This window comes from Impatiens glandulifera, chromosome 7, assembly GCF_907164915.1.
Source record: "Impatiens glandulifera chromosome 7, dImpGla2.1, whole genome shotgun sequence".
NCBI lineage: Eukaryota > Viridiplantae > Streptophyta > Magnoliopsida > Ericales > Balsaminaceae > Impatiens > Impatiens glandulifera.
Window position 1 is genome coordinate 28,741,731 of NC_061868.1, and position 72,089 is coordinate 28,813,819.

A 72,089-nucleotide genomic window follows, 5' to 3' on the forward strand; every position below is an offset into this window, starting at 1 on the left:
TAAACTTACCAAAAATGTGTTAAACATGTCAAAAACATATTTTTTGAAAAAAAAATTCAAATAATGTTAAATATGCACAAACGTGTTGAAATGTCAAAAATGTGTTAAACGTGGTAAAAACGTGTTAAATGTAATAAAACGTGTTAAATTTCCCAAACACGTGAAAAACGTGTTATAAGTGTGAAAACGTGTTAAAGATGTCAAAAATGTGTTAAATGTGCTAAAATGTGTTAAATGTGCCAATAACTTGTTAAACTTGTCAAAAACGTGTTCGATTATAATTGAGATCAACGTAGTAAAAATCAAGAGAATATATTAAAGTTGAAAGATGGTTAGTTTATATTGGATTAATAAGAGAGAATAAAATTAAATTTGGGTAATTTGGGTAACCCTAACCTAACACAACTCAAATTAAACCCAACCCAACCCATATTAAACTCAACCCAACCCAAATTAATATTTTGGGTTTGGGTTAGAGTTGGGAATTAGGAATTGGGCTCAACCCTATCTATATCTTGTTTGATTACCAGATTAGTTTAATTGGGTTGTTGTAATTATTAGGTTAGTTTAATTGGGTTGTTTAGTTGATTATATATATAGGGGAACAAATTTAAAAAAAACGCGTACGTCTTATGCGTCGTGATTAAGTAAGCGAGAAAATAAGTAATTGGGCTTTTGTAATTATTAGGTTAGTTTAATTGGATTGTTTAGTTGATTAGGTTAGTTAATGTTTATGTTTAAATACAAATAAATCGTAATAAGAAAATCTATTAATTAAGAAGTTGATATAGCTCCTCTACTCTCTACGTACGTACAGGAAGGATCGATCAAAAATGGTGAAAGCTTGTCCGTCGACGATGAAGAACTTGAAGAAGAAGTCTCTGAAATTATCAACGCTGTGTAGCGTTGATGTGTGCATCTTTTCTTTCTCGGCCGACGGAAGAGAAGTGGAGACTTGGCCGGAAAATCCTAACCAACTCAAACCCATTCTCAGGCGATACAAGGAACACCGTCCTCCAAATTACTTAATAGTAATAATAAGAGCGAAGTCGGAGGAACAACCAATCAATTTCGACGACGAACAAGTCCCCGGCCCTGTTCTTGGAATAGAGATTCTATTTTATCGTTGGTTAATGGTTTGTCCTCAAATTCTTTAAAGATTTTTTCCGACCAAATCGCAGCAAAGCTTTACATCATCAATTCCAAAATGGAGTTCCTCAAATCGCAGCAGCAGCAAAGCTTCTCCAATCTTTATAATTTAGAAAATAATGTTGGTTATCAACCCTTTACTCCCGATCCGCAGCCGCCGACGACATCTCATTTTTATTCCGACGACATTTATTCTGATGAAATAATATCACTTCTTAACGATCTACCCATCGTGTCAGAAACTATTTGCGTTCATCCTGTTGTTTCTAATGATCTTCCGTCATTGCCCTGGGCAGGGGACATTATTAATGGTGATTGGCATATGCAGATGGATCAATATCTCAATTTCAATCCTCAAGTCCCCTCCTCCTCAAATACAATAATAAACCAAGCAACATCAGACTGACTTTTGACATCTCTTTGTTCCGATGATCACATGCAATTTGCACCGCCCGCACAGCAATCGCAACAGATCTCCGCATTAATGGACGAGTTCTTGCGCGAATGTTCTTAAGGCGCTCCATCCATCTCTTCCGTGTTATTAACTTGAAGGAGGATCCAAGTTTGAATTTTTTTATATTTTCTTCTGTACGTTGAATGTTGTATTATGCTTTAAGGCATTGTAATTTTTATTCTAATCATAGTTTTGTTATTTGTATTAATATATTGTAAACGCGTTTAACTATCAATTGTAATTGCTTTTATGTGAAGTTTTTGTGTATTGTAGTGTGTTGGACTCAATTTTAATGAATGTTATTATGACATTTGTGTATTATAGAGTGTTGGACTCAATTTTAATGAATGTTATTATAATTTTGAATTGATCTAAATAAGTAAAATGTTGGATTAAAACATAAAACAACACTACAGTTTCAAATAGTCGGTGTTGTTAAAATTTTCAAAAAAAAATAATATTTTGAACTCTTATATTGAGAGAAGATCTAGGCACTTGAATTTGAACAATGTAGTTTTATAGAATTTTTCTTATTTTATTTGAATTTAAAATGTGAGAATTTGAGTAACAATACAAAATAGGTGATAATATATAATAAATATTACAATATCATTAATATTTTGAATAAATATTTAGTGTTAAAACAAAACAAAAAAATTAAATTATTATTTTGAAAAATAAGTTAAATTTAACATCAAATAAAATTCTAAAATACTCACATTAACAATAACTAAAAAATAATCAAAATATGATATAAATAATTAATTATTTTCTGTAAACCACGTCACTAGTTTAAATAATTAACTACCCTATTAAATTTTAAAAGTTAGTGATATATGGTTTTCTATTTATATATTAGTATTTGATCAAATAAACCATGCAGATAGGGTACTCTTTCAAGAATAATTTATTAAATAAAAAAAAATTAAATAAAGATGTCCAACATATTCACAGTAATGCAGACACCAATAAATAAAAAATCTAAAGAAATAATTTTGGGTTTGCTTTGAAGAAGATTCATCTAACTATTGAGCTAGAAAGGTAAGATGGTAAAAAATTAATGAGATACAGGATTCTGTCTTTTTGAACACAATAACAATTTTTTAAATGACTCTGTCTTATTTATTATAAAACTTCTTGTTTCATATAATATTAAATTTTCAGTTCTAAAACTAAGACTAAAAAACTGTTTTATATCATTTGCTTGCTTGCTGCTCTCAATCAAAAGTAGTAGATGCAATAGAGAACTCTTAAAATTGTCCAGTAGCAAAAATGAAAAGAAAAAAAAAACAGCAAACTACTTCCAAATGAATAAATAATAGAATGGCACACAATATTTTTCCATAACAATGTTGTCACAAATACAAAAGAGAAGATAATTTTATAATATCTATCAGAGTTGTATTATTTTGATCTCTTAAACTCAAACCAAATCTCAAAGTGATTGAAAAGCAAGATATCATGTGTATGTTTCCCAACATATTCAAGTCCGAGACCACTTAGTCTCTTAGTACACTCATCTCCGCCAAATCTAGAACAAAATTTGATGTTATGCGACACAAATATTCTACCATCATTAGCTTTAACCATACCAGCTAACCTCTCTAATCCTACCCAAACAAGCTTATATGGCATATGAAGAAAAACAGCACTTGCATAAATCAATTCATATGCTGTTCCTGTTGGGGAAAACCCTGATAGAACCACAAAAAGAAAACAAAAGAATGAACACTAACAGAATTTGATAACGAAGTTCGGCCAAAATGTTGCCTACGTCTCCGAGCACTAAGTCTATCAATTAATAAGGAAGAAGAGATACAAATTTGGGTGCCATAAACCAAAGAGGGGAGAGTTTCTTTTATACACTAAGAAACTTCCCCAACTCCCATCATCTTCCGATGTGGGATTTATGCTAATTGTGAATATAGTTTCTTTTATATACTAAGAAACTTCTTTCACTCCCATTATCTTCCGATGTGGGATTCTAATTGTGCCAAAAACAACAAATCTCCACCTTGGCACAATATCCAAATACTAATTCTTCAATATTAAAAATAGTCCTTCAGTGCTTCCAATTGGCGCTCTTCAGCGCCGACTCAAACGCGAAAGATGTTTACCAAATCTAAACAATTTGATTTGGTTTTCCCCATGTCTTTCATCTCGAACTCTTTACCCAATTGAACCTTCAACTTGTCAACTTCATATTGGCTCTTTGATGCTATCAACATACCATCAACGTACAAGAGTAGATAGATGTAAGACTCATCTTGCAATTTGCGCAAATACACACATGAACTGAATATGCTTCTTGTGTACTTGTGCTCTATCATAAACTTGTTAAGTTGCTTGTACCATTGTCTCGACGATTGCTTCAACCTGTACAATGATCTATTCAACTTACAAACCCAATTTTCTTTATCAGCAACATTGAATCCATCTGGTTGATAAATGTAGATTTCCTCGTTCAAATGACCGTGTATGTCTGCGGTCTTCACATCTGGTTGAGCTAGCTCCAAATTCATCTGCGCTACCAAGGCCAACAAAATTCTAATGGAAGAGTGTTTAACAACAGGAGAAAGTATCTCATTATAATCACCTCCTTCCTTTTGAGCGTAGTCTTTAACTACCAATTTTTCCTTGTAGCGAACATCAAATTTTTCAGGAAATCCTTCTTTCTTAGCAAAGATCCATTTACAACCAATATCCTTCTTCTCTTTTCGTAGATGCCTCAACTTGTATGTCTCATTCTTTTGAATAGATTGCATTTCATCTTCCATAACACCTCTCCTTTTTCCATTTTCAGTACTTCGACTGACATCTGAAAAAGTGGATGGAACATCATCTACGACTAGAAGTGCATAGGCCGCCATGTCAACAAACCGACCTGGTTTTTGAATAACTCGTCTTGGCCTATTCACAGAAATTGATTCACTTTGTTCTGAAGGTTCTTGGGTCAGAACCTCTTCCTCATTTAACTCTTCGTCTGTCGTCGGAGAGTCACTTCTAGTTGGGCTTATCTTTATCTGCTCAAACTCCACCTGTTGCGGAGTACAATCAATCTTGTCTGATGTTACCTTATTCAACATTGAATAATCATCAAAAGTAACATCTTTTCTGATAATGGTTTTCTTTGTATCCAAACACCAGAGGCGATACTCTTTAACTCCCGTAGTAAATCCCATAAAAAGAGCCTTCTTTCCTCGTGGATCCAACTTTGATTCAACTACATGATAATATGCAGTAGAACCAAAAATATGTAAAGAATCATAATCAGTTACAGGTTTTCCAGACCATACCTCTAATGGAGTCTTGCCACCAAGTGCAGATGATGGTAGACGATTTACCAAATGTTGAGCGTATGACACAGCTTCTGCCCAAAATTTCCTGTCTAACCCAACATTAGACAACATACATCGAACTTTCTCCACCAATGTCCTATTCATACGTTCCGATACTCCATTCTGCTGTGGTGTTTTTCTGACTGTGAAGTGTCGAACTATGCCACACTCTTGGCATAACTTCTGGAATGGATCATTCTTGTATTCTCCACCGTTATCAGTTCGGAGAACTTTGATCTTTCTTCCTGTCTCGTCTTCAACTTGAGTTTTCCATTTAAGAAAAATCTCAAACACTTCATCTTTGTTCTTCATAGTAAACACCCAAACTATTCTAGAAAAATCATCAATAAAAGTAACAAAATAATGTCTAACTCTAAGAGAAGGAGTCTTGGCAGGTCCCTAGACATCTGAGTGCACATAATCCAAAATACCCTTGGTGTTATGAATAGCAGTGCCAAATTTTACTCGCTTTTGTTTTCCCAGAATACAATGTTCACAAAAATCTAACTTACAAACTTTTGTACCTTTCAATAATCCTTGCTTGACAAGAGTTTGCATAGATTTCTCATCAGCGTGCCCCAATCGCATATGCCATAGCTTTGTTGCCTCTAACTCCTTACTGCTCCCGGAAGTTGATACACATGATGTCCCATTAACTGTACTACCTTGATAGTAATACAAATTATTACTCTTCCTGATAGCTTTCAACATCACTAGCGCTCCAGATATTACCTTAAGAACTCCATTTTCCAATTTCACATGTAGGCCTTTCGACTCCAAGGCCCCCAAAGAAATGAGATTCTTTTTCATATTTGGTATGTACCGAACATCTCTAATAATTCTGGTGGATCCGTCATCATTCCTCAGCTTGATTGAACCTATCCCCTTTATTTTACATGTATTAGCATCTCCCATGTAAACAACTCCACCATCTAGCTCCTTAAAGTCAAAGAACCACTTTCGAACTGGTGTCATATGATAAGTGCAGGCTGAGTCCAATATCCACGCATCAGGATGTGATATTGTGTGTGACATCGATAAAGAGTATTCTGAATCTGCATCACCTTTGTTTTCTGCAACATTCGCATCTTCAGAATCTTTCTCTTTCATCTTCAACTTTGGGCAGTTAATCTTCCAATGTCCTTTCTCACGACAGAAAGCACATTCATCTTTGGCAACTCTACTTTCAGATCTTCTTCCTTTCCCTTTTGATTGGCTCTACTGACGGCCCCTGACCATCAATGCTTCATCTGCTGTATCTACTTTACTTTTCCTTTTATCTTGTTTTCTCAATTCATGACTATATAAAGCAGAACTTACAGCATCAAGAGAAACATTTCCCTTCCCATGAAGTAACATTGTTTCTAAGTGTTCAAATTCATCAGGAAGGGACGATAGCAACATCAAAGCAAAATCTTCATCCTCAAACCTAACGTCAAGGTTTAACAAATCCGCTACTAACTGATTAAACTTAGTTATATGCTCATTCATCGTAGTACCTGATTGGAATTCAAACCGGAACAGTCGTTTCTTCATAAGGAGCTTATTCTGACCACTCTTCTTCAGAAACTTGTCCTCCAATGCTTGCCACAGTTTCTGTGCAGAAGTTTCATTCTTCACAGCATACTTATGCTCTCTGGACAGGCACGACCGAATTGTTCCGCACGCCAACCGATTTATGATACTCCACTCTTTTTCTTCTATACCATCTGGCTTTCCGACCTCAATAGCAACATCTAGACCCTGCTGAAAAAGACAATCTAGAACCTCACCTTGCCACATGCCGAAATGCCCAGTTCCATCAAAGATCTCCACCGCAAACTTCAAATTCGACATCGGTGTCCTCGTCCAGGATGACGAAGGAGTTGACGCCCCTTTTGAAGACTCCACCATGCCAAGGACAAACATTCGGCTCTGATACCACTTGTTGGGGAAAACCCTGACAGAACCACAAAAAGAAGAAAACAAAAGAATGAACACTAACAGAATTTGATAACGGAGTTCGGCCAAAATGTTGCCTACGTCTCCGAGCACTAAGGCTATCAATTAATAAGGAAGAAGAGATACAAATTTGGGTGCCATAAACCAAAGAGGGGAGAGTTTCTTTTATACACTAAGAAACTTCCCCAACTCCCATCATCTTCCGATGTGGGATTTATGCTAATTGTGAATATAGTTTCTTTTATATACTAAGAAACTTCTTTCACTCCCATTATCTTTCGATGTGGGATTCTAATTGTGCCAAAAACAACAGTTCCAACTCCAAATTTACTGAAATCCATATCCTCTCCCTTGACAATTAGGGGTCGTTTCTTCAGTAAACCATGTGAAGGAAGTTCATACCTAAATGCAGCCATTAGAGAGAGTCCGTCTCGTTCTAAACAATGGAAGTGTTGCGCTTCTAGGTAGCTGATAAAATGCACGCCTACTCACTCGAAGTGTACCACATCCAATCTCAAGAACATGAGAATTTGGATTGAATCATCTAGGAATTCAAAAACATCACGTCCACCTGCCCATGGCTCACCATAGTTGCTATGATGCTCTTCTACAAGAAGCTCTCCTGGGCAAGGGAGAAGTGTGTGATTCTCAAATTGGTCTCCTCCTTCATAGTAGGATAAGCCTTTGAACCTGAATAGTAGGGGTTCAAGAATTAAAGTAGATCTATCTATCTATATATTTTGCATATATGGGTATTTTTATTCAATCAAATCTGATGTAATTGAGCCTGCGTAACTTACTAATTGCTTAATTGTTTTAGAGAAAGAGATGATTACACACTGATTGAGATGAAAGTAGGAAAAACATGAATACCGCAGCCACAGTCGCCGAAAGCACTAGGGCCGGCACCGTTACCACCACACATTTGGCCGCGGGGGCCGAGGATGACGATAAAGCCATGATTCTGCAACCTCAATGTTTTCCTTCTGCAACTATTATCTTCTTTTTAATATAGATTCAAATAACTAAAATAAAACTGATTTCTCAGATATTGTAACATTTAATGAGGTTATTTGAAAATTGATATCGAAGTGAGAATAGATTTGTGTGTGACCTTTAAACGTGTTTGAGGAACAATGGTCCATATATAAAGACTCAAAACCATACTTACAATAAAAGAAAAGAACTACATGAAATGAAAATAACACATAATAATTAACTTAGAATTGCTTTTTAATTTTTAAAAAGTAGTCAAATACCAGAAAAATATTATGTCATTCCCTGTGTATTCCAGATCTGGAGTCAAACAACTTGAAATTAGTATGTAGAAAAATCTACAGCTTTCCCATTAGGTAGAATCAATAGTTCATTTTAATACATGCAAGTTATAGGGTAAATGTGAGAAAACTTTAGACATTACCATTTATTTGTTTCAATTGTATAAACACAACAATCTTGATTCATTATACAGCGAAAGAGATGATTGTGGAAAATGATTGAATGTCTCAGAAACACACAACGCTTGTAAGGCTGACGTGGCTTAAACACAGTTGCATTGGGAGACCTAAACTTTTTTCCAGTAATCATCAGAAGGAGAACCACATAGTTTGTATATCCTGTGTAATTGTTCTATCTTGGAGACATAAAGGAGTAATTGTTAACAGAAAATAGAGATATGTATAACAAACATAAGGGAAACAGTAAATGAAGAAACATAGGCCAATCCAAAAAAAAGAGTGATCAACTTTTTGCTTCAACAAGGAGCAATTTCAAAAGACCTTTTTTTAATTTTAAGGATGCTACCGTTCCATTTCATTGATCCACATTTTTGAAAAGGTTACAAAAAAAAAGACCCTTTTGTTATTGACGTATAAAATTAATGATACAGTAAAAAAAACATTACATAATCATCAATTAAGCAATAACCCTTGATTAGAATAATCAGTTGAGAATAAAATCTCATCAAATGAGCAGGTAAAGTGTTGACAAAAACTGAAGTAGCTTTTCCAATTGGGGATGAATTAAAAGGATTTCACATTTCAGAAACAAGAAAACAATACTCAAGCAAGCAAGCAGCCAACAACAAGTAGAATTTATAGATAGTTACTACCTCTGTATATTGTCACAGCCCAATCTTCCTGGCCCAGGAAGAGGAGGCTTAAGAAGAATGTCATGGCCCAATCCTCCTGGCCCAAGAAGAGGTGGAGGCTTGAGCCCTCTTAAGCCCAACCCAAGAAAGATTCTAGATTGAAAGGAAGCTGGAAGGAAGGTCTTTGATTAGCGCACCTAATTGAGAGTTAAAAGGAATTCCTTGATTAGTGCATCACTAATTGACATATAAAAGGAATGTTCTTAATTAGGAATGTTATTGATTGATAATTATAAGGAATCCCTTAATTAGTGCACAATCAATGTAACAGCTAGAATTAGTCCTATAAATACTTGTGAAGTACTACATTGTAAATCACCAAATATTCTAGTAATATAATACTATTCTTTTTAAGAGTTACTCTCTCTCTAAAATTCTTGTGTCAATTCTATTAAACGCCGAGTGTTGCGTTGAGTAAGGCTGACTAGTTATTCAATCTTACGAAGATCATAACTAGTGCTGCACGGATCGTTGGTGAAAAGACCAAGCCCGTGACAATTGATATCAGAGCTGAAATGACGAAGAGATCGGAAGAAAATTCAAAGGTCGTGGACGAAGTAGAGAATCTTCCCCACGGGACCGGAGAAGATGGTAGGTACTCTCGCAAAGTTCAGACGGGAGGAACCAAAACTACCAAAGAAAGATAAAGATAAAGATAAAGAGATGTTATCGTTGACATTATCGCCAGGTTGGAGAAGGTAGAACTCACCGTGGCGTACAGACAAGATAATGACGGGGACCTAGAGGAACGCATTGCCGAGCTTGAGAAGGAGAGAGACGAGCTCCGAGGAGGAATGCAAGGTTCCCTAAATGAAGGCTTGTCCAAATGTCAAGAGCAAGCTCAGATCGTGGAGCAGACCCTCCTTGGTGAAATCAGGACCTTGACTGAGAAACTCAAGGTAATGACTTCTAAGATACTGAAGAGGATGTGGCGTTACTCAAGAAGGCGGTTGCGCAAGAGTGCGGACGCGCGTCTGTAGGAGTCCCCAATCCGATAAGGATAGACATTCCAAGGCCTAAAGCATATTTAGGCAAGAGGAATGCGAAAGAGATCGACAACTTCTTATGGAGTCTAGACCAGTATTTCAAAGCACTCGGCCTAGTAGAAGAGGCGAGGAAGATAGATACTGCCACGCCATACCTGGAAGACACCGCAATGTTGTGGTGGAGGCGAAGGAGTAGCGACATTGAAAAAGGTACGTATTCTATCAATACCTGGGGTGAATTCAAGGAGGAACTCAAGAGACAGTTCTATCCTGAAAACGCTATTCGAGAAGCAAGGGCCAAGTTGCGGCGGCTCTCACAAAGAGGGAGTATCAAGGAGTATGTCAAGGAGTTCATCGCTACTCTCCTTGAGATCCCTAACTACTCAGACGACGAAGCCTTGTTTTCCTTCACTGATGGTCTACAAATGTGGGCGAAGTTGGAATTGGAACGACATAATGTCCAAGATCTAAGCTCCGTAATTGCCGTGGCTGAATCTCTTGTCGAGATGAGAAGGCAAGAGAAACCAAAGTCGACCTATGAGAGGAATGACAATGGGGAAAATGGTGGAGACCATCTCCATAACAATGAAGACCCAATTAAGTTTATCAAATCCAATGGTAAAGGAGATCGGGACGAGAAACCTCGGATAAAGTGTTTCTTTTGTGAAGGGCCGCACAAAGCAAGAGAGTGCCAAATGAAGAACAAACTATCAGCATTGATGGAGGAGCAAGAACGCTTTCACGATGAAGCTCGATTGGGGTCGTTAAACCTACTTAGTGCCGTTACAGCAAAGTTTGATAAGTCAAAGTCCGCGAAGAAAGGACGACTATTTGTGGAAACTAGAGTAAGAAACCACATGGTTAAAGCTTTGTTGGATACGGGAGCCAACAACAATTTTCTAGAGGTAAAGGAGGCGAGAAGACTGGGGATTAAGTACACTAAAGAGAAAGGGTGGCTTAAATCAGTCAACTCGGCACTAAGTGCGACTTATGGAGTTGCTCGTAATGTAAAGATCAACTTGGGGGAGTGGACCGGCCTTCTGGATTTTTCTATTATCGACATGGATGACTACAAAATGGTTCTCGGCATAGAGTTCCTAGACAAGGTAAATGTCATCCTACTCCCTTCTTCCAATATGATGTACATTCTAGAGCAAGGTAATACTCGCACAATACCTTTAACAAGAGAGGGCAAGAGAGAAACTAGGCACCTATCTGCCATGCAACTCTCAAAAGGTGCGGAGGACATCTATCATCATCTTTTGTCACTGTGAAAGAAGATGAGAAAATTGCGTCTAAAGAGAAGATACATCCAGAAGTTACAACTATCCTAGAGAAAGGTCATGATGTAATACCCTCTCGATTATCAGAGAAATCCCACCATAAGAGAGAGGTGGATCACAGAGAAGAGTTAGTCAAACGTACTAAATCATCGGCGACGGTTCTTTATCGCATTAAACCTCCCAAATTGGAGGAATTGAAGAGGCAACCAGAGGAGTTTCCATTCAAGAAAGAGAAGTGCGAAATAGCCAAGACCGCCAAAAGAATGAAGAAATGGGAGAAAAAGAAGAGAAAACACTTGGAGTTCGGAGGAAACCGAGTGATAGTAAAACTTCTCCTCCATCAAGAGAGACAATTTTCCAAAATTCATAAGGGGCTTGTGAGGCAATACGAAGGCCCTTTCTTAGAGAAGAAACGGGTTAGAAAGACAGCACGTCACTCAAAACTTGTATCTCATGTGGAGACATCATCCGAGTGACGTGCTGTCTTTCTAACCCGTTTAGTGGGGGAGAATGTCACAGCCCAATCTTCCTGGCATAGGAAGAGAAGGCTTAAGGAGAATGTCATGGCCCAATCCTCCTGGCCCAAGAAGAGGAGGAGGCTTGAGCCCTCTTAAGCCCAACCCAAGGAAGATTCTAGACTGGAAGGAAGCTGGAAGGAAGGTCCTTGATTAGCGCACCTAATTGAGAGTTAAAAGGAATTCCTTGATTAGTGCATCACTAATTGACATATAAAAGGAATGTTCTTAATTAGGAATGTCCTTGATTGATAATTATAAGGAATCCCTAAATTAGTGCACAATCAATGTAACAGCTAGAATTAGTCCTATAAATACCTGTGAAGTACTACATTGTAAATCACCAAGTATTCGAGTAATATAATACTATTCTTTTTAAGTATTACTCTCTCTCTAAAATTCATGTGTCAATTCTATTAAACGCCGAGTGTTGCGTTGAGTAAGACTAACTAGTTATTCAATCTTACAAAGATCATAAATAGTGCCGCACAGATCGTTGGTGAAAAGACCAAGCCTGTGACAATATATGTCCAGGCATAATAAATAGGTTAATTTCCCAGGTAAAATACAACCACCAGCTAGCACTCCACAAGTCTGTCTATGCCTACACCATCCATAATCAGTGGCTCCAAGAAGCTAGCAACTCTGGAGCTCGATACCACAATGTAACCAGACGACTTGTCATGGGGTTGTTGTGGTTGGGGTCTACACTACAATAGTTGCCAACCCAAAATCGGGTATTCTAAGAATACCATCATCATCAATAATAATAAGTAAATTTGATCCTTTAATGTCTGGATGAAGCACGCGATGGCTGTGACAATGCTCAAGTCCAGACAGACAACACTTGCTTCAGGTAACATTTCACCTGTTGTGACATGAAATAGTCAGTCAGTCATGTCAATCAATAAGGAAGACCAAATTTTGCATTGTATATATATATTGTATATATTACAATGGAAGATAATAATAACTTAAAATTTTAAAACAGTAAACCTGATGTCTAGGCTGGCAGCAAGACCAGCTAGCCAAATCATGCTCCATATATATATATTCGAATACCAAGTATAAACCAGAAGAGGACATTCTCGATCGACTCGTAATAACTAAACCCTCCAACTTTATTACATTTGGATGATCCAGTGTCCGTAAAATGATAATCTCCCTACACACACATGAATCAGTGTCCGTAAAATGATAATCTCCCTACACACACATGAATCTGACGCTTTCAGGTTCAAAATTAGGTCTCTTCTCTTCTCTTCTCTCCTCTCCTCTCCTCTCCTCTCCTCTCCTCTCCTCTCCCCTCCTCTCCTCTCCCCTCCTCTCCCCTCCTCTCCTCTCCCCGGCGCTCCTCTCCCCTCCTCTCCTCTCCCCTCCTCTCCTCTCCTCTCCTCTCCTCTCCTCTCCTCTCCTCTCCTCTCCTCTCCTCTCCTCTCCTCTCCTCTCCTCTCCTCTCCTCTCCTCTCCTCTCCTCTCCTCTTCTCTTCTCTTCTCTTCTCTTCTCTTCTCTTCTCTTCTCTTCTCTTCTCTTCTCCTCTCCTCTCCTCTCCTGTGATCACCATCATACTCCTCCTCTCCTCATGGACAACATTATTTAATTCTATAGTAAATAATATAATCTATATATATAATAATGCTTAATTTTTAAAGTGTCCGGATTGGTGAGTCGAGAGCTGTGATTAATTTGGATATATGTGAAAGTAAATGGATATTTGGGTCGGATTGTGGGTTGACCCACCCATAAACTTAAAACGGTTAAAAATAAAATTAAAAATGTTATAGGTATGGTTCGTACTTACAACCTAACAAAACAAGTATAACCTCTTAACCAACTAGGGTAATAACACTTTATATTTTAAATTCAACCCAAAATTTGATAAACGCGTGACATTTTAACAATATAAGTTCAACTTTTTAACTAACTAATCTATATATATATAATGATGCTTAATTTTTAAAGTGTCCGGATTGCCGGATCGAGAGCTGTGGTTAATTTGAATATATGTGAGAGTAAATGGATAATTTGGATATATGTGAGAGTAAATGGATAATTGGGTCGGAATGTGGGTTAACCCCATAAACTTAAAACGGTTAAAAATAAAATTAAAAATGTTATAAGTATGGTTTGAACTTGCAACCTATCAAAACAAGTACAACATTTTAACCAACTAGACTATAATAACACTTTATATTTTAAATTCAACCTAAAATTTGATAAACCCGTGACATTTTAACAATATAAGTTTAACTTTTTAACTAACTAATCTATATACATATAATGCTTAATTTTTAATGTGTCCGGATTGTCGGGTCGAGAGCTGTAGTTAATTTGGATATATGTAAGAGTATATGGATACTTGGGTTGACCCGCCCATAAAATTTTTACCGTAATATTTTTTTCACGGTTTTTTATATTATTACTCGTGCAAATGCACGGGATACATGCTAGTATATAATAAACTTAAATTAATTAATGTATGTTAAATCTTGTTTCATTTTAGGTTAACGGATATTATTAAGAAAAAAGAAGTAACTAATGGTGTTTTGGAGCATTAAAAGTCTGTTGAATGACTGGCCTGTTTAAACCAACTCCAAACTGGTAAAGCTCGGTTTAACTTCAGTTTAAACAGATTAATGATTGTTTCGATAACGTTCAGTTGGTTTAGGCGTATTATTCGATAAATTCGAGTTACATGGCCACCCCTAGTGGAGTGGTAGTATGACAATTTCTTCATTGAATGACAAATTTATCAAATAGCATCATTATTATGATGATTACTAACTATACCATTGTCCAATGACAATAAATATGAATCTTGCTTGTATTTGGAGTATAAAGGAAGTCCAAGTGCTCTATCAGCAATTCTTCCATCATCATGGATTTTCTCAATTAAGCTATCAAGTGATGGAAAATTCGCCTGTCAATTCAAATCTTAATGTCAGTTAATCGGAGAAGAAGGAAACTGAATAACATTATCCGGGTACCTCTGGGCGTATATAGCCAACAATCACAAGTCTTAATTCCTCTCCATAAAAATCATCGTTGAATTCATGAAGCAACCATGGCTCCTAAAAGTTTTTATAACCACGATTCTATATATATATAATGATGCTTAATTTTTAAAGTGTCCGGATTGCCGGATTGAGAGCTGTGGTTAATTTGAATATATGTGAGAGTAAATGAATAATTTGGATATATGTGAGAGTAAATGGATAATTGGGTCGAATTGTGGGTTAACCCCATAAACTTAAAACGGTTAAAAATAAAATTAAAAATGTTATAAATATGGTTTGAACTTGCAACCTATCAAAACAAGTACAACATTTTAACCAACTAGACTATAATAACACTTTATATTTTAAATTCAACCTAAAATTTGATAAACCCGTGACATTTTAACAATATAAGTTCAACTTTTTAACTAACTAATCTATATATATATATAATGCTTAATTTTTAAAGTGTCCGGATTGTCGGGTCGAGAGCTGTAGTTAATTTGGATATATGTGAGAGTAAATGGATACTTGGGTTGACCCGCCCATAAAATTTTTACCGTAATATTTTTTTCACGGTTTTTTATATTATTACTCGTGCAAATGCACGGGATACATGATAGTATATAATAAACTTAAATTAATTAATGTATGTTAAATCTGGTTTCATTTTAGGTTAACGGATATTATTAAGAAAAAAGAAGTAACTAATGGTGTTTTGGAGCATTAAAAGTCTGTTGAATGACTGGCCTGTTTAAACCAACTCCAAACTGGTAAAGCTCGGTTTAACTTCAGTTTAAACAGATTAATGATTGTTTCGATAACGTTCAGTTGGTTTAGGCGTATTATTCGATAAATTCGAGTTACATGGCCACCCCTAGTGGAGTGGTGGTATGACAGTTTCTTCATTGAATGACAAATTTATCAAATAGCATCATTATTATGATGATTACTAACTATACCATTGTCCAATGACAATAAATATGAATCTTGCTTGTATTTGGAGTATAAAGGAAGTCCAAGTGCTCTATCAGCAATTCTTCCATCATCATGGATTTTCTCAATTAAGCTATCAAGTGATGGAAAATTCGCCTGTCAATTCAAATCTTAATGTCAGTTAATCGGAGAAGAAGGAAACTGAATAACATTATCCGGGTACCTCTGGGCGTATATAGCCAACAATCACAAGTCTTAATTCCTCTCCATAAAAATCATTGTTGAATTCATGAAGCAACCATGGCTCCTGAAAGTTTTTATAACCACGATTCTATATATATATAATGATGCTTAATTTTTAAAGTGTCCGGATTGCCGGATTGAGAGCTGTGGTTAATTTGAATATATGTGAGAGTAAATGGATAATTTGGATATATGTGAGAGTAAATGGATAATTGGGTCGAATTGTGGGTTAACCCCATAAACTTAAAACGGTTAAAAATAAAATTAAAAATGTTATAAGTATGGTTTGAACTTGCAACCTATCAAAACAAGTACAACATTTTAACCAACTAGACTATAATAACACTTTATATTTTAAATTCAACCTAAAATTTGATAAACCCGTGACATTTTAACAATATAAGTTCAACTTTTTAACTAACTAATCTATATATATATATAATGCTTAATTTTTAAAGTGTCCGGATTGTCGGGTCGAGAGCTGTAGTTAATTTGGATATATGTGAGAGTAAATGGATACTTGGGTTGACCCGCCCATAAAATTTTTACCGTAATATTTTTTTTACGGTTTTTTATATTATTACTCGTGCAAATGCACGGGATACATGCTAGTATATAATAAACTTAAATTAATTAATGTATGTTAAATCTGGTTTCATTTTAGGTTAACGGATATTATTAAGAAAAAAGAAGTAACTAATGGTGTTTTGGAGCATTAAAAGTCTGTTGAATGACTGGCCTGTTTAAACCAACTCCAAACTGGTACAGCTCGGTTTAACTTCAGTTTAAACAGATTAATGATTGTTTCGATAACGTTCAGTTGGTTTAGGCGTATTATTCGATAAATTCGAGTTACATGGCCACCCCTAGTGGAGTGGTGGTATGACAGTTTCTTCATTGAATGACAAATTTATCAAATAGCATCATTATTATGATGATTACTAACTATACCATTGTCCAATGACAATAAATATGAATCTTGCTTGTATTTGGAGTATAAAGGAAGTCCAAGTGCTCTATCAGCAATTCTTCCATCATCATGGATTTTCTCAATTAAGCTATCAAGTGATGGAAAATTCGTCTGTCAATTCAAATCTTAATGTCAGTTAATCGGAGAAGAAGGAAACTGAATAACATTATCCGGGTACCTCTGGGCGTATATAGCCAACAATCACAAGTCTTAATTCCTCTCCATAAAAATCATCGTTGAATTCATGAAGCAACCATGGCTCCTGAAAGTTTTTATAACCACGATTCTATATATATATAATGATGCTTAATTTTTAAAGTGTCCGGATTACCGGATCGAGAGCTGTGGTTAATTTGAATATATGTGAGAGTAAATGGATAATTTGGATATATGTGAGAGTAAATGGATAATTGGGTCGGATTGTGGGTTAACCCCATAAACTTAAAACGGTTAAAAATAAAATTAAAAATGTTATAAGTATGGTTTGAACTTGCAACCTATCAAAACAAGTACAACATTTTAACCAACTAGACTATAATAACACTTTATATTTTAAATTCAACCTAAAATTTGATAAACCCGTGACATTTTAACAATATAAGTTCAACTTTTTAATTAACTAATCTATATATATATAATGCTTAATTTTTAAAGTGTCCGGATTGTCGGGTCGAGAGCTGTAGTTAATTTGGATATATGTGAGAGTAAATGGATATTTGTAGTTAATTTGGATATATGTGAGAGTAAATGGATATTTGGGTTGACCCGCCTATAAAAATTTTACCGTAATATTTTTTTCACGGTTTTTTATATTATTACTCGTGCAAATGCACGGGATACATGCTAGTATATAATAAACTTAAATTAATTAATGTATGTTAAATCTGGTTTCATTTTAGGTTAACGGATATTATTAAGAAAAAAGAAGTAACTAATGGTATTTTGGAGCATTAAAAGTCTGTTGAATGACTGGCCTGTTTAAACCAACTCCAAACTGGTAAAGCTCGGTTTAACTTCAGTTTAAACAGATTAATGATTGTTTCGATAACGTTCAGTTGGTTTAGGCGTATTATTCGATAAATTCGAGTTACATGGCCACCCCTAGTGGAGTGGTGGTATGACAGTTTCTTCATTGAATGAAGAATTTATCAAATAATGATGATTACTAACTATACCATTATACCATTGTCCAATGACAATAAATATGAATCTTTCTTGCTTGTATTTTGAGTATAAAGGAAGTCCAAGTGCTCTATCAGCAATTCTTCCATCATCATGGATTTTCTCAATTAAGCTATCAAGTGATGGAAAATTCGCCTGTCAATTCAAATCTTAATGTCAGTTAATAGGAGAAGAAGGAAACTGAATAACATTATTCGGGTACCTCTGGGCGTATATAGCCAACAATCACAAGTCTTAATTCCTCGCCATAAAAATCATCGTTGAATTCATGAAGCAACCATGGCTCCTGAAAGTTTTTATAACCACGATTCATTCCACAGTATAAGGAAAACGTTTATAACCATTTGAAGACACTTACTTTATATGGATTTAGATGAGAAACAGTCAATAAGTTTTGTTTCAGATACTCAACATAAAAAATTCAAATAAATTTACTGATGGTTTCATCGAGACTCAAAAAAGTGTTTCCAAATATGTTTTCAAGATGAATATAGACTCAATATAGTATTTTTCAGCATTGTTAAAATATGGTTTCCATCCGATACTCATCACCATCTTGTAAATTCCTCGTCCTGACAATCCAGCCCAACCAAAATATACACCCGAAGGATGTTCTGACAGCGTATCAGAGAAGCCCTCGGCTGACAAATTAGCTGAAAGATGTATAAAGTTTCAGTTAAATAAGGAAAATAATTTTATAAAATTAATTTCAATAAACTTAACCGGACCTGTAGGAATTCCAAGAACCTTTGAACCATGACCATATCCTTTAATAACAGGACCTCTTATATGCCAAGGTTCTAAAGGCAGAGTTCCTTCAACCCATATAATGATACTTAAATGTAGTGTTATATGATTAAGGGAAGCTGATAAAGATATGATCATGATGAATAAATAGAAGAAGACTTTACAATCATCGAAAGGAGGCAGGCCCCATTTTTCTGGACGCAAGTCGAGAAGGGAATTAATCAATTCATCTGCTGCAGTGAAAAGATCAATGGGTCTGTTTTGGAAGAGATGGAACAACAACCACTTCCATTCCAGCAGACTTACCAGCAATTACGCCTGGTCTACACTAGTAGTTGCTGTAGAATGAACATTACAAAAATGTAATTGGCAGGAGGAAGATTCATACCTTTATAAGATGAACTTTGTGGTTGAACTGTCAATTTCCACCAGTTGAGACTTGAGAGTGACATAATAGATATACTGATGTTGACCTGACTCAAATAACAGAATAGATAAGACTATTGAATCCAAATCGTAACAGATATTGAAGAACTGGCTCTCATAACCTAAATGTGAGAATCAAGATATGCAACAAGGAAGAATATAACCTAATTGTGATGAACACAGTAATTATTACTCTAAGCTCTTTAACTGCAATGTGCTTGTAATTAAAACTAAAGAGAATTGGTTTTGGTTTTGCAGAGGCTGCTCAAGAGTGTAAAAAGGTACTGGATGGTGTAGAGAAGATATTTAGTAATGGAATAGCTGAAGTAATGGTAGATACTAGGTTGCAAGAAACAGTTAGTCGAGCTGTAGAGCTTCTTCCAGAGCTATGGAGACAGATTGGTTGCTTTCAAGGAACATTGGCAGCTTATAGATCTGCTCTTCTTACTCAATGGAACCTAGACAATGACTGTTGTGCAAGAATTCAGAAATCGTTTGCAGTTTTTTTACTATATATATAGTGGAATGGATGTGACACCACCACCGAGTTTGAGTGTTCCAATTGAAGGTCAGTCAGTATGTTCCTAAAAACAATCTAGAAGAGGCTATTATACTTGTGCTAATGATTGTGATGAAGAAAGTTTCGCAAGGGAAGGTTAAATGGGATATTCCATCAGTTCTAGAACATCTTACTCTATCTAGCTCTATCTTTATGCGGACAGACTTGTGTTTTAGCAAAACTATTAGAGGAGGTTATGCCAGGAATCTTACCTCGAAATGATCGTTGGAAAGCGATGGCGCTCTGTTACAGTGGAGGAGGAGATAAGGTTGCGTTGAATTGGAAAATGAGAAACCAGATAGATGATTTCACCTCTCTATTACTGGCCGCCAAGATTTGCAGCGAGGATCAGTGTGTGGCGGCTGAAGGCGTTCAATATGCTCGGAGTGCGATAACAAATGCTTACGGGATAAATAAACATATGCAGCATGGTGTTTGTCTTCGGTTATTGTGGCTTTGTTACGGAGAACAAGCCAAGGTTTCATCGTCGGATTACGAGAGATCTCGTCTTCAATCGGAGGCGTTGAAATCTCTGGATAGCGCCATCAGTATGGAACGGAATAACTCGGATCTGATATTTGAATTGGGAATTCAATCAATATGCCAAGCATAGAAATCTGGATGCTGCTATGCTATGATCTACGCGAACAAGTATATTGATGTTACAGGCGGTGCTTTATTGAGAGGATGGAGATTGCTTGCACTAGTTAGATATAATAAAACGCGTACGCGTATGGTGTGGCGTGGTGATTAAGCAAGCGCAAGTGGGAAATAATAATTAATTGGGCTGGGCTAATTATTAGGTTATTGAGTTGTTTAGGTTAGTTTAAGTTTAAATATAAATAAACAAACAAACAAACGGTAATAAGAAAAGATATAGTTCCTCTACTCTACTCTACTCTACTCTACTCTCTACGTACAGGAAAGAAGGAAGGAAGGATCGATCGATCGGAAATGGTGAAATCTTGTTCGTCTACTACGTTGAATAACATTAAGAAAAAAACTTCGGAATTATCTACGCTGTGTAGCGTTGATGTGTGCATCTTATCTTTCTCGGCCGACGGAAGAGAAGTGGAGACTTGGCCGGAAAATCCTAACCAACTCAAACCCATTCTCAGGCGATACAAGGAACACCGATCCTCCAAATTACTTAATAGTAGTAATAATAAGAGCGGAGTCGGAGGAACAACCGATCAATTTCGACGACGAACAAGTCCCCGGCCCCCCTGTTCTTGGAATAGAGATTCTATTTTATCGTTGGTTAATGGTTTGTCCTCAAATTCTTTAAAGATTTTCTCCGACCAAATCGCAGCAAAGCTTCACATCATCAATTCTAAAATGGAGTTCCTCAAATCGCAGCAGCAGCAAAGCTTCTCCAATCTTTATAATTCAGAAAATAATGCTGGTTATCAACTCTTTACTCCCGATCCGCAGCCGCCGGCGGCATCTCATTTTTATTCCGACGACATTTATTCTGATGAAATAATATCACTTATTGACGATCTACCCATCGTGTCAGAAACTATTTGCGTTCCTCCTGTTGTTTCTGATGATCTTCCGTCATTGCCATGGGCAGAGGACATTATTAATGGTGGTTGGCAGATGCAGATGGATCAACATCTCAATTTCAATCCTCAAGTCCCCTCCTCCTCAAATACAGCAGGGGACATTATTAATGGGGATTGGCAGATGCAGATGGATCAACATCTCAATTTCAATCCTCAAGTCCCCTCCTCCTCAAATACAATAATAAACCAAGCATCATCGGACTGGCTTTTGTCATCTCTTTGTTCCGATGATCACATGCAATTTGCACCGCCCGCGCAGCAATCGCAACAGCTCTCTGCATTAATGGACGAGTTCCTGCGCGAATGTTTTTAAGGCGCTCCATCCATCTCTTCCGTGTTATTAACTTGAAGGAGGATCCAAGTTTGAATTTTTTTTTTTTATTTTCTTCTGTACGTTGAATGTTGTATTATGCTTTAAGGCATTGTAATTTTTTCTTCTAATCATAGTTTTGTTATTTGTATTAATATGTTGTAAACACGTTTAACTAATCAATTGCTTTTATTTGAAGTTACTGTGTGTATTGTAGAGTGTTGGACTCAGTTTTAATGAATGTTACTATGATATTTGTGTATTGTAGAGTGTTTGACTCAATTTAATGAATGTTATTATAATTTCGAATTAATCTCACTACAGTTTCAAATAGTCGGTGTTGTTAAAATTTTTGCAAAAAATATTATTTTGAATTCTTATATTGAAAGAGATCTAGATACTTTGAATTTTAACAATGTAATTTTATAAAAAATTTCTTATTTTATTTGAATTTAAAATGTGAGAATTGGAGTAACAATACAAAATAGTTGATAATATATAAATATTACAATAATATTAATATTTTGAATAAATATTTAGTGTTAAAACAAAACAAAAAAAAAACTAAATTATTATTTTGTAAAATAAGTTAAATTTAACATCAAATAAAATTTTAAAATATTAACATTAACAAAAAAACTAAAAATTAATCAAAAATATGATATAAATAATTAATTATTTTCTGTTTAAATAATTAACTACCCTATTAAATTTTAAAATTAGTAATATATGTTTTCTATTTATATATATATATATTTGTATTTGATCAAATAAACCATGCTACTCTTTAAAGAATAATCTGTCAATTAAAATAAAATTAAATAAAAATGTTCAACATATTCACAATAAAATAAAATGATACATATACTTTAGTCCATATGATTAGAGTCTAGACATATCTTATTCGAGACCAGGGTTTTTCCTTGGGCTCCCCACTTTGATCAAGGGGTTCTTAGTTGTGACATCGAACCTAAGGCCTCAACCTTTTGGGTCCCGAGGACTGTCCTACATCTACCTAGCCTTCATTTCGTTCAATCAAGATCAATGCAAGCATACTTGTATGCTTAGTGCATCAAAAACACATTTTGTAGGAATTGGAGATTCACATGATATGGCATTTGCAGCCATTGAAAAAAGGTTCACTTCCAGACCATTTCATGTCCTCCCTTCTAAAGGGGGTCTGGTCTGTCTGTCTGTCTGTCTTAAACAATTCATAATCCTAAACAGATTTCACCCTCATAAAGATCAATCAATCTATCATCTACAAAAAACTGATGCAAATGAATTATTAATAAAAACGAATCTACAAACAACCAATTAAAAATATAACAAAGATTGAACCTTTTGGCCAATGCGCGACTAGTTTTTCCTTCAAAGATCCCACAGTAGTAGTAGTAGGGCTATACTGATTTGGTCCAATGTCACTCCCATCTGCAAGCCTGAACTTGACTTCAATCAGATCCTCTCCGCCCATTTAAGAAGCTCTGATTAAACAACAAACCCAACTCAAATTCTCATAACCCTTTGCCCACCCACAGAAAATATTTAGTTTTCACAGATTTACTATAGAATCGAAGAAATTAACAACAACCCATGTCCAGCCCAAATGAATCTGAATCAATCGGAGAATTCAGAAACCTTGAAAAAGCTGGATCAAATAGTTAAATAGCCGCTGACTGTTGATGGGGTTTTGATGCGGCAACCCTAAGACCAGTCAGTCAGCGCAATGAATTTGAGATATATGGAATCGATAATAAAGAGGAGAAGAATGGATGACAGAGAATAATAAAAAACCAATTTTAAGACAGTCTTACTGGAGGAATCGAAATCGGCAATGGATTCTCTACAAGAAAGAAAGCCCTTTTACAATATTTGCTTCATCAAGGAAATAATTAATCAATTAAACTAACTAAATTAAGAAATCAATATCTCTCTGTGTAACTGAAAAAATATTATTTAAATTTAATACTTTATATAAAAGTTTTGAATAAAAATATATTTGATTTCATAAAAATGACTTAAACTAAAGTAATTAAAACATAGTGTTAAATTTGTCGTTAAAAATGAAAAAAAAGAGATAAACGATATTATAAATAAATAAAAAGGCGCCGACCTAATTTTTTTCGTGAGAGACTATTATTATGTTTTATGTTGGAATCGTATTCGATTTTGATTATTTGAGATTAATCTCGGTTTAATTTTAATTGTTTATAAATTTTATCATTTATTATATATATGTATACTCTTTGTTGATTAAATAACTCATTTATACACAAGAGTGAACTAATCATCTTCTTTATTAGGAGTTTTTTTTAATCAAAATTTTAAACAATATTTCTACAAAAGATTGATTTTGTGACATCTTGGAATTCACAAAAATGTAATATTTTAATATATTATCTCCATCACTCATTTATCTATCTCATTATCTTTTATAAATATATATCATTTTTTTTATAATTTAGTGATGTCGTTAGGACGTAAAAATAGAGTTACTTGTGAGTTATTCTAATCTTGATTATGTAAAAAACTCGATCAAACTCGTTCTAGTCTTAACAAGCTGAACTCGAGTTCGTTTAGAAACTCGTGAAAATGTTCATTTAGAGACCCATCTATGAACTCGTAAACATGTTCGTTTAAAGACTAGTTTAAAACCTCATTTAATATTTATTAATATATTGTTGAGTAGACTTGTATATTTGAGTTTTCTTAATGGTCGACACAATTCTATATCGATTATAATTTTATATCTTTTAGGATTATGATTTTATATATGTTATGATTATATATATTATGATTCTATATAGGATTATATACATGATAGAATTTTATATTTATTATGATTCTATATTTGTTGGGACTTATTTAAAAGTGGTATTTGGTTTGAGACCATCGCTTTCAGTCTAATTCGTGTAATAACCATAGACTATTATGATATAATTTTTATTATGATCTTTTTAATAATATTCTCTCTTATAGGTGTACGTAACCAAAATATGTTAGAATTTTATATCAACTATATCCTAATTTTTACACATCTGTTGGAACTTATTTAAAAGTACAGCTATGCATTTTAGAAAGTTGACGTTTTTGTCTTGAGATCATTATTGTCAGTATAATTCAGTATCGGTTAAAGTTTTGAAGAACCGAGTATTATATAAACTTGTGTAATAACCATAGACTATTATGGTGTAATTTTTGTTTAGATCTTTTTAATGATATTATCTTTTCTGGGTGTAAGTAACCAAATTTAACTTTGTGAACACGTTAAATTTATATTTATTTTATTGCTTGCCATCTTTAGTAATCTTCTAACATATATTAATATTTATTAATACATTTATATTTAATAACCCTAAAAAAGTGAAGATTTTCACCTACTGTGACGTCCTATGTTGCAAGCGAGTTCTAAACGAGTCGAGTTTGAGTTGTTAGATATATTTATTCTTATCTTGTTTTAGTCCGAATTATCTAATAGTTTTCTTTAGTCATGATCTATAATCTTTAACATTATATTAGTGTTTAACTAGACAAAACAAGATTAATGATTCTCTATGTTAATAAATCGATATGATAAATTAAGTGGAAGCGTGCCTGATGTCATTGCCCAAAACTTATGAGTTACCACAGGTTGGATCTTCCAATTCTATAGACCGTCTCTCTTGCTTCTCTCTAACGATGGAGGTTATGAGAAATGAAACTGACATCTATGAATCGGGGACCACAACCATATTTATATTGTTATTTATTTATTATTTAATCCATCATAAATATTAAATAAATATCCGGTTTCTACACATAATAAACTGTACCATACTAATAACCAAACATGACTTAGTCCAATAACCAAAATACTTTAGTGAATCACTTTATCAATTGGGTTCTGAATAAACAATAGCCCAAACACATTATTTATATATATTAGTCCAATAAATCTAACAATCTCCCACTTGGACAATATATGTAATTAAATGTGTTCATCTTTATGCGCAAATAATGTAGCTATCATAATTTAAAGTCACTCTAAATCAATCTCGTCCATTAATTATATAAACATTGGACCAAAGAGGTTTTAATTACATTAGTTCGTAATTCAACCCATCAATGATCACGAATATCAGTATAACTAAATGACATAGATCATAGTATGAATGTGTAGCATAGAAATGACATCTAATGTGATCATAAATCATGTCAACTTCTAACTAGTCCCTAATGAGATCAAAGTTTTCAAGAAAACAGAGTGTAATAAAAATTCTTTATTATCCATAAACTGCAGTAATCAATAAGTCTGTGTTACATATATATAGAAGCAAACTCCCACTAAAACTGAATATCTTTAAATGACATAACACCCATTCGATCAGTATGCTCCAAAAAGACCTTAGGTGGTAGTCCCTTAGTTAACGGATCCGCAATCATAGAGTTTGTACCAATATGTTCTATATATAAATGATCACTCTGAACTCTTTCTTTAACAACTAGGAATTTTATGTCAATGTATTTTGACTTGGTTGAACCTATTGTTGTTTGAATACATGACTGTTGATTTATTGTCACAAAATAACTTTAATGGTCTTTCAATTCCTTCAACAATTTTCAGTCCAGTGACAAAATTCCGCAACCACATTCCACGATTAGATGCCTCATGACATGCTATAAATTCAGCGGCCATAGTGGAGGAAGCTATGAGTGTTTGTTTAACACTCTTCCATGAGATTGCTCCTCCAGCAAATATGAAGATATAACCTGAAGTGGATCTCCGACTGTCTTGGCATCTAGCAAAATCCGAGTCTGAATATCCAACGATCTCTAGTTGGTCCGATTTCTTATATGTGAGCATGAAGTCTTTAGTTCTTTTTATATATCGCATAACCCGCTTGACTGCTATCCAATGATCCATACAAGGGTTACTCAAATATTTTCCCAACATTCCGACAATGTATGCCAAATCTGGTCGAGTACAAACTTGTTCATACATCAAACTCCCTACTACAAATGCATAAGGGATTTTCTGCATTTCTTTAACTTCAAGATCATTCTTAGGGCATTGTTAAAGACAAAATTTGTCTCCTTTAACAACAAGGGTAATTCCTGATTTACATTCCTGCATGCCATATCTCTTTAGTACATTCTCAATGTAGTTCTTTTGTGACAATCCAAGTATACCTCGAGAACGGTCTCGATGTATCTAAATTCCTAATACAAAAGAGGCATCACTAAGATCTTTCATTTCAAACTTAGTTGAAAAGAATCTTTTAGTTTCATGCAGTAAGCCTGTATCATTGCTAGCGAGCAATATATCATCAACATATAAAATCAGAAAAATATGTCTACTCCCACAGAACTTGTGGTATACACAATCATCAATTACATTACTCTCAAAACCAAATGAGGTAATAATTTCATGAAATTTGTGATACCATTGACGAGAAGCTTGTTTGAGACCATATATGGATTTTTTTAGTTTACAAACCATTTTGTTTGGTTCTCCCACCACAAAATTTTCTGGTTGGTTAATAAAAATTGTTTCATCAATGTTTCCATTTAGAAATGCAGTCTTAACATCCATTTGGTGCAGCTCAAGATTAAAATGCGCCACTAATGCCATGATCGTTCTAAAAGAGTCTTTTGTCGAAACAGGGGAAAAGGTTTCTGTAAAATCAGTACCTTCCCTCTGAGTGAAACGTTTTGCAACAAGACGTGCCTTATATCTTTCTACATCACCCTTTGAATCCCTTTTGGTTTTAAATATCCATTTACAACCAATAGATTTCGCACCTTCAGGTAACGAGACTAGATCCCAAACGTCATTATCTTTCATTGACTTAATTTCTTCATTCATGGCAATAATCCATTTATGAGAATTAGAACTATGCATTGCTTGATGTAAGTTGATAGGATCATCTTCCATCATTTCAATGATATCCTCATGTTTTTGGAGAAATACAATATAGTCATCTGAAATAGCATTACTCCTTTCTCTCGTGGATATCCGTAATGGCATTTGTTCTTGAGGTTGTTGAGTTTGTTCTTCAGGAATGTTTACCTCATTTTCAATGGAAAATTTGTATTAATGTCTTGAAGTTCTGAAATTGTTTCTTGATTAATATCATAAATAAATTCATGATTATAATTAGTAGGAATTTGAACAAATTCCTCTTCAAATACAAATTCTTTAGTATTTCTCCCCTCAAACTCAATATTCTCAAAGAAAATTGCATTTCCCGTCTCAAAAATAGTTCTGTTCGTGGGAACAAAAAAACTTATAACCCCTTGATTTCTCAGAATATCCAATAAAGTAACAACTAACTGTTTTGGAGTCCAATTTCTTTTCATTTGGCTTATAAGGCCTTGCTTCTGCTGGACATCCCCAAATATGAAAATACTTTAGGACTGACTTTTTACTGGTCCAAAGCTCATAAGGAGTTTTAGTTGTTGCTTTAGTTGGAACTCTATTGAGAATACATGTTGTAGTCTTTATTGCTTCTCCCCAGAGAGATTCCGGTAAAGTAGAATGAGAAATCATGCTTCTTACCATATCTTTAAGAGTTCTATTTCGTCTCTCAGATATACCATTCATGCGAGGAGAACCTGACATAGTGTATTGAGGTACAATTCCACATTCCTCTAGGAATTTAGCAAATGATCCTGGACGTTGTTCTCCAGATCCATCATATCAACCATAGTATTCACCACCACGGTCAGATCTGACAGATTTTATTCTTTTATCAAGCTGATTTTCTACTACATCTTTGTATGCCTTAAACACGTCCAGTGCTTGGGACTTCTCACTAATTAGATAAAGGTAGCCATATCTTGAATAATCGTCTATGAACAAAATAAAATACCGTTGACCATTCCAAGAGACCGTAGGGAATGGCCCACAGATATCAGTATGTATGAGTTCTAAGACGTCTGTAGTTCTATTGGCACCCAATTTTCTTACATTTGTTTGCTTTCCCTTAATACATCCAACACGACCTCAAAATTGAAAAAATGAAGGGAATCAATAATTTCATCACTTACAAGTCTTTTAATTCTGTGTTTAGATATATGACCTAAACGCTTATGCCAAATTGATGCAAAATTCTCAATTGTTAATTTTATTTTAGTACCGCGTGTACTTGTATGCAAAGTTTCATTATATGAGACAACCGTATCAAATAAAAGAGAGAATTGTTATTTTGTGAAACTTATGGTATCACTAACGAGACGCTTCTTTAAGTCTTTAATTTACAAACCATATTAATTTGGTTTCTCAACACAAAGTTTTCTCATTGCATTAAATTGTTTTTCAATGTCTCTATTGAAAAACCCCCCTTAACAACTATTATGGTGAAGCTCCATATCAAAATATGCAACGAGTACTGTAAATTGTCCTTAAAGAGTAATTCAATTAAACTGGATTGTCATAAAGACACTTGATTTTGAGGTTGTTGAGTTTGTACTTAATGAATTTGATCAATATTGTCTTGTTACTCTTGTTTTTTGAACATTATCATCAATATCAATAAAAATCATTATCAATGTCAAAAACACTTGAGATATAAATCAAATCTTCCACAATAGGAATTATTGATCTAAATCATTTTTAAAGACACAATCATTTCTCCCTTAAAACTCAATATCCTCAAAAAAATATTGCAGTCTCATCTAACAAAAACTATCTTTATCTTAACATAATAAAAAAAATTATAGCCCTTAATCACTTAGAATATTTAATAAAATAGTTGCTCACATTTATAAAATTAAGTAAGAATTAAATTCAAATAATGATTTATCCCATCTCAAAATACTTAATGCAACATTAATATCAAGTCTTTGGACAATAATATTAATTGCTAATAGTATTTTGGTGTAATGATCAAACATTAATAATAAGACATGTCAAATAATCAATCCATCTTTGGATAGATTAATTATTCACATGAATAAGACTTTATAATTATTATATATTTATCATCACAAGTATTAATGCAATTCTGTCAATTAATTATCAGCCTTTGGGCCAAATAATATAATCACATGAATTACACAATATACCATTCAAAATTGTCTTGAATTAATTTCAACAAACATTGTCACTTTGGTGATTATTTGTATCAATCAATACAATCCAAATAATGAACAATAATATCATTAATTTGAATTTAAATGTTATATTATTGTATAATCCAAATCAATAATATATGATTTTCCAAAGAAACATATAATTTATTTTATTATAAAAAATAAAATTATATCGTAAGCCAAATCTTACCTCTTGAATTTGAAATTTGTAATATCTTATAATAATTAAATTAAATAATAAATCTTGAAGATTTATTTGACCAAATTTTAAATATTAGTCTAAATCCAATTATTAATTAATTTATTAATAATCATTAACCTTAATCTTTCCTAAAATAAAGGATATAATTAAAATTTTATTATATATTGATTTATATATATATATATATATATATATATATATATATATATATATATATATATATATATATATATATAACCTTAAACATTATTACTTATTTTTTTTGATTTATAATATATATTATATATTATTTAATCTTTAACAACAAATATCAACCGTCAATTTATTTAAAACGGTCAATTTAAAACAGAGAATTTCTCCCTTTAACGAGAAAATCTAAGAATTTCTCCCTTTAAATCTAAGAATTCCTCTTTTAACGAAAAAATCTAAATGAGAATCTAATTATCCATAAATCTAGTAAACATTATTAAATAACATCATTTAACCGTTCATAAATATTTGAAAATTTTAAATATTCATAAATCTATAAATTTAACTGTATAACCGATAGAATCTAAATATCATAGAACAGAGAGAATTTAAATATCCATAAATTTAGAATAATTCTAAGGGATCTTATGAGATAATTCAAATATCTTGCATCAATCTTCGTGATATATCCTATAATCTTAATTTAAAGGTATATAATTATTAATGAAATATATATATATATATATAATCCGATTTAAAATTTCATATCTAAAATATATATATTCTTAATAATATTATCAAAATCAATATATTTATTCTTAATAATATTATTGATGTGATTTAAAATTGTCAATATATATATTATTTGAAATTATCATAAATTCATGCATATATATCTTAAACCGAATGATATAAAATCTTCTCACATAATTAAATTAGGACGGCTCTGATACCAATTGTTAGAATTATCCTAATTAAATCTTAATTTAATGGGTGAGAAATTAAAATCTGAATGCGGCTCAAGTGTACATTAATTAATCGCATGAATCTTCTCTTTCAAATCTTCTATTTCTTTAGACTTTCTTTATTTGGAATGGATCTTCCAATAAATGAGTAAGTCAATAAGTTTCTCTCTCGGTTGATGGAGACCCAAAGGAGAATTGACATTACTTCAAATGGGGACCATTACCATTACATATAACCAACAATAACTTAGTTATTATGGTTTGTCAATTTCTAATTTAGCCTTTCATAAAATTAGAAATGTCACTTAGGTATCCTCACTTTATATTCATGACAAATACACCCATAAGCCATAAACTTAATTTCACATTAGATCACATTGTTTTGGCTTATATTAAATATGACATATGCACAATTATTTATTATACAAGTGACCCTAAAAATTTCAACATCATTAGTTTTAACCATACCAGCTAACCTCTCTAATCCTACCCAAACAAGCTTATCAGGCATATGAAGAAAAACAACACTTGCATAAATCAATTCATATGCTGTTCCAACTCCAAATTGACTGAAATCCATGTCCTCTCCCTTGACAATTAAGGGTTGTTTCTTCAGTAAACCATGTGAAGAAAGTTCATACCTAAATGCAGCCATTAGAGAGAACCCGTCTCGTTCTAAACAATTGAGAGTGATTAAAATAAAAATCAAATATTTGATTTTCCAAATTTTGAAGTCACGAGATTAAACGTTGATTGAGATGAATGGTTTGTTTTCCTCGAGATAAGAGACATATGAAAGTGTGATTAAAATGTGTGTTTGTCGAGAGATAATAGGTCCATAACAAAGGATCGTGATCTCATGAGATGATCAAATACAATAAACCAAACATCAAATTGGCTTTTGTCATCTCCTTGTTCTGATGATCAGATGCAATTTGCACCGCCGGCGGAATCGCATCAGCTCTCTGCATTAATGGACGAGTTCCTGCGCGAACGTTCTTAAGGCACTCCATCGATTTCTTCGATGTTATTAACTTGAAGGAGAATCCATATTCAATTTTTTTTCTTCTGTACATTGAATGTTGTATGCTTCAAGCCATTGTAATTTTTCTTGTAATCATCGTTTTATTATTTGTATTAATATGTTGTAAACGCGTTTAACTATCATAGTTAAAATAATAATTATAATTTTTAAATTAATTTATGTTTTAATTTAGTATATTTTATCGTTTATCATTATGTTTATTCAATCAATTTTATATCACTCATTTTACAAACAGGTTAATAGCACACTATTAAATGTTACCTCCAAATAGGTAGATAACTAGAACTTAATATTTTCTTCAGTTTAACACTAACTGTTTAGAAATTCAAATGAGCTTATTTCTCAACCAATTGCTTGATCATTAAATCTTCTTAATTGAGATTTTAGTTTTGTTATCAATTAATTTCTTATATAGAATTAATTCTTTATAAAAAAAAATCTCATATATATATATATATATGTAAATTTAAAATTTATAAACGGATATACACATCACACATGAAAAGAAATATATGAGACTAGGAAGCAAATTTGTGAAAGAGTCATTTTTTTTAATATATATAATTATAAAAATTCAAATATTTGAATATATATATATATATAATTAAATAGCAAATTATTTATTTAGTATATAAAATTGTTTTATTTCATCCTCTTTACTATATTAGGAGAGAAAAAGTGGATATCTCAACCTCCAGAAATTTTCGAAAAGATTTTCGAAGAGTCGTGCTATCAACAAGTTTAGGAATTCAATATTTTAAAAAATAAAATCTACACATTCGTTCCATCACATTAACTCATAAAGTTGCAAATAACCTTCTCTATAAAAATAAAATAAAAATAAAATTGTTTGATTTCCTTATTATTTTTTATCTATTCATATTTGGCACGTCTATATGATTGTTTCATTTCACCCACCTTTTCATTTTTCACCTACCTTTATTGTCACTTATTATATAAATTATCCCTTAACTTATCAAGATAGTTAAATCTTATTTAAACTAGCTTCAAAACTTGAAGTCAATCCAAATTAACCAATCCTACATTTTAAACAATTAAGTCTAGCTTATTTTATTTATTTTCATTTTCAGGAAGCTAACACAATTTTATAAAAAATTAATATTTATTTAAATAAGAATTAAACTTAAAATATTTAATTAATCATTCTCATTCTTTTAATTTAAATAATTAATTATATTTCACAAAGAAAATCAAAAGACTTTATTTGTTGGTTAACATTGATAGACTAATCAAAAAAATATATTCATTTTAAAATATAGAAAATTAGTACAAAACTATTTTAAATAAAATTTTGAAATAAATATATTTAAGAGAAGTGAAGAAGTAGGGAAGAGAATTTGAAAAATAGAATGATGTTACTACTGTCATATTTGTTTTTTTTTTTTTTTTTATTAAATTTGATTTTTCTCTCTCCTCTTCTTTATCATTTCAATATTTTCAATCACTTTATTTCTTTATTTAAAATACCATTTTATCCTTATTAATTTTTTTAAATTTTAAATTATTAAACTCTATTACTCAATGTCACACTCCATAATTTTTAACAAGTGAGAACTTAAATGTTCCCAAACCCATTCTACCAAAATTAAATTTATCAATATTTCATACAGTTTTTTTTTTTCACTTTAACCAAAATAAACTAAAAAACCCAATTTAATTTAGACCACGCTCCAAATGTTAAAAAAAAAAAAGTGTTAATTTTTCAACTAATCAAATTATGTCACGTAATTTTCTTCACAAATATTTCGAAAATAAAGTAGGGTAATTCGAAAATGTAAAATAAGATTGAGGACTTAGAGAATCTCTAAAAAAAAAAAATAATTATAAATTATTTAATTCACCGGGGTTTGTTCCCCCTCCCCACTAACTTCCAAATATTTATCTGACACCCCCTCCACTCTCTCTCTAAATCTTAAGACTTATTTTAATTAGTTAATATTATTTTAAATCAGACTTTAATTTAAAAATTAAAAAAAATTAAACACACGAAGCAGACTTACTAATCAGACTTAAAAACCGTTAATATTTTCTCTAAGCTTAATCAATTTTATCATCTCTCTCTCTCTTCTTCTCTGTACTCTGTTCCATTCTCTTTCTAAAAAGTTAACAATGGAGGAAGAAGAAGGACTTGATTCCTGCATCCATACTGCTATGCATTCCTTCCTTCATTTTGCATATCTTCAACTTCTCTCTCTTCCACAAAGCTGCTGATCTTCTTCTTCTTCTGCAGTCACTCTCGGTCCAGGTTTTGATCTATTTTCTCTTTTTTCTCAGCTTTTCCTTCTTTTTACTCTACAATCTGGTCAAATTTGAGCTTAAGCTTTCTGTCTTTTCAGCTTTTTTTTGAATACTGTTTAGAGTGCAAGGAAATGTGTTCCGTTCTTCGTTCTTCATTCTTCATTTCCGTTTTCTTAGATTTACTTATTTTTTGAGGTTATTTTTCTGATTTTTGGTATGTTCTTGTTCAGTTAGTGTTTGATTAGATGTATTTTGACATTACGTCACTGGAATTTCTTAAGTTTTTCTCTAATGTGTTCTACATTTCTTTTATTTTGAGTTTTTGTCTATCAATGTGAAGCTTAAACTAGTCGCGGATTTCTTGGACATGATTTTGAATTGTTGTGTGAGTTTTGGCAATTTTGGTTGCTATACAGTGATACTTCTAATTATACTCGTATATTTCTCGCGCTCATGCACAAATAGTTGAAATGTGGCTGTGGCTCGAGGAAAGTAAGTGTCTCCATGGATTAACATAGCTGATACTTATTATGAAGCTGTACTCCAAATTTCATCAAAATCTTCCAAACTTGATGTGCTAGTTTGCTTTCCCAGTGATTTACATTTATTTCTTACAAGAAAATGATCTACTCTGGTTGTATATTGACAGAAGTTTGCATGATTTTGGCTATTAACACATAGCATTTGGGAGTATATGCTGGATCCAATCCTTCTTCCTGATTGTTGATAGCAAGATGGAGCAGTACGAAGTATTAGAGCAAATTGGAAAAGGGGCATTTGGTTCTGCCCATCTTGTGAGGCACAAACATGAAAAAAAGAAGTGAGGAACCATGTCCACTTTTCCTTTCTTGTAGCTTTCTTACTTTAACATAACATCAATTAGCTATATGTATATAATTCCAAAAATAAATAAAGACTGGCCTCATTTGTTCCAGGATACACTCAACCCCTTTGATTGAACCTCACATACATCTATTCATTTGTTGTTTCTCACCATAATATGACTTTAAACTCATCAAACGGATTCATTATTTTTTTTAGTTTAATTGGTTATTGTTTACACCTACTCCCACTCTATTTCCAAATATTGAAGGTATGTGCTGAAAAAAATTCGCCTGGCTCGTCAAACTGATAGAAGCCGTAGATCTGCACATCAAGAGGTTGGTATTGCTACACACTTTAATGCTTTAGAGTTGAGAAACATTTATGGTTTTATTGTTTCTTCATCTTCATTAATATGATTTTATATCATCATTTTCGCTACACTTTTCCAAACCTAGGGATTTTCATAATTAAGTGATTGTCTTCATGAGTTTCAATTGAAGATAAATTTCTTATTTTGTTGAAATCTTTTTTTTTGATCTAGTTAGAAGTGCTTTTTTCTGTTAAAAGGGGAGAGCTATATTGTCTTTCTGATGTATCTTGTTTAAGCTCAAGTCCTCTTTTAAATAAAAATAATTACCTTTCCATAAAAGGGTAAATAACCTCTTCTTTTCTGGCTGTAAAATTTCTATGCTACTTTTGCATGAAGATATAAAATAGATACCTTCCTACACAAGCCCCACCTCGTTCTAGAACCTGAGGCTTGGCTTGGTCCATTTAACTTTTGCATACATAGTAGAATACCTCGTTCTAGCACCTGAACTTTTGCTTGACAATGGAAAGTTCTTAATGCATTTAAATTTAATAGATGGAACTTATATCCAAGATGCGGAATCCATTCATCGTGGAATATAAAGATTCTTGGGTAGAAAAGGTACGCTAATTTGGTAGTTTAACTTTGCTGTTGCTTTTTTGTTTTTGCATTTCGCCTACTATTTTTATTTTAAAATCTATATGATAATTTCCTTAAAACCATAGTCATCGGGAAAGTCGCATCGGCTATGGTAGAAAATTGACCAAATTAAGCACAAGTCGTCATGTGTAGTCATAAGTTTTTAAAATGGGAGTTGAAATTGAGTGTGACTTCAACCTTAAACATAAAACTCAATTTATCGAAACATCAAAAGTTGATCCTCCGAAAAGACAAACTGAAGGGGTGCAATTTCAGTCTGTTGTTCGTTCCTTCCCCTAGCATCATAGTTGATCCGAAAAGAGATGTGCTTTATTTTCAGCCTTGATTTCTCCTTCTTTGTTCTTGTTATCTCCTCTCAGTTCCGTCCCATCATTACCAACTTCAATGCACTTGGCGAATTCCCCCTCGTTCTCCAAGTCCTCATTACAAAAAGGTAACACAACTTTGGTACATTCAAGACCACCTTTCAAAGTGAGACTAGCTTTCCTGTCCTCACTTGATTCCTGCTCTGGCTCTCACTTTTTTTTAATATATTTTAAAATAGTCAACCTTTAATTAAAAGAGAAAGTGAACTTGCAAGGGTGAGGGGCAAAAACAGAAAATAAATACAGAAAGTTAGATTCCTATCATGTCACAGAGATCCAATCCCGTTCAAATTCCCCTTTTCTTGATGGAATCAAACATGTTGTGGATGAAACCTTTGATCCTCTCATGTTCTAGTCTTTTTCCTTGAAAATTTCTTATGTTATGCCCTTTCCAAATTGTTCGCAATAAGAAAAGGGTGACGGTCTTTGAATCGGAACCTATAGTCCTCCCCGAACACCAACCAATCCATTGATCCGAAAATTCTGCAACTGAATGAGACATTACCCAATGAAAGTTAAGGATACTTTGGAAGATAGACCAAATATCTTAGGCGAGTGAGCAATGAAGCAGGATGTGATTGGTAGACTCCTCACAACATTTGCACAGAAAACATTTGACAAAATGAAGCCCTTCCTTTTAAGTTATCAAGTGTGAAGACTTCTCCATGAATAGGTTACCTCAGTATGTCCAGGCATAATAAATAGGTTTCCCAACTAAAATACAACCATCAGCACTCCATAAGTCTGTCTATGCCTACACCATCCATAATCACACCATCCATAATCAGTGGCTCCAAGAAGCTAGCAACTCTAGAGCTCGATACCACAATGTAACCAGCCGACTTGTCATGGGGTTGTTGTGGTTGGGGTACAATAGTTGCCAACCCAAATCGGGTATTCTGAGAATACCATCATCAATAATAATAAGTAAATTTGATCCTTTAATGTCTGGATGAAGCACGCGACGGCTGTGATAATGCTCAAGTCCAGACAGACAACAGCTGCTTCAGGTAACATTTCACCTATTGTGACATGAAATAGTCAGTCATGTCAGTCAATAAGGAAGACCAAATTTTGCATTGTATATTGTATAATATAATACAAGTGAAGATAATAATAATTTGAAAATTTAAAACAATGAACCTGATGATGTTTGGGCTGGCAGCAAGACCAGCTAGCCAAATCATGCTCCATATATTCGAATACCAATAATAAACAGAAGAGAACATTCTCGACCGACTCGTAACTAAACCCTCCAACTTTATTACATTTGGATGATCCAGTGTTCGCAAAATGATAATCTCCCTACACATACATGAATCTGACGCTTTCAGGTTCAAAATTGAATCTGACGCTTTCAGGTTCAAAATTAGGTCTTGATCTTCTCTTCTCCTCTCACCCATTTTTCTGTGATCTCCATCATACTTCTCTTCTCCTCTCCTCTCCTCTCCTTATAGAAAAAATTATTTAATTATATAGTAAATAATATAATTAGATATAATAACAGAATAGGGGAAATAAAACGTGTACGCGTGGCGTGGTGATTAAGCAAGCGGCAAGCCCAATTGGGAAAATAATAATTAATTGGGTTGGGCTGGGCTAATTACTAGATTATTTGGTTGTTTAGTTGATTAGGTTAGCTTAAGTTTAAATACAAATAAATAAACGGTTATAAGAAAAGATATAGCTCCTCTACTCTACTCTACGTACAGGAAGGAAGGAAGGATCGATCGATCGGAAATGGTGAAAGCTTGTTCGTCTACTACGTTGAATAACATTAAGAAAAAAAACTTCGGAATTATCTACGCTGTGTAGCATTGATGTGTGCATCTTATCTTTCTCGGCCGACGAAAGAGAAGTGGAGACTTGGCCGGAAAAACCTAACCAACTCAAACCCATTCTCAGGCGATACAAGGAACCCGATCCTCCAAATTACTTAATAATAATAAGAGCGGAGTCGGAGGAGTCGGAGGAACAACCGATCAATTTCGACGACGAACAAGTCCCCGACCCTGTTCTTGAAATATAGATTCTATTTTATCGTTGGTTAATGGTTTGTCCTCAAATTCTTTAAAGATTTTTTCCGACCAAATCGCAGCAAAGCTTCACATCATCAATTCCAAAATGGAGTTCCTCAAATCGCAGCAACATCAAAGCTTCTCCAATCTTTATAATTCAGAAAATAATGCTGGTTATCAACCCTTTACTCCCGATCCATAGCCGCCGGCGACATTTCATTTTTATTCCGACGACATTTATTTTGATGAAATAATATCACTTCTTGACGACCTATCCATCGTGTTAGAAACTATTTGCGTTCCTCCTGTTGTTTCTACGATCTTCCGTCATTGCCCTGGGCAGGGGACATTATTAATGGTGATTGGCAGATGCAGATGGATCAATATCTCAATTTCAATCCTCAAGTCCCCTCCTCTTCAAATACAACAGGGGACATTATTAATGGGGATTGGCAGATGCAGATGGATCAATATCTCAATTTCAATTCTCAAGTCCCCTCCTTCTCAAATACAATAATAAACCAAGCATCATCAGACTGACTTTTGTCATCTCTTTTTTCCGATGATCACATGCAATTTGCACCACCAGCGCAACAATCGCAATAGTTCTTTGCATTAATGGACGAGTTCCTGCGCGAATGTTCTTAAGGCGCTCCATCCATTACTTCCGTGTTATTAACTTGAAGGACGATCCAAGTTTGAATTTTTACAAGAGATGGATGGAGCGCCTTAAGAACATTTGTGCAGAAACTCGTCCATTAATGCAGAGAGCTGTTGCGATTGCTGCGCGGGCGGTGCAAATTGCATGTGATCATCGGAACAAAGAGATGACAAAAGCCAGTCTGATGATGCTTGATTTAATATTGTATTTGAGGAGGAGGGGACTTGAGGATTGAAATTGAGATATTGATACATCTGCATCTGCCAATCCCCATTAATAATGTCCCCTACTGTATTTGAGGAGGAGGGGACTTGAGGATTGAAATTGAGATATTGATCCATCTGCATCTGCCAATCACCATTAATAATGTCTCCTGCCCAGGGTAATGACGGAAGATCATCAGAAACAACAGGAGGAACGCAAATAGTTTCTGACACGATGGGTAGATCGTCAAGAAGTGATATTATTTCATCAGAATAAATGTCGTCGGAATAAAAATTAGATGTCGCCGGCGGCTGCGGATCGGGAGTAAAGGGTTGATAACCAGCATTATTTTCTGAATTATAAAGATTGGAGAAGCTTTGCTGCTGCTGCGATTTGAGGAACTCCATTTTGGAATTGATGATGTGAAGCTTTGCTACGATTTGGTCGGAAAAAATCTTTAAAGAATTTGAGAACAAACCATCAACCAACGATAAAATAGAATCTCTATTCCAAGAACAGGGTCAGGGACTTGTTCGTCGTCGAAATTGATCGGTTGTTCCTCCGACTCCGCTTTTATTATTATTACTATTAAGTAATTTGGAAGATCGGTGTTCCTTGTATCGCCTGAGAATGGGTTTGAGTTGATTAGGATTTTCCGGTTAAGTCTCCACTTCTCTTCCGTCGGCCGAGAAAGATAAGATGCACACATCAACGCTACACAGCGTAGATAATTCCGAAGTTTTTTTCTTAATGTTATTCAACATAGTAGACGAACAAGCTTTCACCATTTCCGATCGATCCTTCCTTCATGTACGTAGAGAGTAGAATAGAGGAGCTATATCTTTTCTTATAACCGTTTATTTATTTGTATTTAAACTTAAACTAACCTAATCAACTAAACAACCCAATAATCTAATAATTAGCCCAGTCCAGCCCAATTAATTATTATTTTCCCACATGCGTTTGTCGCTTGCTTAATCACCACCCCACGCGTATGCGTTTTATTTCCCATATTCTGTTATTATATCTAACTAGCATGTATCCCGTACATTTGCACGAATAATAATATAAAAAACCGTGAAAAAAATATTACGCTAAAATTTTTATGGGCGGGTCAACCCACAATACGACCCAAGTATCCATTTACTCTCACTTATATCAAAATTAACCACAGCTCTCGACCTGGCAATCCGGACACTTTAAAAATTAAGCATAATTATCTATATATAGATTAGTTAGTTAAAAAGTTGAACTTATATTGTTAAAATGTCACGCGTTTATCAACTTTTGGGTTGAATTTAAAATATAAAATGTTATTAGTCTAGTTGATTAAAAGGTTGTACTTGTTTTGTTATGTTGCAAGTTCGAACCATACCTATAGCATTTTTAATTTTATTTTTAACCGTTTTAAGTTTATGGGCGGGTCAACCCACAATCCGACCCAAGTATCCATTACTCTCACATATATTCAAATTAACCACAACTCTCGACCCAGCAATCCGGACATTTTAAAAATTAAGCATCATTATATATATATATATATAGATTTGTTAGGTTGAAAGTTCGAACCATACCTATAGCATTTTTAATTTTATTTTTAATCGTTTTAAGTTTATGGGCGGGTCAACCCACAATCCGACCCAAGTATCCATTTACTCTCACATATATCCAAATTAACCAAAGTTCTCGACCCGGCAATCCGGACACTTTAAAAATTAAGCATCATTATATATATATATATATAGATTAGTTAGTTAAAAAGTTGAACTTATATTGTTAAAATATCTCGTGTTTATAAAAATTTGGGTTGAATTTAAAATATAAATTGTTATTTGCCTATTTGGTTAAAATGTTGTACTTGTTTTGTTATGTTGCAAGTTCGAACCATACCTATAGCATTTTTAATTTTATTTTTAACCGTTTTAAGTTTATGGGCGGGTCAACCCACAATCCGACCCAATTATCTATTTACTCTCATATATATCCAAATTAACCACAGCTCTCGACCCTACAATTCGGACACTTTAAAAATTAAGCATCATTATATATATAGATTAGTTAGTTAAAAAGTTGAACTTATATTGTTAAAATGTCACGCGTTTATCAAATTTTGGGTTGAATTTAAAATATAAAGTGTTATTAGCATAGTTGGTTAAAATGTTGTACTTGTTTTGTTAAGTTGCAAGTTCGAACCATACCTATATCATTTTTAATTTTATTTTTAACCGTTTTAAGTTTATGGGCGGGTGAACCCATAATCCGATCAAAGTATCCATTACTCTCACATATATCCAAATTAACCACAGCTTTCGACCCGACAATCCGGACATTTTAAAAATTAAGCATCATTATATATAGATTATATTATTACTATATAATTAAATAATGTTTTCCATGAGGAGAGGAGAGGAGAGGAGAGGAGTGGAGAGGAGAGGAGAGGAGAGGAGAAGTATGATGGAGATAACAGGAAAATGGGTGAGAAGAGAAGAGAAGAGAAGAGAAGATCTAGACCTAATTTTGAACCTGAAAGCGTCAGATTCAATTTTGAATCTGAAAGCGTCAGATTCATGTAATAAAGTAGAAGGGTTTAGTTATTACGAGTCGATCGAGAATGTCCTCTTCTGGTTTATACTTGGTATTCGAATATATATATGGAGCATGATTTGGCTAGCTGGTCTTGCTGCCAGCCCAGACATCAGCAGGTTCACTGTTTTAAATTTTCAAGTTATTATTATCTTTACTTGTATTATATTATACAATATACAATGCAAAATTTGGTCTTCCTTATTGACTGACATGACTGACTGACTATTTTATGTCACAACAGGTGAAATGTTACCTGAAACAGCTGTTGTCTGTCTGGACTTGAGCATTGTCACAGCCGTCGCGTGCTTCATCCAGACATTAAATGATCAAATTTACTTATTATTATTGATGATGATGGTATTCTCAGAATACCCGATTTTGGGTTGGCAACTATTGTAGACCCCAACCACAACCCCATGACAAGTCGGCTGGTTAACTATTGTAGACCCCAACCACAACAACCCCATGACAAGTCGGCTGGTTACATTGTGGTATCGAGCTCCAGAGTTGCTAACTTCTTTGAGCCACTGATTATGGATGGTGTAGGCATAGACAGACTTGTGGAGTGCTGATGGTTGTATTTTAGTTGGGAAACCTATTTATTATGCCTGGACATACATACAGAGGTAACTATAAATTCTACTTGTTGTTGGCTGCTTACTTGATTGAGTATTGTTTTCTTGTTTCTGAAATATGAAATCCTTTTAATTCATCCCCAATTGGAAAAGCTACTTCAGTTTTTGTCAACATTTTACCTGCTCATTTGATGAGATTTTATTCTCAACTGATTATTCTAATCAAGGGTTATTGCTTAATTGATGATTAGGTAATGTTTTTTTTTATTGTATCATTAATTTTATACGTCAATAACAAAAGGGTCTTTTTTTTGTAACCTTTTAAAAAATGTGGATCAATGAAATGGAACGGTTGCATCCTTAAAATTAAAAAAAAGGTCTTTTGAAATTGCTCATTGTTGAAGCAAAAAGTTGATCACTCTTTTTTTTGGGTTTCCCTTATGTTTGTTATACATATCTCTATTTTCTGTTAACAATTACTCCTTTATGTCTCCAAGATAGAACAATTACATGGGACATACAAACTATGTGGTTCTCCTTCTGATGATTACTGGAAAAAAGTTTAGGTCTCCCAATGCAACTGTGTTTAAGCAACGTCAGCCTTACAAGCGTTGTGTGTTTCTGAGACATTCAATCATTTTCCACAATCATCTCTTTCGCTGTATAATGAATCAACATTATTGTGTTTATATAATTGAAACAAATAAATGGTAATGTCTAAAGTTTTCTCACATTTACCCTATAACTTGCATGTACTAAAATGAACTATTGATTCTACTTAATGGGAAAGATGTAGATTTTTCTACATACTAATTTCAAGTTGTTTGACTCCAGATCTGGTATACATAGGGAATGACATAATATTTTTCTGGTATTTGACTACTTTTTAAAAATTAAAAAGCAATTCTAAGTTAATTATTATGTGTTCTTTTCTTTTCATGTAGTTCTTTTCTTTTATTGTAAGTTATGGTTTCGAGTATTTATATATGGACCATTCTTTCTCGAAACACGTTTGAAGGTCACACACAAATCTATTCTCACTTCGATATCAATTTTCAAATAACCTCATTAAATGTTACATTATCTGAGAAATCAGTTTTATTTTAGTTATTTGAATCTATATTAAAAAGAAGATAATAGTTGCAAAAGGAAAACATTGAGGTTGCAGAATCATGGCTTTATCGTCATCCTCGCCGCCCGCGGCCAAAGGTGTGGTGGTAACGGTGCCGGCCATAGTGCTTTCGGCGGTTGTGGCTGCGGTATTCATGTTTTTCCTACTTTCATCTCAATCAGTGTGTACTCATCTCTTTCTCTAAAACAATTAAGTAATTAGTAAGTTACGCATGCTCAATTACATCAGATTTGATTGAATAAAAATACCCATATATGCAATTTGTATGCAATCACCATTAATAATGTTCCATGTCTAGGGCAATGACGTCAGAAACAACAGGAGGAACGCAAATAGTTTCTGACACGATGGGTAGATCATCAAGAAGTGATATTATTTCATCAGAATAAATATCGTCGGAAAAAATGAGATGTCGCCGGCAGTGGCGGATCGTGAGGAAAGAGTTGATAACCAACATTATTTTCTTAATTATAAAGATTGGAGAAGCTTTGTTGCTGCTGTTGCTGCGATTTGAGGAACTCCATTTTGGAATTGATGATCTGAAGCTTTGCTACGATTTGGTCGTAAAAAATCTTTAGAGAATTTGAGGACAAACATTTAACCAATGATAAAATAGAATCTCTATTCCAAGAACAGGGCCGGGGACCTGTTCTTCGTTGAAATTGATCAGTTGTTCCAACTCCGCTCTTATTATTATTAAGTAATTTGGATCGGTGTTCCTTGTATCGCTTGAAAATGGGTTTGAGTTGGTTAGGATTTTCCGGTCAAGTTTCCACTTCTCATCCGTCGGTCGAGAAATATAAGATGCACACATCAACGCTACACAACTTTGATAATTCCAGAGACTTTTTCTTCATGTTCTTCAACATCGACGGATAAGCTTCCACCATTTCCAATCAATCCTTCCTGTACTACGTACATAGAGATTAGAGAAGCTATATAGACTTTTTAATTAATATTTTTTCTTATTACGTTTATTTGAATTTAAACATAAACTAACATAATCAACTAAACAACCCAATTAAACTAACTAATAATTACAACAACCCAATTACTTATTTTCCCGCTTGCTTAATCACGACGTGTACGACCCACGACCCGTTTTTTTAATTTGTTCCCCTATATCTAATTATATTATTTATTACACTCATCTTTTTTTTATTTCTTAATAAATTCAAAAAAATACTATTTTTATAAATTATAATTAACTTTATAAATATAATGATTCTACTTTTTAAACTTTTTTTAATATGCATATAATATTAAAAATAAAATATATTAAATTAAATTATTAAAACAAAACATAAATTAATTTAAATATTTATAATTAAATAAAAATTACAATAAAATATATTACATTAAAATAAAATACATTACTCCACATTAAATAGGCACAAATTACATCTTTCCTATTTTAATTAATTTCAAATACCTAACCTTTAACTTCTCTCGTCATATTTTTTTTTATGTCTGTGTTAGGTTCGAGAAATTTCAAAATAAATTCAACTGGTAAATAATTTTAAGTTTTATAATAAATAATTGAACATTTTTTAATTAAGTTCGAGTTATCTACCAATTTGGAGGTAATATTTAATAGTGTACTATTAACCATTTTGTAAAATGAGTGATATAAAAAAATTGATTGAATAAATATAATGTTAGGATCTAGGTCGCCGATAGTGGACCGTGATCCGGCTAAAGGATAATCTCTGACAACACTCAATGGTTGACGCTAATCCGGTTAAGAATTAACATCGGTTTCAATACTACACAAGCTGTCACAAACCCTTGAATCGAGTTCAAGTGCGGAAGTGGTTTGTTTCAGATTGAAGCAAAACACACACAGGATGGATAAAAATGAGATTTGGAGAAAGTCGGTTTGGAGATTAGTGAGGCGGTTAGAAGGATATGAGTCGGTTAGGATATGAAGCCGGTAGGAAATGAAGCACGAGACAGGTTTTTATGGATGTTCAGAGATAAAACTTCTACGTCACCCATTCTTCTCAAACCACGAGAAGAATATTCACTAAGGAATACACACACACAATACACAATCGAGTCTTATTTACTGCTCGATAATCACTCTTACAACTTTCACAGAAATTGTAATACACTTCACAAATGCACACTTAAGCTTTGAATCTTTTAGAGAGATAAGGGCTTTTGATCACTTTATAACTTGTTTTTCACACAACTCTTCTATATCTCTTCTTGTTCTTCAGCTTCTCCTTTTATAGATAAAATGTACCAACGGTCACATTTCTTCAACGAATACTTTCAGGGCAATCCTTGAATCTGATTAGTTGAGAAGAGGATCAGCATAGCATTAAATGCGTTTAAGGTTTCCAAGACATGAATCAGATCAACTTCATTTGTCTTTGCTTGATTATAGCAACTGTCGGTTGGACAATTGCATGCACCTGGGAAGTTGCTCCTTTGACTTATACCAAAATGGTAACTTTTCTTCAGGCAATCTTCTGCAGCCTACAGCGTATCATCAGACTTGTATGAATATGGCAATGTTACAGTCTGATCCTTTGATGTAATCTTCTGCATATACTCAAAGTGTTTGTTTGCACCAATTTGTACATTGTTCTCAATTTGATATCATTGACTTCTTTCTCTAAATAGTCTTCTCGTTGGATTTGGATTGTATTCTTCACTTCAACTGATTATGTTTACAGGTTGTTTAGTTCAACCGGATAGCTTCAGGTTTTAGATTTTGCTTATTCTAGCCGGCTTAATTTCTTGACCGGTTGGAATTCTTGATCGTTCCTGCACAATAAGTTTGTTTTGTTAAGTTCTTATGAACGGTCAATTTTATCTAGCATATAATAATAAACAATAAAACACACTAAATTAAAACATAAATTAATTTAAATATTATAATTAAATAAAAATTACAATAAAATATATTACATTATATAAAATACATTACTCTACATTAAATATTAATTATTATGATACAAATTACATCTTTACATGTTTTAATATAATTTTGAAAAAAATATATTTGTATATAGTTAGTTCTCCCAATATATCTATTTATATTATTCGACTCATTTATTCTTTATTAATTTGTTAATAAAGTCAGATAAAATAGTCTTTTTATAAATTATAATTAACTTTATAAATCTAATTATATAAAAATGATTATCTTCCACTAGTGAAAATGGGGTCATTATCGAGAGTATAATCTCTCGATAATGACCTTATATCTTAGTATAGACATAATATCGAGAGTTTGAGTAACTCTCGGTATTCATTGGTATTGTCACTCTCGGTAAATTAATTAGGTGTTTACCGAGAGATTTAGAAAATTTCTAGATTTAGATACAAGAGAGAAAAACCGAGAGTTATTTGAAAAACTCTCGGTTTTTCCTTTTAAGAAAGACCGAGAGTTATTTGGAAAACTCTCGGGTTTTCCCTTTTAAATAAATCCGAGAGTTTTTCAAATAACTCTCGGTTTTTCCCTTTAAAGAAACCCGAGAGTTTTTTAAACAACTCTCGGTTTTTCTTACAAAGAAAAAACCAAGAGTTTTTCAAATAACTCTATGTTTTTCTTATAAGGGAAAATCCGAGAGTTTTTCAAATAACTCTCGTTTTTTTTATAATGGAGAATCCGATAGTTTTTCAAATAACTCTATGGTTTTCTTGAAAGGGGGAAAAATGAGAGTGTTCCATATAACTCTCAGTTGTTTTTACAAGGCAAAAATCGAGAGTTTTCAAATAACTCTTGTGTTTTCTTGAAAGGGAAAAAACGAGAGTTTTCCCTATAACTTTCGGTATTATCCTTATAAATGTATCAAATAGGCCGATCGTTTTGTGCGCAACCAAAACCTGTTCAGTCAAACCAATACATATACAATAACATTCATAAACTAAATGATCATTATAATTCCAAAATTTTAAATCAAACCAATCATCCAAACAACTTGTTATCAGTCGAATCAAAACATACCCAATCATCCAATAACATGTTATTGATCGAAACAAAACTTACTACTAACTATAATGTACACTAGCTAGGGGAGGGGGAGGGTTGATACTGCCTCATTAAGAATTCAATTTGTTGTTCATGTTTTTCCATTCTTTGTGTCATTTGCATCTTTTCCGCTGCGATTTCACTCTCCCTTTGACTTTCCATTTCCTCTATTTCTATATCCCTCCTTTTCATTTCACTAATCATTTCCGTTCTTTCCATATTCCTCCTTTGAATTTCCTCCATTGTCAACGCCATGTTTCACACATTTTTCTTTAGTTGTTCATTCTCCTCCAACAACTGATCAGTGGATCATTGAGAATTGTTTCCACTCCGACGATCCTCTCGAAAGTGTGGGTCGGACGCCGGATCCCATACTGATCACTGTCCCATGCATTTGGCGTACGGACAAACTCTCCTTCAAGTCGAAGTCAGAGATATATGGTTCGTTGCTTCTTACTTCCTCCATCTATGCCTTCACATTTGAAATAAATTTTCATTTATATAATAAATAATATATATTTTTATTAAATTCAATTAACTTACAATTTTCTCTTGCGCTCGTTCGTCCGAGATCGGGTTGGGATTTTCTTTCGTAGGTTTCAGGGTACGGGTCCTCTTAAAAATTGCAACGATAGAGGGGGTCCGTCCTATTTCACCCGCCTGTTGAAATAAATGATTTATGAAATTAATAACATTCTTTATATTAAGTTATTACAAATAATGTACATATCAACTCTTCCTCCACTTGTGAAAATGGTCTACTTCCAGTATGATGCGGACATTTTAGTTTATTCATGTTAACAACATTGATTCTAATGTTTCTCTGCATTTGAAATAAACAAAATGAAGTTAGAATAATTGATATCATATTTTATTTGAATTATGAAACCGTGCCTTAAATTTATCCGTGAAGTAATGGTTCCGACACACGAACTCTCAATCAGCTAGATCGTAGTCTCGTGGGGGATTGACAAGTACCGTTGTCTCGTCTCTTTGATGAACCTGGATATAATCCGTGTTCAAATCAGAGCGCCACATATCCCATATCTGTCTGGTGTGTGCCAATTCGGTCACTCAATGTTGATCAATAGAACCATTAGTACTCTCGAACAGATCCTGAAAAATAAAACATTCAAATGTTATAAAAAAAGTATTAAATGATTAATGTATAATTAAGTAATTATCACCGTCATAGCAAGTCAAAGTGAATCCAATTGGTCAGCACTTAATGCCTTCCACCTCAGTAGATGGTGTGAGATGGATGAGTGGTCCCGCACCACCGACCACAAATGTTTAGACTACATGTGTCTACCATCGCCGCCATTGGGCCTCCCATCCACCTCTTTGGAAGTTAGAGCAATCTTCTTCCTCGATGGTCTCCTAGATATAGCGATATTTTTGTTCTTTCCCGTCTCTTCCGGGCGAAAAATTCTTCAAAATTATCAAATTTAATATTAGGTGTAAATCAATACAAACAATATATAAGTGTAAAATATGTTACTTGTCGATGATGGGTCGGGAGTGGAATGATGATCCTGATCCTCCTCGTGATCCTCCACCTCAACAAACGTACTCTCAATAAACTCTTCAGCCTTAGCCTTATCCTCCTCAAGTGTACCACGTGTTGGGTCAGCAATAGCTAACGGGTCCACGACCTCTAAAAGACTCTCCTCGGATCCTTAGGTGATCTGCCTGTGCAAGTAGGTTTTGGAATGACATGTTTAGTTTGTTCGGTGTTTTCCTCATACTCTTCCAAACAGTTTGTTTGCGACCTTCAAACATCCTTAATGCATATATCATTAATAAATTGGAGAATAATTGAAGTAGTAATAAGAATATATAAAAGTAAAAACAAAGTCAACCTAATTAATCTTAACTATATATTCGTAAACCGTTGATTTATTTTTGTCACAATCTTTTAACCGGGTCGTGATAACATATTAAGGGCACAGAATACTTGTTTTGCTTGACTCGTTAATATATACGGGTCCATCTTTCAAATAAGATGTAAAACAACCCGAATTATTATATACTTAACATGATCTAAATTAGGCTTAATTAAATTTCTCTTATCTTCATATCTAACCAACAAGTCAAACATATTTATCAAATGAAATTACCTATTCATATCTAACCAACAAGTCAAACATATTTAACAAATGAAATTACCTATTCAAATCTAACAATCAAGTCAAACATATTTATCAAATGAAATTACCTATTCAAATCTAACCAACAAGTCAACCATATTTATCAAATGAAATTACCTATTCAAATCTAACCAACAATTCAAACATAATCCCATTCAAACATAAAATCAAATCTAATCCAACATTATTTCATTCATACATAATTCAAACAATTCAATTTTAATCAAAAATCTAATTCATTCATACATTTTGAAAAATTAAACATTCATTCATACATTCCAAATTCAACTCATACCTAAAATCTAATTCATTCAAACATAATCCAATTCTAACATAAAATTAAATCTAATCCAACATTATTTCATTCATACATAATTCAAACAATTCAATTCTAACCTAAAATCTAATTCATTCATACATAATCCAATTCTAACCTAAAACCAAATATAATCCAACATTATTTCATTCATACATAATTTAAACAATTCAATTCTAACCTAAAATCTAATTCATTCATACATAATCCAAATCTAACCTAAAATTAAATCTAATTCAACATAATTTCAACCTAAAATTAATTAACTACTAATATTATTAATATATTTCTAACCTTATAAAAAACTTTAAAAACTTACCTTGTTTTAGTAGCTGCAGGCGGCGACGGTGGCAGCTCAGTAGATCCGACGACGAGAAAGTTACAGCTGAAGGTGGAGGAGGCGCGCCAATCTTCAATAGACAGAGGCGCACCGATCTGGATCTTCAATAGACGGAGGAGCGGCGGCGTCGTCGTGTTGAAACTGGGGGCGCGGTCGGTCAGCTTAAATCAGAGGGCTGCGGTCGTAGAGAGAGGGAGAGAGGGGAGAAAGAGAGAAATGAATCGGGAAGAAAGAAAGAGATTTATTAATTAAATAATTTATTACCGAGAGTTATATGAAAACTCTCAGTTTTGTTCAATTTATTAATTCCGAGAGTTATATGAAAACTCTCAGTTTTGATCAATTTATTAATTTCGAGAGTTATATGAAAACTCTCGGATTTGATCAACAAAAATCCGAGAGATATGTCACTTCGGCTAGAAGCCGTCTATCACCGGTCATGTGTCTAAAGTAACCACTATCCAGATACTGTACGGATTCTTCCAAGTAGTTGACCTTTGTACCTACAAATAAACATATTTACAGCTTTTTGATACCTACATTCACTTGTCTAACTACGCTTCCCTTTAGACCAAGTCTAAAGGAGTTAAACGGCGTCTAACTGTGTTTTCCTTAACACCACATCTAAATGAGTTAGACGACGTCTAACTACACTTAGACCGCGTCTAATTGCGCTTCCCTTTAGACCACGTCTAAAGGAGTTAGACCGCGTCTAACTACGCTTCCCTTTAAACTACGTCCAAAGGAGTTAGACCGCGTCTAACTGCGCTTTCTTTAAACCACGTCTAACTGCACTTTCCTTTAGACCACGTCTAAAAGAGTTAAACCGCGTCTAACCGTGCTTCCTTTTAGACCGCATCTAAATGAGTTAGATCACGTTTAATTGCGCTTTCATTTAGACCGCGTCTAAAGGAGTTAAACGACGTCTAACTGCGCTTCCCTTTAGACAGTGTCTAAAGGAGTTAGGCCGCGTTTAACTACTTCCTTTTAGACCACGTTTAAAAGAGTTAGACCGCGTCTAATTGCGTTTCCCTTTAGATCACGACTAAGGGAGTTAGACGACGTCCGAATAGACAACCTTCTTTAAATCTATATCTACAAAACGACAAATAACATAATTTAGTTTTATTCAAACCATATCATCAAAATTATATTATGCATATTATTTTACATTAATTAATTATTTCTTTCTTAATTAATTTAACCCAACATAATATTAAAAATAAAATATACTAAATTAAATTATTAAAATAAAACATAAATTAATTTAAATATTATAATTGAATAAATATTAAAATAAAATATATTAAATCAAAATAAAATACATTATTCGACATTAAATATTAATTATCATGACACAAATTACATCTTTACATATTTTAATATAATTTCGAATACCTGACCATTTATTTTTTATGTCTTTGTTAGGTTCCAGAAATTTTAAAATAAAATTTAAAAGAGTAGAATGTGAATAATTTTGAGCTTTATAATAAATAATTGAATATTTTTTTAATTAAGTTCTAGTTATCTACCTATTTGGAGGTAACATTTAATAGTGTACTATTAACCTGTTTGTAAACTTAGTGATATAAAATTGATTGAATAAACATAATAATAAACAATAAAATATACTAAATTAAAACATAAATTAATTTAAAAATTATAACTATTATTTTAACTATGATAGTTAAACGCGTTTACAACGTATTAATACAAATAATAAAACTATGATTACAAGAAAAATTACAATGGCTTGAAGCATACAACATTCAATGTTCAGAAGAAAAAAAATTGAACTCGGATCCTCCTTCAAGTTAATAACATCGAAGAAATTGATGGAGTGCCTTAAGAACATTCGCGCAGGAACTCGTCAATTAATGCAGAGAGCTGATGCGATTCCGCCGGCGGTGCAAATTGCATCTGGTCATCAGAACAAGGAGATGACAAAAGTCAGTTTGATGCTTCGTTTATTCTATTTGATCATCTCATGAGATCACGATCCTGTGTTATAAACATATTATCTCTCGACAAACACATCTTAATTACACTTTCATATGTCTCTTATCTCGAGGAAAACAAACCATTTATCTCAATCGACATTTAATCTCGTGACTTCAAAATTTGGTCAATCAAATATTTGATTTTTATTCTAATCACTCTCAATTGTTACTTAAATTTGGTGTTGAATGGTGTTGAATTTAAAATATAAAGTTTGATTGTTGTATTTATTTTTGTTAGGAGTGTAAGTACATTTTTGTTAGTGTTGTACAAGTTTTTATTTTTATTTGATAGTATTTGGAGTGTTTTTAATTTACATAAGAATTGACGAGAATACGATGAAAAGCATTGGGATTATTATGAATTCAGGAAACAAATTCTTAAATTGAAACCTTTGACGTTCTCTCAAACGCGATCGGATTAATCAATCATATTGATTGGTATTCTATTTATGATTCAGTTGTTGTAAGATTAATCCTTAATGGGAATCCCGGGTGGTACCGATCGACTGCGTCTCTTACACTGCTCTAATGGCGAAATGTTGATGCCCAAGCTTGAAGTAATGTGCTCAAGACTCAACTAATTAATGTCAATGAGACTTCTAGCAGATCACATTGGTGGGTTATACTCAATCAAATAGTATTTTTGTAGCTTATGCTATCTTTTTAGTTCATATATCTAGTTTAACGAGGATCACTATATCTCGACGTGGAGATGCCTCAAATTGTGGCTGGTTGATCTAGGAGGAAGTGAACGGGTTTTGAAAACTAGAGCCACTGGTCAAACACTTGATGAAGGGAGAGCCATAAATCTTTCCCTTTCGGCTCTAGAAGATGTCGTTGCAGCTCTTAGAAGAAAGCGAGCTCATATTCCTTATAGGTAATGAGATCTTGGGTGAACTGTTTTTCTTTCTTTCTTTTCTTTGTTTCTCATTATGATTGATTATTGATTTTCCTTGGCTAATGGGCTTCATATGAAGGAGAATGTGCTCCGCAAAGGCATTAATCCTCGAACCCGCACGCAGCAACTTCAAGATCTCAATCATCTCTTTCTCTAAAACAATTAAGCAATTAGTAAGTTACCCAGGCTCAATTACATCAGATTTGATTGAATAGAAATACCCATATATGCAATTTGTATGCAATGTATAGATAGATAGATAGATAGATCTACTTTAATTCTTGAACCCCTGCTATTCAGGTTCAAAGGCATATCCCACTATGAAGGAGGAGACCAATTTGAGAATCACACACACACTTCTCCCTTGCCCAGGAGAGCTTCTTGTAGAAGAGCATCATAGCAAGCAACTATGGTGAGCCATGGGCAGGTGAGGTGGACGTGATGTTTTTGAATTCCTAGCTGATTAAATCCAAATTCTCGTGTTCTCGAGATTGGATGTGGTACACTTCGAGTGAGTAGGCGTGCATTTTATCAGCTACCTAGAAGCGCAGCACTTCCGTTGTTTAGAACGAGACGGGCTCTCTCTAATGGCTGCATTTAGGTATGAACTTCATTCACATGGTTTACTGAAGAAACGACCCTTAATTGTTAAAGGAAAGGACATGGATAAACAGTAAATTTGGAGTTGGAACAGCATATGAATTGATTTATGCAAGTGCTGTTTTTCTTCGTATGCCTGATAAGCTTGGTTGGTTAGGATTAGAGAGGTTAGTTGGTATGGTTAAAGCTAATGATGGTAGAATATTTGTGTCTCATAACATCAAATTTTGTTCTAGATTTGGCGGAGATGAGTGTACTAAGAGACTAAGTGGTCTCGGACTTGAATATGTTGGGAAACATACACATGATATCTTGCTTTTCAATTACTTTGAGATTTGGTTTGAGTTTAGGAGATCAAAATAGTACAACTCTGATAGATATTATAAATTATCTTCTCTTTTTCATTTGTGACAAAATTGTTATGGAAAAATATTGAGTGCCATTCTATTATTTATTCATTTGGAAGTAGTTTGCTGTTTTTCTTTTCTTTTCATTTTTGCTAGAAATAAATGCAACTACTAGACAATGATGCTGATCAAATATGATCTCAATTTTAAGAGTTCTCTCTTGCATCTACTACTTTGGATTGAGAGAAGCAAGCAAGCAAATGATATAGGACAGTTTTTTAGTCTTAGTTTTAGAACTGAAAATTTAATATTATATGAAACAAGAAGTTTAACTCAAACTCACTTTGAAGTGATAAAAAAGTAGTTTATAATAAATAAGACAGGGTCATTTAAAAAACTGTTGTTGTGTTCAAAAAGACAGAATCCTAAATCTCATTAATTTTTTACCATTTTACCTTTCTAGCTCAATTGTTAGATGAATCTTCTTCAAAGCAAACCCAAAATTATTTCTTTAGATTTTTCATTCATTGGTGTCTGCATTATTGTGAATATGTTGGATATCTTTATTTAATTTTATTTTAATTGACAGATTATTCTTGAAAGAGTACCCTATCAAACCATGATCAAATACTAATATATAAATAGAAAACCACATATCACTAACTTTTAAAATTTAATAAGGTAGTTAATTATTTAAACTAGTGACGTGGTTTTACAGAAAATAATTAATTATTTATATGATATTTTGATTATTTTTTAGTTTTTGTTAATGTCGGTATTTTAGAATTTTATTTGATGTTAAATTTAATTTATTTTTCAAAATAATAATTTAATTTTTTTTGTTTTATTTTGTTTTGTTTTGTTTTAACACTAAATATTTATTCAAAATATTAATATTATTGTAATATTTATTATATATTATCACCTATTTTGTATTGTTACTCCAATTCTCACATTTTAAATTCAAATAAAATAAGAATTTATTTATAAAACTACATTGTTCAAATTCAAAGTGCCTAGATCTTCTCTCAATATAAGAGTTCAAAATATTATCTTTTTGGGATAATTTTTATTTTTATGATAATATGAAAGACCAAGTTCCTAATCTTTTAATCCTAAATTAATTTCAACACGGATTATTTGAAACTGTAGTGTTGTTTTATGTTTTAATTCAACATTTTACCTATTTAGATTAATTCAAAATTATAATAACCTTCATTAAAATTGAGTCCAACACTCTACAATACACAAATATCATAGTAACATTCATTAAAATTGAGTCCAACACTCTACAATACACACAGTAACTTCAAATAAAAACAATTGATTAGTTAAACACGTTTACAACATATTAATACAAATAACAAACCTATGATTAGAAGAAAAATTACAATGCCTTAAAACATAATACAACATTCAACATACAAAAGAAAATAAAAAGAATTCAAACTGGGATCGTCCTTAAAGTTAATAACATGGAAGAGATGGATGGAGCGCCTTAAGAACATTCACGCAGGAACTCGTCCATTAATGCAGAGAGCTGTTGCGATTGTTGTGCAGGCGGTGCAAATTGCATCTGATCATCAGAACAAAGAGATGACAAAAGCCAGTCTGATGATGCTTCATTTATTATTGTATTTGAGGAGGAGGAGACTTGAGGATTGAAATTGAGATATTAATCCATCTAAATCTGCCAATCACCATTAATAATGTCCCCTGTCTAGGGCAATGACGTCAGAAACAACAGGAGGAACGCAAATAGTTTCTGACACGATGGGTAGATCATCAAGAAGTGATATTATTTCATCAGAATAAATGTCGTCGGAATAAAAATGAGATGTCGCCGGCGGCGGCGGATCAGGAGTAAAGGGTTGATAACTAGCATTATTTTTTTAATTATAAAGATTGGAGAAGCTTTGTTGCTTTGCTGTGATTTGGTCGGAAAAAATCTTTACAGAATTTGAGGACAAACCATTAACCAACGATAAAATAGAATCTCTATTCCAAGAACAGGGTCGTAGACTTGTTCATCGTCAAAATTGATCGGTTGTTCCTACGACTCCGACTCCGACTTCAACTCCATTCTTATTATTATTATTAAGTAATTTGGATCGGTGTTCCTTGTATCGCATGAGAATGGGTTTGAGTTGGTTAGGATTTTCCGGCCAAGGCTCCACTTCTCTTCCATCGGCCGAGAAAGATAAGATGCACACATCAACGCTACACAGCGTTGATAATTCCAGAGACTTCTTCTTCAAGTTCTTCATCGTCGACGGACAAGCTTTCACCATTTCTAATCGATCCTTCCTGTACGTACGTAGAGAGTAGAGGAGCTATATCAACTTCTTAATTAATAGATTTTTTTATTATGGTTTATTTGTATTTAAACATAAACATAAACTAACATAATCAACTAAACAATCCAATTAAACTAACCTAATAATTACAAAAGCCCAATTACTTATTTTCTCGCTTACTTAATCACGACGCGTAAGACGTACGCGTTTTTTTTAATTTGTTCCCCTATATATATAATCAACTAAACAACCCAATTAAACTAACCTAATAATTACAACAACCTAATTAAACTAATCTGGTAATCAAACAAGATATAGATAGGGTTGAGCCCAATTCCCAACTCTAACCCAAACCCAAAATATTAATTTGGGTTGGGTTGGGTTGAGTTTAATTTGGGTTGGGTTGGGTTTAATATAAGTTGTGTTAGGTTAGGGTTACCCAAATTACCCAAATTTAATTTAATTCTCTCTTATTAATCCAATATAAACTAACCATCTTTCAACTTTAATATATTCTCTTGATTTTTACTACGTTGATCACAATTACAATCGAACACGTTTTTGACAAGTTTAACAAATTATTGGCACATTTTTGACATTTTTGACATCTTTAACACGTTTTCACACTTATAACACGTTTTTCACGTGTTTGGGAAATTTAACACGTTTTATTACATTTAACACGTTTTTACCACGTTTAACACATTTTTGACATTTCAACACGTTTAACACGTTTGTGCATATTTAACATTATTTGACATTTTTTTTCAAAAAATATGTTTTTAACATGTTTAACACGTTTTTGGTACGTTTAACATGTTTTTGACAAATTAAACAATTTTTTTACAAATACATCACGTTTGACACATTTTGGCATTTTTCACGTTATTTTACATGTTTAACACGTATTTAACATGTTTAACAAGTTTTTCACGCTTTTGACACGTTTAATACGTTTTTCACATTTTTGGCATGTTTAACACAATATTGATACGTTTAACACGTTTTGACACATTTAACACATTTTTACGTTTTTAGCACGTTTAACACGTTTTTGACATGTTATACATGTTTGGACTCATTTAACATGTTTTTTACATTTTTGGCACAATTAACACATTTTGGCATGTTTAACACATTTTTGGTACGTTTAAACATGTCAAAACGTGTGAAATGTGTTAAATATTTGTTAAACGTGCCAAAAACTTGTTAAATATGCCAAAATGTGTTAAACATGCTAAAAACGTGTTAAATGTGTCAAAATGTGTTAAACGTGTTAATTTGTCAAAACGTGTTAATTGTGTCAAAAAAACGTGTTAAACGTGCCCAATTCATTAAAACATGTTAAACGTATCAATAATGTGTTAAACGTGTAAAAAACGTGAAAAATGTGTTAAACATATTAAGAACGTGTTAAACATGTCAAAACGTATGAAAATGTGTTGAACGTGTAAAAAACGTGTTAAACTTGTTAAAAATGAATTAAATGTGTCAAAAACGTGAAAACATATTAATCGTGTAAAACATACCAAAAATAAGAAAATAAGAAAACGTGAAAAACGTGTCAAATGTATTAAATGTGCCAAAAACGTAAAAAAACGTGTTTAATTTGTCAAAACGTGTTAAAATCGTGTTAAACGTGTCAAAAACGTGTTAAAAGTATTTAAAATGTGTCAAACGTGTCAATAATGTAAAAAACATTTGAAACGTGTCAACAATGTGTTAAACGTGTTTAATGTGTTAAAAATGTTTTAAACATGTTAAAAAACATGAAAACGTGTCAAAATGTGTTAAATGTGCCAAATATGTGAAAAACTTGTTAAACGTGCCAAAACATGAAAAACGTGTCAAAATATGGTAAACATGTCAAAAACGTAAAAGAACGTGTTGACGTGTCAAAAACGTGTTAAACGTGCCAAAAACATGATAAACGTGTTTAATGTGTAAAACATGTTCAATTTGTCAAAAACGTGAAAACTTGTTAAACGTATCAAAAACGTGTTAAACGTATCAAATATGTGAAAAACTTGTTAAACGTGCCAAAACGTGCAAAATGTGCCAAAATATGAAAACATGTTAAACGTGTCAAAAACGTGTTAAACGTGCCAAAAACGTGTTAAATATGCCAAAACATGAAAACATGTTAAACGTGTTAAACGTGTTAAAAACGTGTTAAACGTATTTATATCATATTTTGATTGTTTTTTAGTTTTTTTGTTAATTTATGTATTTTAGAATTTTATTTGATGTTAAATTTAACTTATTTTTCAAAATAATAACTTATTTTTTTTGTATTGTTTTATTTTAACACTAAATATTTATTGAAAATATTAATATTATTGTAATATTTATATATTATCACATATTTTGTATTGTTACTCTAAATCTCACATTTTAAATTCAAATAAAATAAGAAAAAATCTATAAAATTGCATTGTTCAAATTCAAAGTGCCTAGATCATCTCTCAATATAAGAGTTCAAAATATTATTTTTATTTGAAAATTTTAACAACACCGACTATTTGAAACTGTAGTGTGGTTTTATGTTTTAATCCAACATTCTACTTATTTAGATCAATTCAAAATTATAATAACATTCATTAAAATTGAGTCCAACACTCTATAATACACAAATGTCATAGTAACATTCATTAAAATTGAGTCCAACACTCTACAATACCCAAAAACTTCACATAAAAGGAATTGCAATTGATAGTTAAACGCGTTTACAACATATTAATACAAATAACAAAACTATGATTAAAAGAAAAATTACAATGCCTTAAAGCATAATACAACATTCAACGTACAGAAGAAAATAAAAAAAAAATTCAAACTTGGATCCTCCTTCAAGTTAATAACACGGAAGAGATTGATCGAGCGCCTTAAGAACATTCGCGTAGGAACTCGTCCATTAATGCAGAGATCTGTTGCAACTGCTGCGCGGGCGGTGCAAATTGCATGTGATCATCGGAACAAAGAGATGACAAAAGCCAGTCTAATTATGCTTGGTTTATTATTGTATTTGAGGAGGAGGGGACTTGAGGATTGAAATTGAGATATTGATTCATCTGCATATCCAATCACTATTAATAATGTTCCCTGCCCAGGGCAATGACGGTAGATCATTAGAAACAACAGGAGGAACGCAAATAGTTTCTGACACGATGGGTAGATTATCAAGAAGTGATATTATTTCATCAGAATAAATGTCGTCGGAATAAAAATGAGATGTCGCAGGCGGCGGCGGATCGGGAGTAAAGAGTTGATAACCAGTATTATTTTCTGAATTATAAAGATTGGAGAAGCTTTATTGCTGATGCTGGTGCGATTTGAGGAACTCCATTTTGGAATTGATGATCTAAAGTTTTGCTGCGATTTGGTCGGAGAAAATCTTTAAAGAATTTGAGGACAAACCATTAACCAACGATAAAATAGAATCTCTATTCCAAGAACAGGGTCGGGGAATTGTTCGTCGTCGAAATTGATCGGTTGTTCCTACGACTCTGACTCCGACTTCAACTCCGTTCTTATTATTATTAAGTAATTTGGATCGGTGTTCCTTGTATCGCTTGAGAATGGGTTTGAGTTTGTTAGGATTTTCCGGCAAGTCTCCACTTCTCTTCCGTCGGCCGAGAAAGATAAGATGCACACATCAACGCTACACAACATTGATAATTCCAGAGACTTCTTCTTCATGTTCTTCAACGTCGACGGACAAGCTTTCACCATTTCTGATCGATCCTTCATGTACGTACGTAGAGTAGAGGAGCTATATCAACTTCTTAATTAATAGTTTTTCTTACTACGGTTTATTTGTATTTAAACATAAACTAAACTAATCAACTAAACAATCCAATTAAACTAACCTAAAAATTACAACAGCCCAATTACTTATTTTCTCGCTTACTTAATCACGACGCGTACGACGTACGCGTTTTTTTTTAATTTGTTCCCCTATATATATAATCAACTAAACAATCCAATTAAACTAACCTAATAATTACAACAACCCAATTAAACTAATCAGGTAATCAAACAAGATATAGATAGGGTTGAGCCCAATTCCCAACTCTAACCCAAACCCAAAATATTAATTTGGGTTGGGTTGAATTTAATTTGGGTTGCGTTGGGTTTAATTTGGGTTGTGTTAGGTTAGGGTTACTCAAATTACCCAAATTTAATTTAATCATCTCTTATTAATCCAATATAAACTAACCATCTTTCAACTTTAATATATTCTATTGTTTTTTACTACGTTGATCTCAATTACAATCGAACACGTTTTTGACAAGTTTAACAAGTTATTGGCACATTTAACACATTTTTAGCACATTTAACACATTTTTGACATCTTTAACACGTTTTCACATTTATAACATGTTTTTCACGTGTTTGAGAAATTTAACACGTTTTATTACATTTAACACGTTTTTACCCCGTTTAACACATTTTTGACATTTCAATACGTTTAACACGTTTGTGCATATTTAACATTATTTGACGTTTTTTAAAAAAAAAATATATGTTTTGACATGTTTAACACGTTTTTGGTACGTTTAACATGTTTTTGACAAACTAAACAATTTTTTTACAAATACATCACGTTTGACACATTTTGGCATGTTTTCACGTTATTTTACATGTTTAACACGTATTTAAGATGTTTAACAAGTTTTTCACGTTTTTGACACGTTTAATACGTTTTTCATATTTTTGGCACGTTTAACACAATATTGATACATTTAACACGTTTTGACACATTTAACACATTTTTACGTTTTTAGCACGTTTAAAACATTTTTGACATGTTATACATGTTTGAACTCATTTAACATATTTTTTACATTTTTGGCACAATTAATGCGTTTTGGCATGTTTAACACATTTTTGGTACGTTTAAACATGTCAAAACGTGTGATATTTGTTAAATATTTGTTAAACGTTCCAAAAACTTGTTAAATATGCCAAAACGTGTTAAACATGCTAAAAATGTGTTAAATGTGTCAAAATTGGTTAAACGTGTTGAATTTGTCAAAACGTGTTAATTATTTCAAAAACGTGTTAAACGTGTCAAATTAATGAAAAACATGTTAAACGTATCAATAATGTGTTAAACGTGTCAAAAACGTGAAAAATGTGTTAAACATATTAAAAACGTGTTAAACATGTCAAAAACGTGTGAAAATGTGTTGAACGTGTAAAAATCGTGTTAAACTTGTTAAAAATGAATTAAATGTGTCAAAAACGTGAAAACGTATTAATCGTGTAAAACATACCAAAAATATGAAAACATGAAAACGTGAAAACGTGAAAAACGTGTCAAATGTATTAAATGTGCCAAAAACGTAAAAAAAACATGTTAAATTTGTCAAAACGTGTTAAAAACGTGTTAAAAACGTGTCAAAATGTGTTAAAAGTGTTAAAAATGTGTCAAACGTAAAAAACATGTGAAACGTGTCAACAATGTGTTAAACGTGTTTAATGTGTTAAAAATGTTTTAAACGTGTTAAAAAACATGAAAACGTGTCAAAAATGTGTTAAATGTGCAAAATATGTGAAAAACTTGTTAAACGTGCCAAAACGTGAAAAACGTGTCAAAATATGATAAACATGTCAAAAACGTAAAACAACGTGTTAACGTGTCAAAAACGTGTTAAACGTGCCAAAAATATGATAAACGTGTTTAATGTGTTAAAACATGTTCAATTAGTCAAAACGTGAAAACTTGTTAAACGTATCAAAAACGTGTTAAACGCACCAAGTATGTGAAAAACTTGTTAAACGTGCCAAAACGTGAAAAATGTGCCAAAATATGAAAACATGTTGAACGTGTCAAAAATGTGTTAAATGTGTAAAAACGTGAAAATCGTGTTAAACGTGCCAAAAACGTGTTAAACGTGCCAAAAACGTGTTAAATGTGCCAAAAATGTATTAAACGTGTCAAAAACGTGTTAAATATGCCAAAACATGAAAACATGTTAAATGTGTTAAAAACGTGTTAAACGTATTTATATCATATTTTGATTATTTTTTAGTTTTTGTTAATTTATGTATTTTAGAATTTTATTTGAGGTTAAATTTAACTTATTTTTCAAAATAATAACTTATTTTTTTTTTGTTTTGTATTGTTTTAACACTAAATATTTATTCAAAATATTAATATTATTGTAATATTTATATATCATCACATATTTTGTATTGTTACTCTAATTCTCACATTTTAAATTCAAATAAAATAAGAAAAAATTTATAAAACTACATTGTTCAAATTCAAAGTTCCTAGATCATCTCTCAATATAAGAGTTCAAAATATTATTATTTTTTTTTGAAAATTTTAACAACACCGACTATTTGAAACTGTAGTGTTGTTTTATGTTTTAATCCAACATTCTACTTATTTAGATCAATTCAAAATTATAATAACATTCATTAAAATTGAGTCCAACACTCTATAATACACAAATGTCATAGTAACATTCATTAAAATTGAGTCCAACACTCTACAATGCACAAAAACTTCACATAAAAGCAATTGCAATTGATAGTTAAACGCGTTTACAACATATTAATACAAATAACAAAACTATGATTAGAAGAAAAATTACAATGCCTTAAAGCATAATACAACATTCAACGTACAAAAGAAAATAAAAAAAAAATCAAAATTGGATCCTCCTTCAAGTTAATAACACGGAAGAGATGGATGGAGCGACTTAAGAACATTCGCGCAGGAACTCGTCCATTAATGCAGAGAGCTGTTGCGATTGCTGCGCGGGCGGTGCAAATTGCTTGTGATCATCGGAACAAAGAGATGACAAAAGACAGTCTGATGATGTTTGGTTTATTATTGTATTTGAGGAGGAGGGGACTTGAGGATTGAAATTGAGATATTGATCCATCTGCATCTGCCAATCCCCATTAATAATGTCCCCTGCCCAGGGCAATGACGGAAGATCATCAGAAACAACAAGAGGAACGCAAATAGTTTCTGACACAATGGGTAGATCGTCAAGAAGTGATATTATTTCATCAGAATAAATGTCGTCGGAATAAAAATTAGATGTCGTCGGCGGCTGCAGATCGGGAGTAAAGGGTTTATAACCAGCATCATTTTCTGAATTATAAAGATTGGAGAAGCTTTGCTGCTGCTGCGATTTGAGGAACTCCATTTTGGAATTGATGATGTGAAGCTTTGCTGCGATTTGGTCGGAAAAAATCTTTAAAGAATTTGAGGACAAACCATTAACCAACGATAAAATAGAATCTCTATTCCAAGAACAGGGTCGGGGACTTATTCGTCGTCGAAATTGATCGGTTGTTCCTCTGACTCCTCCGACTCCGCTCTTATTATTATTAAGTAATTTGGAGGATCGGTGTTCCTTGTATCGCCTAAGAATGGGTTTGAGTTGGTTAGGATTTTCCGGCCAAGTCTCCACTTCTCTTCCGTCGGCCGAGAAAGATAAGATGCACACATCAACGCTACACAGCGTAGATAATTCCGAAGTTTTTTTCTTAATGTTATTCAACTTAGTAGACGAACAAGTTTTTTCCATTTCTGCCGTGACCTTACTGTCAATCACGATATAAATTCCACAATAATAGTTTCGTAGAATAGGTAGAGAAGAACAGAATGGGTAAAAGAACAGAATAGGTAGAAGAATAGACTGATAAAAGAAACAGGATGAATAGAAGAACAGGTTGAATAGAAATTGGGAGTTTATTAGGGTTAGGGTTACCAGGAGCGACGGCTCTGGTAATTAGAAAGAGAAAGTATAACAATTAGAATATCCAAAATATATCCCTCTCCTTACAATTCTATCCTTATTTATAGACTAACAAATTATAAAATAACCCTTAAAAGATATAACTACGTCTATTTCAACTCTCAGCAAATTAGGAAATAGATTCCTAATCTTTGGAAATAGGTTCCTAATCTCTGAAAATAGAATCCTCATCTTTGGAAATAGAATCCTTATCTTTGGAAATAGAATCTTCATTGTTGTGAATATTAGATTCACAACATCCCCTTCCCCTTAAGAACTTCCTTTCCCTTTTTGAACGTGGCTTCTGCATCGGAAACTGCTTACAGAATTCGGGAAATTAAGAACGAAAAAAAGTCCATTCTTCCCACGTGGCGTCCTCTTTCGCAGCATTTTTCCACTTGACCAATACCTAAGCAACCATTCTTCCCTTCTTTCTGATTAGACGCCTTTCCAAAATTTCTTCTAGAACCAATAGTATATCACCATCCTCTGCCACTACGGGAAGCGATAAGCTGACCGTCTGCACCTCGCCCAATTTAGCCCTCAATAAGGATACATGAAAGACAGTAATGAATCTTACAGCCCTCTGGAAGTTTCAATTTATAGGCCACTTCACCAATTCTTTTTTCAACGAGAAAAGGTCCAAAATATTTTGCCGACAACTTGATATTTTTACGAGCAGCAACTGAAGTTTGTCGATAAGGTTGTAGATTTAAAAACACCCAATCGCCCACCTTAAACTCTCTTTCTTGACGTTTTCTATCAGCTTGTTGTTTCATACGATTCCGAGCTAATTCCAAATTCTCTTTCAGAATACGACACATCCATGTACGCTCTAGAACAAAATCTTCAACAACACCAACCTTACATGATACCATTGGACCCATAGATAGTGGTACTGGAATAAATCCATAAAGAGCTTCAAAAGGGGACATTATAATTGAAGAATGAAATGAAATGTAGAAAATATTTGAATATATATATATATATATATATATATATATATAATTAAATAGCAAATTATTTCTTTAGTATATAAAATTGTTTTATTTCATCCTCTTTACTATACTAAGAGAGAAAAAGTGGATATCTCAACCTCCAAAAATTTTCGAAGAAAATTTCGAAGAGTCTTAAGGATTAGTCGTACTATCAACGAGTGTACTATCAACGAGTGTACTATCAACGAGTTTAGGAATTCAATATTTTAAAAAAAAAAAATACACATTCGTTCCATCACATTAACTCATAAAGTTGCAGAATAACCTTCTATATAAAAAAATAAAAATAAAAAAAATAAAATTGTTTGATTTCCTTATTATTTTTTATTTATTCATATTTGGCACGTCTATATGATTGTTTCATTTCATCCCCTTTTCTTTTTTCACCTACCTTTATTGTCACTTATAATAATATAAATTACCCCTTAACTTATCAAGATAGTTAAATCTTATTTAAACTCAGGTTCAAAACTTTAAGTCAATCCAAATTAACCAATCCTACATTTTAAACAATTAAGTCCAACTTATTTTATTTATTTTTATTTTCAGGAAGCTAACACAATTTTATAAACAATTAATATTTTTTAAATGAGAATTACTTAAAATATTTAATTAAACATTCTCATTCTCTTAATTTATATAATTAATTATATTTCACAAAAGAAAATCAAAAGACTTTGTTTGTTGGTTAACATTGCTAGACTAATCAAAGAATATATTCATTTTAAAATATAGAAAATTAGTACAAAATTTTGAAATAAATAGTAGTAAAAACAAGACGTATATGTGAATCGACTCATCAAGTTTCCATTGAAATAAGATCCACAGTAGTAAGAGGCTAGTAGTAAGAGGCTAGACCACCTACCAGACAAAAAACAGTCTAACAAGCCGGTACAATAATTATATCAATGAATTCCATGTCCATGTATTTTTTAAATTTTTGGTAAAAAAATGGGAAAATATCGTTACTATTAATGATAAGACTATTACTTACTAAATCGTCCTTTATCTATACGAAATAACTTGCATAGATAACTTGAATCAGTATATTTCGAAAGAGAAACAAAAATGAGAGAATTTGGAGATAGAATGAAAGAGGCAATGACGCGTCATCACGTGAAAAAAGAATAAAAGATAAAGAAAGAGAAAAAATCGTTAATTTTTCAACAAATTAGATTCGATAATTTAGTTTCTTATTTCGAAAATAAAGTATAGTAGGTATTTCGAAAATGTAAAATAAGATTGAGGACTTAGAGAATCCTAAAAAAATGATAAATTATTTAATTCACCGGGGTTTGTTCCCCCTCCCCACTAACTTCCAAATTTTTATCTGACACCCCTTCCACTCTCTGTCTAAATCTTAAGACTTATTTTAATTAGTTAATATTATTTTAAATCAGACTTTAATTTAAAAATTAAAAAAATTAAACACACGAAGCAGACTTACTAATCAGACTTAAAAACCGTTAATATTTTCTCTAAGCTTAATCAATTTTATCATATCTCTCTCTCTCTTCTTCTCTGTACTCTGTTCCATTCTCTTTCTAAAAAGTTAACAATGGAGGATGAAGAAGGACTTGATTCCTGCATCCATACTGCTATGCATTCCTTCCGTCATTTCGCATATCTTCAACTTCTCTCTCTTCCACAAAGCTGCTGATCTTCTTCTTCTTCTGCAGTCACTCTCGGTCCAGGTTTTGATCTATTTTTCCCTCTTTTTCACAGCTTTTCCTTCTTTTTACTCTACAATCTGGTCAAATTTGAGCTTAAGCTTTCTGTCTTTTCAGCTTTTTTTTGAATACTGTTTAGAGTGCAAGGAAATGTGTTCCGTTCTTCGTTCTTCATTCTTCATTTCCGTTTTCTTAGATTTACTTATTTTCTGAGGTTATCTTTCTGATTTTTGGTATGTTCTTGTTCAGTTAGTGTTTGATTAGATGTATTTTGACATTACGTCACTGGAATTTCTTAAGTTTTTCTCTAATGTGTTCTACATTTCTTTTATTTTGAGTTTTTGTCTATCAATGTGAAGCTTAAACTAGCCGCGGATTTCTTGGACATGATTTTGAATTGTTGTGTGAGTTTTGGCTATTTTGGTTGCTATACAGTGATACTTCTAATTATACTCTTATATTTCTTGCGCTCATGCACAAATAGTTGAAATGTGGCTGTGGCTCGAGGAAAGTAAGTGCCTACAAGTATTAACATAGCTGATACTTATTATGAAGCTGTCTAAATTTCATCAAAATCTTCCAAACTTGATGTGCTAGTTTGCTTTCCCAGTGATTTACATTTATTTCTTACAAGAAAATGATCTACTCTGGTTGTATATTGACAGAAGTTTGCATGATTTTGGCTATTAACACATAGCATTTGGGAGTATATGCTGGAGCCAGTCCTTCTTCCTGATTGTTGATAGCAAGATGGAGCAGTACGAAGTATTAGAGCAAATTGGAAAAGGGGCATTTGGTTCTGCCCATCTTGTGAGGCACAAACATGAAAAAAAGAAGTGAGGAAACATGTCCACTTTTGCATTTTTGTAGCTTTCTTACTTTAACATAACATCAATTAGCTATATGTATATAATTCCAAAAATAAATAAAGACTGGCCTCATTTGTTCCAGGATACACTGAACCCCTTTGATTGAACCTCAAATACATATATTCATTTGTTGTTTCTCACCATAATATGACTTTAAACTCATCAAACGGATTCAATGTTTTTTTTTAGTTTATTTGGTTATTGCTTACACCTACTCCCACTCTATTTCCAAATATTGAAGGTATGTGCTGAAAAAAATTCGCCTGGCTCGTCAAACTGATAGAAGCCGTAGATCTGCACATCAAGAGGTTGGTATTGCTACACACTTTAATGCTTGAGAGTTGAGAAACATTTATGGTTTTATTGTTTCTTCATCTTCATTACTATGATTTTATATCATCATTTTCGCTACACTTTTCCAAACCTAGGGATTTTCATAATTAAGTGATTGTCTTCATGAGTTTCAATTGAAGATAAATTTCTTATTTTGTTGAAATCTTTTCTTGATCTAGTTAGAAGTTTTTTTCTGTTAAAAGGGGAGAGCTATATTGTCTTTCTGATGTATCTTGTTTAAGCTCGAGTCCTCTTTTAAATAAAAATAATTACCTTTCCATAAAAGGGTAAATAACCTCTTCTTTTCTGGCTGTAAAATTTCTATGCTACTTTTGCATGAAGATATAAAATAGATACCTTCCTACACAAGCCCCACCTCGTTTAGAACCCGAGGCTTGGCTTGGTCCATTTAACTTTTGCATACATAGTAGAATACCTCGTTCTAGCACCTGAACTTTTGCTTGACAATGGAAAGTTCTTAATGCATTTAAATTTAATAGATGGAACTTATATCCAAGATGCGGAATCCATTCATCGTGGAATATAAAGATTCTTGGGTAGAAAAGGTACGCTAATTTGGTAGTTTAACTTTGCTGTTGCTTTTTTGTTTTTGCATTTCGCCTACTATTTTTATTTTAAAATCTATATGATAATTTCCTTAAAACCATAGTCATCGGGAAAGTCGCATCGGCTATGGTAGAAAATTGACCAAATTAAGCACAAGTCGTCATGTGTAGTCATAAGTTTTTAAAATGGAAGTTGAAATCGAGTGTGACTTCAACCTTAAACATAAAACTCAATTTATCGAAACATCAAAAGTTGATCCTCTGAAAAGACAAACTGAAGGGGTGCAATTTCAGTCTGTTGTTCGTTCCTTCCCCTAGCATCATAGTTGATCCAAAAAGAGATGTGTTGCTTTATTTTCAGCCTTGATTTCTCCTTCTTTGTTCTTGTTATCTCCTCTCAGTTCCGTCCCTTCATTACCAACTTCAATGCACTTGGCGAATTCCCCCTCGTTCTCCAAGTCCTCATTACAAAAAGGTAACACAACTTTGGTACATTCAAGACCACCTTTCAAAGTGAGACTAGCTTTCCTGTCCTCATTTTAAAATGGTCAACCTTTAATTAAAAGAGAAAGTGAACTTTCAAGGGTGAGGGGCAAAAACAGAAAATAAATACAGAAAGTTAGATTCCTATCATGCATGTCACAGAGATCCAATCCCGTTCAAATTCCCCTTTTCTTGATGGAAGCAAACATGTGGCGGAGGAAACCTTTGATCCTCTCATGTTCTAGTCTTTTTCCTTGAAAATTTTATGTTGTGCCCTTTCCAAATTGTTCGCAATAAGAAAAGGGTGACGGTCTTCGAATCGGAACCTATAGTCCTCCCCGAACACCAACCAATCCATTGATCCCAAAATTCCGCAACTGAATGAGACATTACCCAATGAAAGTTAAGGATACTTTGGAAGATAAACCAAATATCTTAGGCGAGTGAGCAATGAAGCAGGATGTGATTGGTAGACTCCTCACAACATTTGCATAGAAAACATCTGACAATGTGAAGCCCTTCCTTTTAAGTTTATAAAGTGTGAAGACTTCTCCATGAATGACTTCTGAGGCGAAAAGAGAAATATTTTGAAGGGGTCTGGTGTTCCCAACAACCTTCCCGGGGAATTGGGAGGTGACCCCTCTAAAAAGAAGATTAATAAATACAGTTTGTAGAAGTTCGCCACTTTGATGTCCTTCCTATTTGAGGCTTCAAATAAATGATGGAAGGTATCTGAAAACCTACCATTCTGAGCCAGGGATCCATCCAAAAAATATATTTTCTTCCCTTTTTTGTCTGAGAAGGATAAGAGAGGATAATGTGTGGTCCGTGTCCTTACTATGTGTCCCCATAAGCGCGTTCCCAGATATGTCCGACTTGAAAGAGGCCTCTATTCGAAATTATGGATTCCATACTTTGATGTAATAGTTTCGAACCATAAGCTTGCTTTGTCCTTAAGACATCGTCACCATTTGCAAAAAAGAGAGATTAAAAAGGGTGAGATTTTTTATGTCGAGGCCTCCTTCTGATCTACTCAAATCATTTCTTCCATCAAATTATCAGCCAAGATGTCAAAATACGCCTATTTTATTCTTTATAACATTTAAAAACATTAAATACATTTTATGATCTCTGAAGTTTCACTAGCCTTTGTGATTTGGTATCAAGTTGACGTGGTCTGATGCGTATGGTTCAGGGCTGCTATGTCTGCATTATCATAGGCTACTGTGAAGGAGGAGACATGTATGTGGCTTCATGTTGAAGTTAAGTTTATTCATTGGGTACTGGGCAGTTTACTAAACAGATGTACACCATCTACCTTTTGCAATTTTGCAGGGCAGAAGCAGTAAAGAGAGCTAATGGTCTGCTTTTCCCCGAGGAGGTTATTTATTTTCTATTGAAAGTGTTGTCTTTCTTATCACAATTAAAGAAATTGATATTCTCTAGGAAGCTTTTAGTCTTTACAGTTCATCTGATGGATTCATGCTAAAACTCTTATAGAAGCTGTGTAAATGGCTTGTGCAACTGCTAATGGCACTTGAGTATTTACATGCAAGTCATATTCTTCATCGCGATGTTAAGGTTAGTTGATTCATTCTTTTTAAAACAGTTATTTCCCAGCGTTTATCTAACTGTCAATGTTACTCGTACCCTTCTTGATCTCTTGCAGTGCTCAAATATATTTTTGACCAAAGAACAAGATATACGCCTTGGTAAATTTGTGTCCCTCTTTTCTTTGCGGATGTCTTGCTAGTATTTCATCTAATTAAGGCTATTACAGGTGATTTTGGACTTGCCAAGATGTTAACCTCAGATGATCTTGCTTCCTCCGTAAGTCATGGGGATACAATTGGATGTTGTTCATCTTTCAAATCTTCTGTACATTTCATTTGTTAAAGGGAGGGTTGTTTCTAAATCCAGGTTGTGGGCACTCCAAGCTATATGTGCCCTGAGCTTCTTGCTGACATACCTTATGGATCTAAATCAGATATTTGGTCTTTAGGTAAGCAAATATGTCAACCTACTCTTATCCACATATATGTATGATATGCAATTTTGAGCAGGAAAGAATTATTTGTCTATGTAACCAAGTGCTTTCACTTTTACTGATTTTATCAGGATGTTGCCTATATGAAATGGCTGGTCAGAGGCCTGCTTTTAAAGCATTTGTAAGTTATAACAGGCCTGTCTTTTTCAGTTCGTGCAAAGTAATTTATGATTTTTGTTTTCTTACTTTAGTCTCCTATGGAATCAAACTTTAATAACCATTGAGCAAAAGAAGAGGTGGACTTGGAGGAAATTATATTATTTATTAATCAATTAATGCCGTAAACCCTATGATATTACCTATTGCATATAAGACTTCAAGATAATTATGAAACCTAACTAATTGGATACGTACTGATATAGAACATATTTAATACTCAGCTCTAATACTAATGTTTATCTAGTTATTAATTCTCATTCTTCTGATGTGGCTGCTTCCCATTGGTTGAGTCTTCTTTCAATCCTAGTCTTTCCTTAATCCTTTCACCTAGGGTCATCATTTTACGGATTAATCCGAAATCCAATTCTAACCCAATTCGAATTACTAAATTGGATCAACTATTTTGGCTTGGATTAAATTTGAATTGGATTTGGATTTGGATTATCCAATTTATTCAAAATAATTCGGATTAAAATATTGTTTTTTCTTCTTCAGGAACTAAGTCTATATTTTCCTCAGTATTAGGTTTCTCTCTTCTCTATAAACAGAGACCGTTTCTTCATTAACCGGAAATAAGATATTCCGATCTCCTTCTTTCTACTGCATATGAAGAATGATGACGAATTCCATATAAATTTTTTTTTAGACTTTTTCTGTTTTTA

The 72,089-nt window shown here is 33.0% G+C and overlaps 4 protein-coding genes, 2 long non-coding RNA genes and 1 pseudogene across 9 annotated transcripts in view; 5 read left to right on the top strand and 2 right to left on the bottom strand.

The window, feature by feature from the left end:
- Nucleotides 1-15,506: 15,506 nt before the first annotated feature.
- LOC124910405 lies at nucleotides 15,507-16,026 on the bottom strand. The gene is made up of 2 exons (XR_007096413.1): nucleotides 15,972-16,026; nucleotides 15,507-15,904 (listed from the first exon to the last, which is right to left on the bottom strand). It is a non-coding gene; the product is annotated as an uncharacterized LOC124910405 (long non-coding RNA).
- A 2,023-nt stretch (nucleotides 16,027-18,049) lies between these two features.
- LOC124910404 lies at nucleotides 18,050-19,529 on the bottom strand. Its single transcript, XR_007096412.1, has 3 exons — nucleotides 18,872-19,529; nucleotides 18,346-18,796; nucleotides 18,050-18,278 (listed from the first exon to the last, which is right to left on the bottom strand). It is a non-coding gene; the product is annotated as an uncharacterized LOC124910404 (long non-coding RNA).
- A 14-nt stretch (nucleotides 19,530-19,543) lies between these two features.
- Nucleotides 19,544-20,629, top strand: LOC124909684 (annotated as a pseudogene).
- A 200-nt stretch (nucleotides 20,630-20,829) lies between these two features.
- On the top strand, nucleotides 20,830-21,756 carry LOC124909685. Its single transcript, XM_047450339.1, has one exon. The coding sequence runs from the start codon at nucleotides 20,830-20,832 to the stop codon at nucleotides 21,754-21,756; it is 927 nt and encodes a 308-aa protein (XP_047306295.1).
- A 12,338-nt stretch (nucleotides 21,757-34,094) lies between these two features.
- LOC124910244 (serine/threonine-protein kinase Nek1-like) lies at nucleotides 34,095-43,961 on the top strand. 4 transcript variants are annotated; one of them, XR_007096402.1, is made up of 6 exons: nucleotides 34,097-34,274; nucleotides 34,917-35,087; nucleotides 35,361-35,427; nucleotides 35,958-36,023; nucleotides 42,138-42,522; nucleotides 42,969-43,196. XR_007096402.1 is itself a non-coding variant. In XM_047450862.1 (5 exons), exons 2-5 carry the CDS (start codon nucleotides 35,002-35,004, stop codon nucleotides 43,035-43,037), a joined length of 288 nt encoding a protein of 95 aa, XP_047306818.1. In that variant the 5' UTR covers nucleotides 34,095-34,274; nucleotides 34,917-35,001; the 3' UTR covers nucleotides 43,038-43,196. The 4 variants fall into 4 exon arrangements, 3 of the variants coding, with proteins under 3 accessions (XP_047306818.1, XP_047306819.1, XP_047306820.1); XM_047450862.1 differs by lacking the exon at nucleotides 42,138-42,522 and having other exon boundaries at nucleotides 34,095-34,274; XM_047450863.1 differs by lacking the exons at nucleotides 42,138-42,522; nucleotides 42,969-43,196 and adding an exon at nucleotides 43,902-43,961 and having other exon boundaries at nucleotides 34,096-34,274.
- An 8,268-nt stretch (nucleotides 43,962-52,229) lies between these two features.
- LOC124909686 (kinesin-like protein klp-3) lies at nucleotides 52,230-53,862 on the top strand. Its single transcript, XM_047450340.1, has 4 exons — nucleotides 52,230-52,343; nucleotides 53,075-53,271; nucleotides 53,372-53,465; nucleotides 53,593-53,862. Exons 1-4 carry the CDS (start codon nucleotides 52,230-52,232, stop codon nucleotides 53,614-53,616), a joined length of 429 nt encoding a protein of 142 aa, XP_047306296.1. The 3' UTR covers nucleotides 53,617-53,862.
- A 12,944-nt stretch (nucleotides 53,863-66,806) lies between these two features.
- The window catches only part of LOC124945342 (serine/threonine-protein kinase Nek2-like), an 8,585-nt gene continuing 3,302 nt past the window's right edge, over nucleotides 66,807-72,089 (top strand). The window contains exons 1-11 of the mRNA XM_047485761.1: nucleotides 66,807-66,994; nucleotides 67,636-67,806; nucleotides 68,081-68,147; nucleotides 68,673-68,738; nucleotides 70,417-70,463; nucleotides 70,557-70,602; nucleotides 70,722-70,802; nucleotides 70,891-70,933; nucleotides 71,002-71,051; nucleotides 71,142-71,223; nucleotides 71,340-71,389. Coding sequence (XP_047341717.1) covers nucleotides 67,721-67,806; nucleotides 68,081-68,147; nucleotides 68,673-68,738; nucleotides 70,417-70,463; nucleotides 70,557-70,602; nucleotides 70,722-70,802; nucleotides 70,891-70,933; nucleotides 71,002-71,051; nucleotides 71,142-71,223; nucleotides 71,340-71,389 — 618 coding nt within the window. The 5' untranslated portion in view covers nucleotides 66,807-66,994; nucleotides 67,636-67,720. The remainder of the gene's footprint in view (nucleotides 66,995-67,635; nucleotides 67,807-68,080; nucleotides 68,148-68,672; nucleotides 68,739-70,416; nucleotides 70,464-70,556; nucleotides 70,603-70,721; nucleotides 70,803-70,890; nucleotides 70,934-71,001; nucleotides 71,052-71,141; nucleotides 71,224-71,339; nucleotides 71,390-72,089) is intronic.

What these genes read in the sequence shown, in the direction of transcription:
- LOC124909685 (XM_047450339.1), top strand. Translation starts at nt 20,830, where the DNA reads ATGGTGAAATCTTGTTCGTCTACTACGTTGAATAACATTAAGAAAAAA.
- LOC124910244 (XM_047450862.1), top strand. Translation starts at nt 35,002, where the DNA reads ATGGAGCAGTACGAAGTATTAGAGCAAATTGGAAAAGGGGCATTTGGT. An exon ending in CACAAACATGAAAAAAAGAA is followed by an intron (nt 35,088 to 35,360) that starts GTGAGGAACCAT and finishes CAAATATTGAAG; the next exon opens with GTATGTGCTGAAAAAAATTC. An exon ending in AAGATTCTTGGGTAGAAAAG is followed by an intron (nt 36,024 to 42,968) that starts GTACGCTAATTT and finishes TATGTCTCCAAG; the next exon opens with ATAGAACAATTACATGGGAC.
- LOC124909686 (XM_047450340.1), top strand. Translation starts at nt 52,230, where the DNA reads ATGGAGTGCCTTAAGAACATTCGCGCAGGAACTCGTCAATTAATGCAG. An exon ending in CGAGCTCATATTCCTTATAG is followed by an intron (nt 53,272 to 53,371) that starts GTAATGAGATCT and finishes CTTCATATGAAG; the next exon opens with GAGAATGTGCTCCGCAAAGG. An exon ending in CTAAAACAATTAAGCAATTA is followed by an intron (nt 53,466 to 53,592) that starts GTAAGTTACCCA and finishes CCTGCTATTCAG; the next exon opens with GTTCAAAGGCATATCCCACT.